This window comes from Pseudorca crassidens, chromosome 5 (genome assembly GCF_039906515.1).
Source record: "Pseudorca crassidens isolate mPseCra1 chromosome 5, mPseCra1.hap1, whole genome shotgun sequence".
Classification (NCBI taxonomy): domain Eukaryota; kingdom Metazoa; phylum Chordata; class Mammalia; order Artiodactyla; family Delphinidae; genus Pseudorca; species Pseudorca crassidens.
This window is the reverse complement of record NC_090300.1, coordinates 23,314,892-23,386,980: the sequence shown is the minus strand read 5'-3', so window position 1 is coordinate 23,386,980 and position 72,089 is coordinate 23,314,892. Positions and strand designations below refer to the sequence as shown.

Genomic DNA, 72,089 nt, shown 5'->3' with positions numbered 1-72,089 from the left:
AACTTATGTCCACACAAAAACCAGCACACGGATGTTTCTTGCAGTTTTATTCATAATTGCCCAAACTTAGAAGCAACCCAGATGTCTTTCAGTAGGTGAATGGATAAATAATTTTGATATATCCAGACAACTGAATATTACTTAGCATTAAAAGAAATGAGCTATTGAGCCATGAAAAGACATGGAGGAAACGTAAACGTATTTTACAAAATGAAAGAAGCCAATCTGAAAAGTCTGTGTGAATCTGCTATATGACATTCTGGTAAAGGCAAAACTATGAAGACAGCAGAAAGATTAGTGGTTGCCACAGGTTGGAGGAAGGGAGGAATGAATAGGCAGGGCACAGAGGAATTTTAAAGCAGTGAATTTATTCTGTATAATACTACAATTGTGGATACATGTTATTATACATTTGTCCAAAATCCTAGAATGTACAACACCAAGAGTGAACCTGAATGTAAACTGTGGACTTTGGGTGATAATAATGTGTCAGTGTAGGCTCATCGATTGTAACAAATTACTAATGTGGTGAAGGATGTTGATAGTGGGGAGGTTGTGTGTGTGGCAGGGGGAGTGGGGACAAAGGGTGTATGGGAACCCTCTGTACTTGCTGTTCAGTTTTGCTGTGAACCTAAAATTGCTCTAAGACATAAAGATCATTAATTTTTTAAAAAGCGAGGTATCACTTGTGCACTTGAAAGGAAGGTGTATTCTCCTGCTTTTGGTTTGAATATACTATGCATATCTACTAAGGCCATTTGGTATAATGTGTCATTTAAGGCCAGCATTTCCTTATTGATTTTCTGTCTGGATGATCTGTTCATTGATGTAAGTCGGGTGTTAAATTCCCCTACTATTATTGTATAATAGTACAATATTTCTCCCTTTATGTCTATTAATATTTGCTTCATGTATTTAGGTGCTCCTACGTTGGGTACATATATATTTACAATTGTTGTATCTTCTTGGATCAATTTCTTAATCATTATGTAATGTTCTTCTTTGTCTCTTATTACAGTCTTTGTTTGTTTTTTTTGTTTGTTTTATTGTTTTGGCAGTGCTGCGAGGCATGTGGGATCTTAGTTCCCTGACCAGGGATCAAACCCAAGCCACCTGCATTGGAAGCGTGGTGTCTTAACCACTGGACTGCCAGGGAAGTTCCCAGTCTTTGTTTTGAAGTCTATTTTGTCTACTTATTCCTACCCTGGCTTTCTTTTAGCTTCCATTTACATGGAATGCTTTTTTCCATCCTTTCACTTTCAGTTTGTATGTGCCTTTAGATCTGAAGTGAGTCTCTGGTAGACAACATATATGTGGGTCTATGTCTTTTGATTGGAGCATTTAGTCCACTTACATTTAAAGTAATTATTGATATGTATGTACTTATTGCCATTTTGTTCATTGTTTTTGTGTTGTTTTGTAGTTTTTTTTTTCTTGGTTCCTTCTTTAGTTCTCTTTGTGATTTGATGACTATCTTTAGTGTTATGTTTGCATTTCTTTTTTCTGTGGGTATAGATTTATAGATAGACAGATTTTATAGATTTTTGGTTTGTCGTTACTGTGTGAGGTTTATATATAGCTATATATATGTATTTTATTTATATAAAATATGATTATTTTAAGTTGCTGATCTCTTAAGTTCAAACCCATTTTAACAACCCTGCATTTTTACTCCCCCCTGCCAACCTACATTTACTGGTTTGGACATAATATTTTACATTATTTTGTTCTGTGTATCCCTTAACTGCTTATTGTGGATATAGATGATTTTACTACTTTTGTCTTTTAACCTTCCTACTAGCTTTTGGTGTGGTTGATTTACTACTTTTACTGTATATTTGCTTTTTCCTTTTGTAATTTTCATCATTCTGGTTGTGACCTTTTATTTTTTGCTTAGAAAAGTCCCTTTAACATTTCTTTTTTTTTTTTTTGTAATGTTTATTTATTTGGCTGTGCCAGGTCTTAATTGCGGCACTTGGGATCTTCATTGCAGCACAAGGGATCTTTTAGTTGTGGCATTTGGGCTCTTAGTTGTGGCATGCAGGCTCTTAGTTGCAGCATGTGGACTCTTTAGTTGAGGCATGTGGACTCTTTAGTTGTGGCATGTGAACTCTTAGTTGCGGCATGCATGTGGGATTTAGTTCCCTGACCAGTGATCGAATCTGGGTTTCCTGCATTGGGAGCGTGGAGTCTTAACCGCTGGACCACAGGAAAGTCCCCCGCTTTAACATTTCTTGTAAAGCTGATTTGGTGGTGCTGAACTCTTTTAGCTTTTGCTTGTCTATAAAACTTTTGAGCTCTCCATCAAATCTGAATGAAAGCTTTGTCAGGTAGAGTATTCTTGGTTGTAGGATTTTTCCTTTTATCACTTTAAATATATTGTGCCACTCCTTTCTGGCCTGCAGAGTTTCTGCTGAAAAGTCAGCTCATAGACTTATGGAAGTTCCCTTGTATGTAACTTGTTACTTTTCCCTTGCTGCTTTTAATATTCTCTCTTTATCTTTAATTTTTGCCATTTTAATTACAATGTATCTTGGTGTAGTCCTCTTTGGGTTGGTCTTCTTTGAGACTCTCTGTGCTTCCTGTACCTAGGTGTCTATTTCCTTTCCCAGGTTAGGGAAGTTTTCAGCTATTATGTCTTCAAATATGTTCTCAGGCCATTTTTCTCTCTCTTTTCTCCTTCTGGGATCCCTATAATAAGAATATTAGTATGCTTGATATTGTCCCAGAGGTCTTCTAATGTGTCCTCATTTCTTTTTACTTTTTCTTTTTTCTGTTCAGCTTCAGTGATTTCCGCTATCCTGTCTTCCACCTCACTGATCATTCCTCTGTTATCTAACCTACTGTTGATTCCTTCTAGTGTATTTTTTATTTCAGTTATTATAATATTCAGCTCTGTCTGATTCTTCTTTTAACTCTGTTAGACTTCTTGCTGTGTTCATCCATTCTCCTGAGTTCTTTGAGCATTTTTACAGTCATTACCTTGAACTGTTTATTAGGTAAGTTGCCTATCTCCACTTCATTTAGTTCTTCTTCTGCTGTTTTCATCTTGTTCTTTCATTTAAAATATATTCCTGTCACCCCATTTTGCCTAATTTGCTGTTTTTTATTTCTATATATTTGGTAGGTTGGTTGTACTTCCTGACCTTGGAGAAGCCATCTTTTGTAGAAGATACCCTATATGTCCCAGCAGCACACTCCCCCCTGGGCACCAACACTATATTCTCTAGGGGTGCCCCACATTTAGGCTATGTGGGTCCTTCTGTTGTTTCAGGCTGACTACTGTGGGCCGTCTGGTAGCTGTGGCTGGACCTCAGTCCAGCTGGTTGCCAAGCCCTGCCCTATATGGAGGCTGCTGGCTGCTGGTGGGTGGGACTGGATCCTGGGGCAGCTGGCTGAGGAGCTGTGGTGGTCCTGGGGCTGGTGCCCACTCACTAGGGGGTGAGGCCAGGTCCTGGGGCTAGTGCCAGCCCATTGGTGAGTGGAGCTAAGTCCAGGGTCTCTGGCTGCAGGGCCCTGGGGTCCTGGGGTAGGTGTTTTGGCTCACTGGTGGGTGGGGCTGGGTCCCAGGGTCTCTGGCTTCAGGGCCCTGGGGGCTGGGGGCTAGTGTCAGTGCAGGTATGCATGGCCAGGTCCTGGGCCCTCTGGCGGACTGGACCAGGTCCTAGGGTGGCTGTGCGCTCACAGAGTCTTAGGTTAGCAGGCCTGTGTTAGGTGAGGCTGTTTCTCAGCCTGACTAGCCGTGTGGCCCAAGGCGTCCCAGTACTGGTGCTCACAGGCTGGTGTGTGGGGCTGGGCCCAGTGCTAATAAGCTAGAGGAAGGATTCCAAAATGATGCTTGCCAGCACCAGTATCCTCGTGGTATAACGAGCTCCCCAAAAGAGGCTGCCGCTAGTGTCTGTGTCCTCAGGGCCAGCCCCAGCTGCTTTCTGCCCCTCCAGGAGGCTCTCCAGTGTCAGCAGGGGGATCTGACCCTGGCTCCTTTCAAATTACTGCTTCTTTACCAGGGTCCCTGAGTGTGTGAGATTTTGTGTGCGCCCTTTAAGAGTGGTGTCTATTTCCCACAGCCCTGGCTGTCCTCAATATAAGTCCCGCTGGCCTTCAAAGCCAAATGTTCTGGGGGCTTGTCTTCCTGGTGCAGGACCCCCAGGCTAGGGAGCCCAATGTGGGGCTCAGACCACTGGCTCTTTGGGGAGAAACTCTGCAGTTTTAATTATCCTCCTATTTGTGGGTCTCCCACCCAGTGGTGTGGGTCTTGGCTGTACCATGTCTCCACCCCCTCATATCTTTCTCACTGTGGTTCCTTCTTTATATTTTTAGTTATAGAAGATCTTTTCTGCTGGTCTTTAGGTTTTTCTCATCAACAGTTTCTCTGTAAATGGTTGTAATTTAGGTGTGCCCACGGGAGGAAGTGAGCTCAGGTTCTTCCTACTCCACCAGCTTGGCCACTCCCTCGCAAGGTACCACTTAATGAGATGTGTAGGATGTTTCCATTTGCATACAAACGGGGGGGTGTCATATATACATGAAATGGTTACCTGTGGAAAGCAGGACAGGGCTTGGAAAAGGTTTTTCACCATAGACCTTTTTATACTTATTTTGAACCCTTAAAAAAAATTACCTATTCAAAAATTAAGTAAAATAATTAAAAGTACATTTACAATAATAATAAATAGCCTACTCTCTCCCTTTCTTACAGTCAGTTTTAAAAAATCCATTTCAGTATTGAAATACTGCTCCAAATACTTAACTCTTTTCATATTTTTTTTTTTTAACTGAGACAATTACACAATGGTCTATTTATTTTAACCCTGAAAGTCTGGACCCAATTTTCAATCTTCTTGAAACCAACAAAAATATAAAGAAAATCCTACAAAATCTCCAAAAGAGAAAAATCAAATCTTAAACGAATGTGGATTCCTGTATTAACCTCTGCCTTCCATTTTTTTCTTATTTAAACTTCACCTTAAACATCAACCTTTAGTCTTGATTATTTATCTGCCGTTGAAGGCCTTAACTTTTAAGCCTACAATCAAGAAGATTCTGTGGGCAGGGAACATATTGTGCTGTGTCACCGGTGTGTCAGAAACACCCAGCTGTCCTTACTAGCTGAGCATATTCCTTGGGAACTGCAGGGCCTCTGTTCTTCTGAAACATTTTTCTCCTGACCTCAAAAAGCATCTAAACACCTTTTCTAGACAAATTCTATTTCTTTCAGAACCTATTTGTCTAGGAGGTCTGTTGGTCAACTTTCTAGAACCAATATCTTTGATAAAAAGCTATTCTTATGCTTGTCCCTGGAATGTGTAGTTCCTTTCTTACAGACACCCCCTTGTGAGTTTCACATACAGTAGTCACACACTTTCTTGATGAATTCGTCTAAGCGAACACACCAGAATCATAAAGGAGTATCACTTTAGGGCAGGTGGCTAGGCAGCTCTGCGTCATCTCCGTTTGGGAGAACCCACTTACCTCCAGAAAGGGCTGCCCTCAGTTGACACCAACAGAACCTGCCAAGGAGCTCACATGCTGATTTTCTGATAGGCCTAGGGAGGTTAGATACTATCATCCCTCCTAAGCTTTTGGCCAGGCCAGAAGCCGGGTGAGTCCTAATGATGTACCGTGACAGAACTGTTTTGGCTGGAGTATCCTATTTGGCAATGGAGAGGTGTAGTATCAAATTCTGGTGACATCTTTTTGCTCTGTAGTATTCAAGGAAGATCCTGGGCTGCAGGAGGTGTTTTCCTGTTGCAAACTGGCAGAGAAAAATCTTCAGTTCAAGGCAGTTTATGCTGCATGGAGCCGGTTTACCCACAAATCCTTAAACTATTGATTGCCAATCTGTTTCCAGAACATAGATGTTAGAAGACTGTGAGTCCTAAACCCTTACCAGTGAAGGTTAACATGGTGGGTACTTTAGTAAATGTTTAAAGCTGTTTAAGTCCAAAGCAAAAATGATCTCAGTCATCCAACAGAACAAAACCTGCAATGTTTGGGGAAACAAACATTCATCTGGTCATAAAGAACTTGAAAGTACATCAGAAGCAAAAGTGAAAGCAACCAGATGCATAGCTTTAAGAGCCACGTAATACAAAAGAGAAGTGAGTTAGTATTTTATAGCTCAAGGACCTTACTGATCTGTGCAGAATAATAAAAAGTCACTTGTTCTCACCTTACTGGAAAAAATGCTTAACATACATATTTGGAACAAAAACTTAAATATTCTTTAAAAAGTTTTAGTACCAGGACTGAGGAAATTTCTACTTCTACATAAACACCTTTTCAATTTACAAATGACCACAGCAGCACTAGGTATTCATGGTTCCAAGAATTAGATGTTACTATAATTGCTTTATGTGCAAAACAGCGATGCCTCGATCAATGCATCTTCTGAAAATGTGTTGCTTTATTAAGAAGTTCGTTTTCAAAAATCTTCAGTGATCATTTCAAGCAAAACCAAGTGTACTTATATAAGACAAAAATACCTCTGGACACAGAGTCTTATTTACTGGCTCATAAAAGGCATATTCACACACTGAAGGTAAACAGTTTCTTAACCTCTCAGTTTCATCATTTTTGTGTACAAAATGGAGCTACTAATCTCCCACACAGGCTGTCGGAAAAATTAAATGAGATCATATATGTAGTACTTATTCTTTACTGTGCCTGATACTAATTAGCTCTCAGAATAAGTGTCTCTCCTCCTTCAACCAGAATTTATTTTCTCTCTAACTGTATGCAAAATATTTGTCCTCCATAAAAGGAATTTCAGACAGGTGGAGATATTTCAGGATTTTAAGACATTCTAGGAAATCATTAGGCCTTTGATCAAATGACCTCTCCCTGGAACCAGGAGTGAGTGGCAGGGTCTATTCTGGGAGCTGCTTGGGAATTACAGGGAGTGAAGTAACTTATGTCCTTTGACACCAGCTTTTTCATGACCTTGGAGCCTTCTTTGCTCTTTTACACTCTCACCCAACTCCTTCTCCGCCTGCCCATGGGATAGAAGCCTCTCTCGGACTCCTGCTTGCATTCATCCATCTTCTTCTACTTCTGCCTTTCTTCCTCTTCTTAGAGAGTCTTAGAGATCTTCTTCAAACAGCCAGTGCCCCATTCATTCCTTCATTTCCTCTACATCGAAAGAAGAAGCAGATGGTGGGAACTTATTGACATACCGATTGCCTACATTGGCAATGAATATCTCTGAGGTCCTAACTTCTGATGAATGTTTTGCTTCCCACTTAAATTTCAGTGAAGCAGCACAGCTTAAGAGGACCCAGACTTACCACTCTCTACTAATATGACCCTGAATAATCTGCTAACTTCTCCGTGTCTCAGTTACGTCACTTGTAATATACAAACAATAACTCTGCATGAACTAAAGAAAGTAATTTTTCTGATGGAAAAGAAAAAAACAAAACAAAAAAATAAAACTTTTTGTTTTCAAGCATTATGTTCAATATACATCCCTCACCCTCACCTTAGAGGGCCGGGATTGAATCGGAGATGCAGTGAGTCAGAGGGGTGGGGTGTAGTTCAGTGATGTGAAGACAGCTCAGGGTTGGGTGAGGGTACTTGTTACAGCCTTTAGGATTTTTTTTAAACTGAAAGCATAATTTTTTAAAAAAAGAAGAAGAAAACTGTTGCTAGATTCCCAGGGGACTTGTGAAAATATCACATATCTAGCTGGATTACCTGATGGGATGTTTTGAGGATCAAATGATACAGTCCTCAGGAGAGTACTTTCTATAATGTATATTGTGACCTTGAGGTTTGGTAATGTTCTCTCTCTCCATGTTTTCTGCTCTTCAGGCAAAACCCCCGCAGTTGATAGATCACTGAGACTTTGGATTGTAATGAACCTTGGGGTCGTCTTTTCTAATCTTTCTCAGATGAGGCCCTGCATGTACACATGCTGGACAAGTAGAAGCAGATGGCTCTGGCATGCTTAGAAAAACTAAATCTCCAGTAATACACGTGGGGACTTACGTCCCCTTTTTTCTCAGTGTACTATGAATGGACATAAGATCATATTAAGACATAATTGATTTGTATAAAAACAGTAACTTCTATTTTTCATGATCGTATCTAAATTTGGCAGTGACCTTTGAAAGTTTACTGCCATTCCTTTAAAGTTACTGGTTTCTTTATAAAGTTAAAATACCAAACTATACAATCCAGTAATCCCACTCCTTGTACTTGAATATTCCCGGTAGCTTTATTCATAAAACCGGAGTAGAAGCAACTCCAATGTCCATCTGCTGAGTGGATAAATACATTGTGGTATATTCATGCAAAAGGATTCTGCTCAGCAACAGAAGGGAATGAACCACTAATACTCAACAACATGAATAAATCCAAAAGCATTACGCTAAGTAAAAGAAACCAGACACAAAAGCCTACATACTGTATGATTGCATTTCTCTAGAGAAAAGAAATCTATATGGGTGGAAATCAGAGCTGCGTTTGCCAGGGTGAGGGGATGGAATTGACCACAAAGACGCAAAAGGAAAGTTTTGGAGGTAATTGTGGTGATGGTTATATGATTGTATATACTTGTCAAAGCTCATTGAATTGTATCCTTTTAAAAAGCGAAATCACTGTATATAAGTTATACCATCATAAAGCATTTTGAAGAAAAGTTAACTGCCAAAGAGATTCTCTTAATTTTCAGTCTTATAACTAGCTAATTTACAGGACAATCCACCAACTAAAAGATCACAAGTACAGTAACTAAAACTTGAAAGGTGAAAAATATTTGAAATGTTCCAAATTTGAAATTCGAAATGTAAAAAAAATGGAAATATATTTGAGAACCTGGACAACTTTATCCTTCCCTGTTAACCACTATCATCTCTTTATTATATTACTGGTAGAATAAATGATAAAAGTAAGGCTGAAAAATCAAGCAATTACTTTGTCTTTTTAAGACTTTAAACTAATTACAGAAGGTTATTCCCATGTGTGGATCAGTTAACCCTGTCTCTCTAATTTATGGAATTTTCCTTTTACTGACAAATCACTACAAAAACCTCTGGAGTCACCCAGATTGAGCTGAAATTTCATCTTCCCTGCTCTACTCCCACTAGAAACCTCTGATCATTTAATTATTTACTAATTAATTCCACATTCCTTCCCCACTTCCAAAGGATCTCAGCAACTTCATAAACAAGTCAGGCAGGGTGATAATGGAGAAAAAAGTTAAAGCACAAATAAATGCAGGGTGAAGAGCCACATAACTATGGGAAGTGGTTACAAATTTTGCTCTAGGCCTCTAAGTGGCCTAAAACAAGAGGGAAACGTATTGATATGACTCAAAATGCCTATAAGATAAAGAAAAAACTAAGTATTAAGGAGTGCAACACTCTTTCTGATACCAAGACCCACGTGAAACTTTTCCCATGGATCCTCTGAAAGAGGAAATTGTGAGACACCAACAAACATCTTCAAGAGCCCATAGGAAAAGCCACAACAGTGAGTTTTCTGTGCCATCCTTAATGCCACAGAAAAAGTCAAGAAGATAATGCCACTCTAGGAGGGGGACATGGTAACTGGCGGGGAAAGGTGGCAGGGGAGAGTTACTTTTCACTATACACATATCCTTTTGAAGCTTTTGAGGAGTGCGCAACCTATACACACTGCCAAATGGTGCTTAGTAATACAGACTGGAGAGGCAGGCCACCTGGTTCCAATCCCAGCTCTATAAATAACTAGTTGTATAATGTTGGGCAAGTTCTGTGCCTCACCTCTAATGTGGGGATTGGAGGCTACCTCATTAGATTGTTGGGAAGGTTAAATGATTTAATACGTATAAGAAGCTTACGCAGGGCTGTAGCACAGGAAGACTGTTCAAGAGGAAGCGGGTAGCCTTTTGAGTAGAAAACCCGGAAACTCCAAAAGCACGTCAGGTATTGTAGTGAGGAGAAAGGGATGTGTCACTCTGGGGAGAACATGTTTTAGTTCTTGCTGCCTTTTGCACATACAGGCTTTGTCACCCGCTAGTTAGTTCATTTTAAAACAATGTAGTGGGAGGGGATGGGAGGCACAAACTATTAAGATGGGCTCAGAGATGTATTGCACAACACAGGGAATAGAGCCAATATTCTGTAACGACTGTAAATGGAAAGTAACCTTTAAACATTGTATAAAAATTAAACAAAAAAAATTAAACTTAAAAAATAAAAAATGAAACAGTAAAAAAAAAAAAGATGACTAAGAAAAAAAAAAAAAAAAGAAGCTTAGTGTCAGGTATGTGTTGGCTATTACTACTAATAAGGCCAAAGTGAAGTTCTGTAAAGGTTGTCCTGTGATGGGGCAGAACATTGTTGTTCTATGTGTAAAGTTCAGCGATAATCAGATTTTAGTCAAGAATATAAATTTAGAGTATCTAGCAGATATGAAAATCAACTGCCCTGCCTGTGGGATTTATGCAACTAATGCGCCTGACTTGTTTGAGTTTTGTTATGTGTTTTAAAAGACAATATAATACTGAGCATTGTTGAAAGAAATTAAAGATTTAAGTAAGTGAAAAGACATCCCACATTCATGGATCAGAAGGCTTAAGTCGTTAAGTTGACATTACTCCCCAAACTGAGCTACAAATTCAACATAAGCTTATCAAAATTCCAGCTTCCTTTACTGTAGAAATTAATAAATTGATCCTAAAATTCATATGGAAAAGCAGAGGACCCAGAATAGCCAAAACAATCTTGAAAAAAGAATAAATATGGAGAATTTATTCTTCCCAATTCTAAACTTACTACAAAGCTGCAGAAATCGAGAAAGTATGGAACTAGCGTTAGGATAGACATATATGTCTATGTAATAGAATTGAGTCCAGAAATAGAATTGTCACATTTATGGTCAACTGATTTTCAACAAAGGTGCCAAGACAGTTCAAAGGGGAAACAATAGTCTTTTCCACGAATGGTGCTGGGACAACTCAATATTCACATGCAAAAGAAAGAAGATGGGGCACTTCCCTGGTGGTCCAGTGGTTAAGAATCCGCCTTCCAATGCAGGGGCTGCAGGTTCAATCCCTGGTTTGGGAACTAAGATCCCACATGCCGCAGGGCAACTAAGCCTGCGCTGCAACTACAGAGCCCACACACTATGGATCCTATGCGCCACAACTACAGAGCCCGTGCGCCAGAGCTAAAGAAAAGCCCGTGCGCAACAACTAGAGAGAAGCCCGTGCACCACAACGAAGAGCCCGCATGCCACAACTAAGACCCAACGCAGCCCAAAATAAATAAATAAAAGAAGCTGGACCTCTACTTCACACCACACACAAAAATTAACTCAAAATGGATTACAGGCCTAAATTTAAGAACTAAAGCTATAAAACTCTTAGAAGAAAACTTAGGGGTAAATCTTCATGATTTTGGGTTAGGCAATGGTTTCCTAAATATGACACCAAAAGCACAAGCAAAAAGGAAAAATAAATTTGACTAGGTAGAAATGTGAAACTTTCGTGCAGCAAAATATACTATCAAGAAAAGTCAATCCACAGAATGGGAGGATAGATTTGCAAATCATATACATATGCATATAAGATATATCTGAATATGCATGAAATATATATCTGATAAGAGATATATATGTATTCAGAATATATAAATAACTTTTTTCCAGATTTTTTTAATTGAAGTATCGTTAATTTACAATGTTGTGTTAGTTTCCGGTGTACAGCAAAGTGATTCAGTTTTATATATACCTGTACTCTTTTTCAGATTCTTTTCCACTATACGTTATTATAAGATATTGAGTATATTTCCCTGCACTATACAGTAGGTCCTTGTTGTTTAACTGTTTTGTATATAGTAGTGTGTATAAGTTAATCCCAAACTCCTAATTTATAAAGAACTCTTACAACTCAAAAATAAATCAACTCGGGCTTCCCTGGTGGCGCAGTGGTTGAGAGTCCGCCTGCTGATGCAGGGGACACGGGTTCGTGCCCCGGTCTGGGAAGATCCCACATGCCGCGGAGCGGCTGGGCCCGTGAGCTATGGCCGCTGAGCCTGCGCGTCCGGAGCCTGTGCTCCGCAATGGGAGAGGCCACAACAGTGAGAGGCCCATGTACCGCAAAAAAAAAAAAATTAAATTAAATAAATAAATAAACTCAGTTAAAAAATGGGTAAAGGGTTTGAATAGACATTTCTCCAAAGAAGATACTCAAATGGCCAATCAGCACATGAAAAATGCTCAACATCACTAGTCATTAAGGAGATGCAAGTCAAAACCACAGTGAGATACCACTCCAAACCCATTAGAATAGCCATAATAAAAAAGATGATAACAAGTATTTGTTAAGAAGTGAAGAAATTAGAACCCTCATACTAGTGGAAATGCAAAATGATATCTACACTTTTGAAAACAGTCTGGCAGTTCTTGAGATGTTAAACATAGGGTTACCATATGATCTAGCAATTCTACTCTTGTTATATACCCAGGAGAAAGAAAAATATATATTCACACAAAAAACTGGAAACAAATATTCATAGCAGCATTATTCATAATAGCTAAAAAGTGGAAACTACCAAAATGTTCACCAACATGTTTACCCATGAAATGGATAACTAAAATGTGATATATCCATATAATGAAATATTATTTGGCAATGAAATTCCTTATGAAAAGGAATGAAATACTGATACATGCCACAACATTGAAGAATCATAAAAACATTTTGCTAAGTGAAAGAAGCCAGTTAAAAAAGACTGCATACAGGCAAATCTCTATAGACAAATCTATAGAGACAGAAAGATTAGTAGTTGGCTGAGGGCTGAGGGCTGAGGGAAATGGAGAGAACGAGGAGTGATTGCAAGTGGGTATAGGTTTCTTTTTGGGCGATGAAAATATTCTAAACTTAGATTGTGGTGATATTTAACACAAATCTGTGAATATACTAAAAACCATTTAATTGTATACCTTAAACGGCTGAATTTCATGGTGTGTGAATTATATCTCAGTAAAGATTTTTTTTAAAGCAATGTAACTAGTCACCAGGCCCTTGCAACTTGTGGAGTTTGGGATTCCAGCTCTCAAGTAAAGAATGGGCTGCTTTGGGCCTCCAAGGATAATGTTTCTTGAAATTAAGCATCCAATTAGAAACGATCAGGGTTCTGGTCACTGGCAACAATTCCAGGTATGGATTTTTTGTTTGTTATCAATTAAGGGCAAATTTTTAAGTAGTTAGTTAACTAGTTAGTTCCTGTGTCTGGCCAGATGTGGTATAACTATTTCATGGGCTGTCTGTGGGAACCGTTTGTGTCTTAGGGCAGCAGGGTGCCCTCCTCTGGAATATATTTCCAGGTCAGTTGCTCCCACCATCAATTAGTGTGTGTGCTCGAGGGAATGCAAACCGATCTCGGCATTATGTTAAACAAAACATAATTAGGAAGGTAAGTATCCTGCCAAAATATTACATAATGCATTCCAAAGCCAACTAAAAATTAATTTGGACCAACCATGCCGAACCTATGCATTTAGCATTGATTTAAATGGCTAATAGCTCTGTGTACTCATGTAGAGTACAGATTTTCTTTTTTAACTTAAATCTTTCTTTTAAGAATCAGAAATACTACAAGTTTAAATTTCACAGGAGAAAATAAACAAATGAAAATCTCAAACATTTGTCTCAGTACAATACGTACTGAGGTAGTATTGCAGGTAGTATCTGTCTACTACCTGCAAAGCCTTATAATCCAGAATGTTCGAATACCTTGCTATTCAGAGTTGGTCCACAGCCTGGGCATCACCTGAAAGATTCACCCCAAACCACTGAGTCAGAATCTGCATTTTACTAAATTCCCCAGGCAATCTGTGGTCACATTATATTTTGAGAGGTCTTGATCTCATACCTTATGAAGCTCAATGTGCAACAGCCTCAGGAAAACCGATCAGTGTGTCACCAATACTAATATCAATTAAGACAACATACAAGAGGAGATTGTAGCAACCTTGAAATGTCCCTGTTTGACTCAATGTGGTAAAAGCTGTAAACTTTCCATTTCTGTAAATATACATGAAACACAGGAAAGGAGGCTGTGGTGATCGCTTTTACTGAAACACACCGTGGGGTGGAGCAGAGAGGAGCTTGTTGCCAAGGGAAGCTTGCCAGTTCTAGCTGTTCCCAGCTCTTCCTCCAGGCTTTGCCCTTTGGCCCTAGAACCACACCCTGCAGAAGCCAGCCTGGATACTTAGACTTCAAGCAGCAGGTGGTTAAGGGCCACTGATGGCTGGAGGGTTCCTGGGTGCAAGATGGAAACCTCACTCTTTCAGGTCCACTTATCAGTATGGAAAAAGCAATTCAGACCTGGAAGCAACACTGTTTTCCCTCTCCCCAGACAGGTGCGATTCAACTATAGCCTTTACAGTCCTTAAAGAGCTCCAACTCTTCTAAGCCTACAGGCCTTGAATAAGTGGAAACCCACCCACTGCAACTTTGCCCCACATTTCCACTTCCTGCAAAGGAAGTTTATAATGCCAAATAACCAGGCGGTCTTCCCAAGTGAATCAGTGGTCTCCATTGCCATAATCAGGAAGGGGGAAAGGATTCAAGAGAGTCTCCCAGAGGGTGACATTTAAAATGCTGATTCTTGGGTTCTACCATTAAGAATCTCAGTCAGGGGTCTGGGCTTAGGACCAAAAATTTTCATTTTTAACAAGTGCCCCAAGTGATTCTAATGTAGGAGGTCCAGGCTTACACTTGAAGAAACAGTGATATAAATGGTTTGAGAATAGCAATACCACCTTTACAAATAAATCACTTATTCTAAAGCATCTATTTCATTATTTCAACTGATGCTGTCAACTTCCTGTTTGGCTTCCATTCAGCATTTACTGAGCAACTACTGTTTGCAGAGAATTGTACTAGCTTCTGCTTTCCTGGTGTGTTTGGGCTGGATAGAAGAGATGGGGAGAGAAGGGTGTGATCACATCAGGGAGCTATTTCTCAACTTCCTAGAAAAATGCCAAATTCACCTTTTCATGATTTGTGAAACACATTACCCTAAACAACTGTATTACCCAACCACAGTTACCATAATTTACTAAACTTTTAGGGCACCAGTGTACCAGAGGTATCATGGCCTTGCACGAAGAAGGTCAATTCTGTAAGGAAACTGCCATGGTTCAAATCCTATGTTCTCCACTTACATGATATGACCATTGACAAGTAACTTAACTTTTCTGTGCCTCAGTTTCCACATCTGTAAAATGAGGATTATAGAACCTACTTCACTGAGTTAATGTGAGAATTAAATGAAAACACTTAAGTATCTAATTGATGCAGAGGACTTCGAGAATCTAACATACTGAAGATTTATTCTTTATTTTGGTTAAGGCCACAAAACCGTTGTGAGAACACTAAGAAATGCTTCCAGAGGCTGATTTGGAATTCTAGGTGAAGAAAGTGGAATTAAACTTTATGTTTAATTCAAGCAGTTCAGATGAATTATTCTAACTAGAGTGATCTGGGGTTTTTTGGAAGGTTCCCTAACCCTTGGCTTCTTTGGGAGTTTGTCCCAGTGATGCCACACTCTGCCCCAAAGTCCCCCTCCAAACCCCCGGTTCGGCGGTGCACGGAGTCCCGCGGTCCAGGCAGGTGCCCCGCGCGAGCAGAAGCAGGACCAGAGGGTCTGCGGAGATGGACCCGGAGCCCAGCCTCAGGGGTGCAAGGGCTAAGTGAGGTCCCGGGTCCCGCAGTCCCGGGGCCGCCTCCCGGGGAGGATGCCGGCGGGGGCGGGGAGCGTGCGCGGCCACGTGACGACCGCTATAAGAGCGCTCCGGACGGACGCTCCGCTCCCGCCGGACGCTCCGCTCCCGCCGCGCCTCCTCGCCGGCCGCGCTTGCTCCCAGCGCCCGGCTTCTCCGAGCCACCAACCTGCGGCTGCGGCTGCGGCAGCCGCCCGCACCCCCGGCAGCACCATGACAGGTATGCGCCGCGCCGCCCACCGCCGCCGCCGCCCCGGGACGCCGGACTCTTCGCCCCGCGCGGCCCCTCGTAGCCCCGCCGCCTCTCTTCTCCCCCCACGCCCGCCGCTCCGCCCCGGGGGAGCTCCCAGCAGGACGAGGACCGCCGCAAAGTTGCAGGCTGGCCGCAGCCGGGCGTGTCGCTTCTTGCGTCAGCCGCTGCCCCGCCGCCCCGGGGTCCCGAGCGGCCGTCTGGACCCCGCGGACGCAGCCGAGGGGGTCCGCCAGGCAGCGCCTGGGCCCTCCGCCGAAGCCCCCGTTCCTGCTTCCGTCTCCTTGCCCTTCCTCCTGCGCGCACCGTGAAGGGCGGGCGGGCAGGCGGAGCAGCTGCGGCCGGCTGCGTGGGGGTGGGGAGCCGGCTCCCCGGGGGCGCGGGTTCCGAGCTCCGGAGCGCGGCGGGGTCGCGAGGCGCCGTCCCCCACCGCCCGCGGGCAGGAACTCCTGCAAGGGGCAGCTGCGAGGCGGGGACGCCGGTGGCCCCGGCCCGGCTCCTCGGCCGCCCGCTCCGGCGCTGGCCGCCACGCCGAGCCTATTTTTAGGCCTTTGGGGCTGGGTTGCGGGAAGCCGGAGCCCGGCGAGCGCCCCCGGGGAGCGGGCCCGGCGTGGTGGGAGGGCGCCGGCCCACTTGTTGCAAGGTGTCCGGGCCGCACGGCGAATCTGCACCCCGAAGACCGGAGGGCCCGAGGTAACTGGTCCTTGCTGTGCTGTTGAGGCGAACAGTGGGATCATTACAGCCATTGAGCTGCGGAAAGGTTGCAGATGTAACCCGGGGTTTGGCCGTCTCTGGGAAGGTTGAACCTCCTACCCAGTTGTCCCTGGTCTTCCCTGTTCCATTGCGAGGTCTGGCGTTCTAGCCTCTGTTCCGAAGCATTTGTCCTGCTTCCTGCTTCATCTGGGAAATCATCCATATCCTAGCTTCGTGAAAGCCTTGAACCCTACTTACTAAACTTTTCTCCGTGCTCCCCTGGTATCAGGACCGTTTTTGTGTTAAAACATCATTCATTATGCCCCAGATTAAGTGTCCTTGGGACAGGCTGACTGAAATGTTGCCATCTTATGATGGGTTGAAGGAACAAGTTCAAGTTGAGGGGTATGGCAAGGGACAGGAGGCCCTGTTCTGAGCTTTCCTAGCGTGACTAGCTGGGAAGCTAGTGACCCTGGGGGAGGGCACACCAGACTTTCTACAACTTAAAGGAGAGTTCAACGCTACCTGTGAAGATGGCCCTCAGAGCTGCAGCTGGGGAGTGTGCTGGCCCACTTGACAGCCTACAACTTCCTCTCACTTCTCAATGGAATGTCTACTGCCCCCAGCCTCCACTTTGGAAAATGGGCAAAGAGAGAATGAGGAAACCTAAGACGGAAACAGAGTGACTTCATGACAGAATGGCTCAACTCCCTGCTTGGGCAGCCGTGCCCCAAGTGAGCCCTGGCAGAGCTTGATCCTAAGTACCCTGTATGTATGGATGCCCACCAACCTGCTAATGTTAAAATCCATTTGGAGAGGGAGTGTGCTCCAGAATCATCCCGGGGAAGGGCTGGAGGAATCCTAAAGGCTGGGCTGGTGGCCTTGCGAGGGTGGGGCTCGTTCAGGAGGAAGGAGAATTCATGCATTTGCCCCTGGGCCTGGCAACTAAATGATGATTGGAGATTGATTTTTGAATGTGTGTGTGAGAGAGAGAGAGTCTGTTGAGGTGCCTCAGGATACAGGGTAGGGGTACTGCTTGCTTCTCCAAGGAAAAGGAGGCAGGTTTTCTAGAGCTTGTGAGGTGGTCCCTAAATCCATTTAACAGCGATGGGCCACAATTTAGATAGAGGCATCAAGGAGGGAAGGCTTCTTGGGGGAGGTGATGTTTCAGAGAGACTCAGAGTGACTCTAGAGTGGTGGTTGGATAGCCATGGAGTGTTTGCTCCAGGTTGAGGAAACAGTAGAAAAAGCCTGAGACGTGGAACATGTAAGCATCAGAATGAAGAATATGGCCTCTGCTTTCAGATGCTCTCAGTTGAGGTTGTTGGCTGGCTTTGTGCTTGGCTGAAAATACTGTCTATGGTACCTTGTAGGAGAAACAGAAAATGCACTTCTTGATCTCTTCTTCACTGCCTGTTAACTGCCTGAGGTTCACTCTCTGGGTGTTAAGCTGCTGTTTAGTCTGAGAATTTGGCATGTCTGGACTCTAAATTGGATTGAATTTTTACAGCTTCGTCAGCCTCTTGAAGGTTGCCAAAGATTGCCTGCTAAAGAATGGTCTTGAGCCATTCTTATAACGGACACTGGGTTCTCTCTCTCACCCTAATGCCCCACAAGAGGCTGCTCTTTTATTAATACAGCAAGTTGATCTCAGAGGAGCTGATTTTGCCAAATTATTGATTGAAAAGGGTCCTGGGGTGGTGTTTTCTAGGTAGGATAGTGTAATGAATGTGTGTTCGTTTTCCTTGTATTAAGATCAGGCCTTTGTGACACTGACCACAAACGATGCCTACGCCAAAGGAGCCCTGGTCCTGGGCTCGTCTCTGAAACAGCACAGGACCACCAGGAGGCTGGCCGTGCTCGTCACCCCACAGGTCTCGGACTCCATGAGGTGAGGACCTCGCTGCCCCGCTGTTGGTGGGGCTCGGACATCCCTCTCCCCTGTTTCTGGCATCGGTGGGCATTGAGGCCATACCCTTTCCAGGGTTTGCGTGCTGGTGGAGAAAGAGGAGAGTTGCTGAGTGAAGGATTCCTGGGTCTGAAACCTCTTCCTGGCTCTTGGGAGATCTTCCAGCCAAGCTCCCTCTGGGAGCTGGTGTTCTGGCCCTGGCCCTTGCCGATTCCAACCAGGAGTAGGGCTCTCCCTTGGGCAAGTCCTCTTGGGGTAATCCGAGTGAGTGACTCAGTCCAGCCATTCCCTTCATGTCATCACGCTTCACTTGCATGCCTTTCCCCAGATGCAGCAGGGACTACTTTGTTCCTGTTTCTAAGGGGGAAACCTCCCGGGACTTTGAAAGAAAGTAGCAGTTTTCTCCACCCCAATTGACATTAGTAACCTAAAGATCTTTATTTACAATTTAATAGACTAGAATATTTGCCAGAGGGCTCTCAGAGTTAGGGGTCCTGCTAGGAGAGCACCCTGAGGGAGCACAAGCTGTTCTTTGATTGGGTTAGTTCATGTTAATTGGTTGGAATTCAATTTTGAAGTATCTGAATGAACTACCTTGATCCTAATACTAACTTACTTGAGAATATCTGGGCACACTAGCAGCTCTGTATTGTGTTTATTTTTGCATTCTCCTATCCCTTTTAGAGGTTGAAAATGCTCTTTTTGTGACTTTTTTCAAAAAATGTAAGACCGTGCCAAGGACCTCTGAAAAAGAGGCATTATACATACATACATATATCTTTCACACTAAGAACCTTATTCCTAAAGGGTAATTTAGGAAAATGCCCCCCCAAACTGTCTCCTTTGTGTATGTCCTAATCTATAGTCTATTCAGTGAGAATCGTGTAAGAAGGTGGATATAGCCTTCGACAGCAAGCCCCCTTTACTGTGGTAAAGGGTGCCGCCATTTGTTTCAGAGATCAAGTTTACTGTGTGAACTAGAACATATGTTTGTACAGCTTTGGAGGTAGATGATACATTACCAGTTTTGTTCTGCATCCTTGATATTTTTATAAACTTTCGGCGATGGTTTGTCTTTATCACGTGTTTTTCCTTGTGCTGAGTTTAGTGTCTTACCTAAGTACACCCCACTTCACCTCACCTCAGGCTTGCTTTCTAAAATATATTTTCAGTTAATTTGGGGCAGGGAGAAATGTTGTACCTCACCAACTAAAGTGAGTCTCTCATGCCAGGAGTGCAAAGCACGTAATAAATGCTGGCTGTATGCGATGCTAAAAAAAATGGAAACCAAATAATTGAGTCATTTAACTTCTTTTAGGACACAGCTTCAGGCAGTTCTCCGTCAGCTGCTTTGGCAAAAATTATTAGTTATAGGCTTCAGTGCAGATAGTACATGCACTTAACTCCATATCATTTGTAAAAGTATTCAGTGGTCAGCAAGAACCCGTTGTAATAAAATATTATTGTTAAAGGCATAGGCTGTTGAAAAGATGTATTACCAAGCGTCAGTCACGTTTTTGCAAGCTGTTTCACAATTTGCCTGGTATTCAGTGGTACAATAAAACATAGGAAACTTCCGTGATAATGTTTTAAGATAAGAGGTTCATCCTCACAGTAAGCAGTTCTTACTGTTTTAGTGAAGTTAACTGCACATGCAAATCAACACAGTTTGTCCTGAAGTAAATTAGGACATACTTAAGAGATTGCAATATACCAAAGTAACAAATTCTCTTGTAATTGATAAGCTAAATAGAACACCGTCTTATGTTAAATGGGTCACTTGTTCTAAAGAGATGCTGAGAGCTGTTTTCTGGATTTTATTTTTGACAGGAAAACTTTAGAGACTATCTTTGATGAAGTCATCACGGTAGATGTCTTGGACAGTGGTGATTCTGCTCATCTAACCTTAATGAAGAGGCCTGAGTTGGGCATCACGTTAACTAAACTCCACTGCTGGTCCCTTACACAGTATTCAAAATGTGTATTCATGGATGCAGATACCCTGGTGAGTATGGCTTTGATGGCTGGAAAGATGGATGTAGTAACTGAGACCAGTTAGGCATTTGAAGAATGCTGTCAAGACTTGACAGTAAAGTTCAGATAAAACCACTCTTGTAAAAAGTGTCAGGTGTTGAAGGAGAGTAGGACCAGGCTGCCTCACAGCTGTCATCTGAGTAGTTAAGACCAGCAACAGACTGCATCTTTTGTGTTGGATAACTTAAGGAGAACTTAAGGGTATACCGCAGCAGAACAGTTCTGAAATGCTTTCCCTTCTTCCTGCCCCATTGCCCTTGAATCAGGTCCTAGCAAATATCGATGATCTTTTTGAGAGAGAAGAATTGTCGGCGGCACCAGACCCAGGGTGGCCTGACTGCTTCAATTCTGGAGTCTTTGTTTATCAGCCTTCAGTTGAAACGTACAATCAGCTGTTGCACCTTGCTTCTGAGCAAGGTAGTTTTGATGGTATGTATCTGTTTTCTTTATATCTGACAAGCTGTGAGTATCTTCTAGGGGCTGCTCTTCTCTGGGAGTTGCTATGGTTCCTTGTGTCTGGAAGATAGCGACACATGAGATGTGGCAAGCATTTGAAGTTGTGTCGTTCTGGGAAATAGTGTTGTGTGTTGTGTGTGTGCACGTGCATCTTTTTCCTGTAGGTACATGGTACATAGGCTGTTTTACAGACTTGCCTTTCATTGGCCTTCCTGTGTCTAAATTAGAGTATGATAAATGAACCATAATTATTCAAGAATTCAAAAGACTATTATACAGCTCAAAAAGTTTAACAACTATCTTTAAACCTGAGTAAACTTAAGTACAAGAGCTAACAGGAGGACCCAGTATTGTCTCCGTGGAAATTTGAGGAATAAACCTAGGCTCTCATTCTTTCGGGAGGCACTGAAAAAGAAGATAGAAAGACTATGTGAATAATCTTTGTCTCCGAATTGTCACTCTCTATAAGGCAGTGCATCAGGTAGAGTGGTCTGCAAGGCTAAGGAGTAGAACATTGGCAAAGTCACCATCCATTTTCCATAATGCCTAAGTGTATCTATAGCTATATGTTTATGTAGAAAGGTTCTGACTATTTGTGATTTAGGACCTCACATCCTTTGGAGAATTTTGGGTAAATTGATTAGTAGGTATGCTTCTATTTTATGCCAGTCTCTAAAATAATAAATAATAAGCCACTTTTTCTTTGAATTTTTGAATTTTATTTCATTTATTTTTTATACAGCAGGTCCTTATTAGTGATCCATTTTATACACATCAGTGTATACATGTCAATCCCAATCTCCCAATTCATCCCACCACCACCACCACCACCCCGCTACTTTCCCACCTTGGTGTCCATGTTTGTTCTTTACATCTGTGTCTCTATTTCTGCCCTGCAAACCAGTTCATCTGTACCATTTTTCTAGATTCCACATATATGCGTTAATATACGATATTTGTTTTTCTCTTTCTGACTTACTTCACTCTGTATGAGAGTCTCTAGATCCATCCACGTCTATACAAATGACCCAATTTCATTCCTTTTTATGGCTGAGTAATACTCCATGGTATATATGTACCACATCTTCTTTATCCATTTGTCTGTCGATGGGCATTTAGGTTGCTTCCATGACCTGGCTATTGTAAATAGTGCTGCAATGAAAATTGGGGTGAATATGTCTTTTGAATTATGGTTTTCTCTGGGTATATGCCCAGTAGTGGGATTGAGGGGTCAAATGGTAATTCTGTTTTTAGTTTTTTAAGGAACCTCCATACTGTTCTCCATAGTAGTTGTATCAATTTACATTCCCACCAACAGTGCAAGAAGGTTCCCTTTTTCCCACACCCTCTCCAGCATTTGTTGTTTGTACATTTTCTGATGATGCCCATTCTAACTGGTGTGAGGTGATACCTCATTGTAGTTTTGATTTGCGTTTCTCTAATAATTAGTGATGTTGAGCAGCTTTTCCTGTGCTTCTTGGCCATCTGTGTTTCTTTGGAGAAATGTATATTTAGTTCTTCTGCCCATTTTTGGATTGGGTTGTTGGTTTTGTTAATATCGAGCTGCATGAGCTGTTTATATATTATGAAGATTAATCCTTTGTCTGTTGATTCATTTGCAAATATTTTCTCCCATTCTGAGGGTCGTCTTTTTGTCTTCATTGTAGTTTCCTTTGCTTTGCAAAAGCTTTCAAGTTTCATTAGGTCCCATTTGGTTTTTTTTTGTTTTTATTTCCATTACTCTAGGAGGTGGATCAAAAAAGATCTTGCTGTGATTTGTGTCAAAGAGTGTTCTTCCTATGTTTTTCTCTAAGAGTTTTATAGTGTCTGGTCTTACATTTAGGTCTCTAATCCATTTTGAGTTTATTTTTGTGTATGGTGTTAGGGAGTGTTCTAATTTCATTCTTTTCCATGTAGCTGTCCAGTTTCCCCAGCACCACTTATTGAAGAGACTGTCTTTTCTCCATTGTATATTCTTGCCTCCTTTGTCATAGATTAGTTGACCATAGGTGCATTGGTTTATCTCTGGGCTTTCTATCCTGTTCCATTTCTGTTTTTGTGCCAGTACCATATTGTCTTGATTACTGTAGCTTTGTAGTATACTCTGAAGTCAGGGAGTCTGATTCCTCCATCTCTGTTTTTTTCCCTCAAGACTGCTTTGGCTATTCGGGGTCTTTTGTGTCTCCATACAAATTTTAATTCTAGTGCCACTGGTAATTTGATAGGGATTGCATTGAATCTGTAGATTGCTCTGAGTGGTATAGTCATTTTCACAATATTGATTCTTCCAATCCAAGAACATGGTATATCTCTCCATCTGTTTGTGTCATCTTTGATTTCTTTCATCAGTGTCTTATAGTTTTCTGCATACAGGTCTTTTGTCTCCCTAGGTAGGTTTATTCCTAGGTATTTTATTCTTTTTTGTTGCAATGGTAAATGAGAGTGTTTCCATAATTTCTCTTTCAGATTTTTCATCATTAGTGTATAGGAATGAAAGAGATTTCTGTGCATTAATTTTGTATCCTGCAACTTTACCAAATTCATTGATTAGCTCTAGTAGTTTCCTGGTGGCATCTTTAGGATTCTCTATGTATAGTATCATGTCATCTGCAAACAGTGACAGTTTTACTTCTTCTTTTCCAATTTGTATTCCTTTTATTTCTTTTTCTTCTCTGATTGCCATGGCTAGGACTTCCAAAACTATGTTGAATAATAGTGGCGAAAGTGGACATCCTTGTCTTGTTCCTGATCTTAGAGGAAATGCCTTCAGTTTTTCACCATTGAGAATGATGTTTGCTGTGGGTTTGTCATATATGGTCTTTATTATGTTGAGGTAGGTTCCCTCTGTACCCACTTTCTGGAGAGCTTTTATCATAAATGGGTGTTGAATTTTGTCAAAAGCTTTTTCTGCATCTACTGAGGTGATCATATGGTTTTTATTCTTCAGTTTGTTAATATGGTGTATCACTTTGATTGATTTGCATATGTTGAAGAATCCTTGCATCCCTGAGATAAATCCCACTTGTTCATGGTGTATGATCCTTTTAATGTGTTGTTGGATTCTGTTGGCTAGTATTTTGTTGAGGATTTTTGCATCTATATTCATCAGTGATATTGGTCTGTAATTTTCTTTTTTTGTAGTATCTTTGTGTGGTTTTGGTATCAGGGTGATGGTGGCCTCATAGAATGAGTTTGGGAGTGTTCCTTTCTCTGCAATTTTTTGGAAGAGTTTGAGAAGGATGGGTTTTGGCTCTTCTCTAAATATTTGATAGAATTCACCTGTGAAGCCATCTGGTCCTGGACTTTCGTTTGTTGGAAGATTTTTAATCACAGTTTCAATTTCATTACTTGTGATTGGTCTGTTCATATTTTTTATCTCTTCCTGGTTCTGTCTTGGAAGCTTATATCTTATTTAGCAATACGTTACTAAATAACCAAGAGATCACTGAAAAAATCAAAGAGGAAATCAAAAAATACCTAGAGACAAATTGCTACGAACACATGATGATCCAAAACCTATGGGATGCAACGAAAGCAGTTCTAAGAGGGAAGTACATAGCAATACAAGCCTACGTCAAGAAAAAAGTAAAATCTCAAATAAACAATCTAACCTTACACCTCAGTAAACTAGAGAAAGAAGAACAAACAAAACCCAGAGTTAGTAGAAGGAAAAAAATCATAAAGATCAGAGCAGAAATAAATAAAATAGAAACAAAGAAAACAATAGCACAGATCAATAAAACTAAAAGCTGGTTCTTTGCGAAGGTAAACAAAATTGATAAACCTTTAGCCAGACTCATCAAGAAAAAGAGAGGACTGAAATCAATAAAATTAGAAATGAAAAGGGAGAAATTACATTGGACACTGCAGAAATACAAAGCATCCTAAGAGACTACTACAAGCAACTCTATGCCAATAAAATGGACAACCTGGAAGAAATGGACAAATTCTTAGAAATGCACAACCTTCCGAGACTGAACCAGGAAGAAATAGAAAATATGAACAGACCAGTCACAAGCAATGAAATTGAAACTGTGAATAAGCCACTTTTTTTTGTGTGTGTGTGGTACCCGGGCCTCTCACTGTTGTGGCCTCTCCTGTTGCGGAGCACAGGCTCCGGACGCGCAGGCCAAGCGGCCATGGCTCACGGGCCCAGCCACTCCACAGCATGTGGGATCCTCCTGTACCGGGGCACGAACCCGTGTCCCCTGCATCGGCAGGCGGACTCTCAACCACTGTGCCACCAGGGAAGCCCTAAGCCACTTTTTTTTAACAACAACAGTAAATCACACACAACAAGACAATACTGATGGTGAGCATGCAAAATAAGCTCTTTTAAAAACTAATGTTCAGAATCTTTTGAATCAAGAAGAGACCCAGTTGTATCTACGAAGAAGGATTTGCACTAAGGAGATGCCCTCTCAGCAGTGACTCACTATTAGATACTTGACGTTGTGACAGACGCCCAGGTGAGGAACATGGGGGTGGCCAGAGGCCTGAGCCAGACACCAGGTGCCAGAGGCTTCTTTCCTTTCCCTTCCCTCTCCAAGAGCAGATATGAGATCTGAAGTGAGTAGATCTTTCTAAACTAGCAGGAACAGCCATCCTCAGTTGACCCAAGGTTCAGCCCTGGGTACAGATATGAGGACTCATTTCCATTAACTAGTTGTAAAGTTAAAAATCAAAATTTCAAATCTAAACTTTTCGAATTAAAAGAGTACATCTAATCGTTTGTCCGATTGCTGAAATTAAGAGATTGGAAATTAGAACATTTTTAGTTATACGTGAAATTGTGTTGTTGCTGTTCCCAGAAATTGAATTCTGTTTTGTGTTTTGAGGATTTGGGATATGCAGCTCTTTGAAATGTCCTTGAAAAGAACAAAGAAATTTAAGTCTCAGTCTTGCTTCACTGTTTGGTTAGTTTGTACTCTACAGCAGTAGTGCTGAACCTGGGGTAATTTGGTCCCCCAGGGGGCTTTTGGCAATGTCTGGAGACTCTGTTGGTGGTCACAAGTGAGTGGAGAGGGCTCTACTGGCATCTCGTGAGTGGAGGCCAGGGCTGCTGCTAAACATCGTACAATGCATGGACAGCCCCTGCACCAAAGAATCATCTGGCTCAGGATGTCAGTAGTGAGAAAATCTGCTCTATGTCAAGTCGTTACATGCCCTAAAGCAATGAGCCGGAGTTTCTGAACCGTCATGAATGGTAGCGTCCGACAAGAAACGCCTTCTTACTTTAAGCAACCTTAAGAAATAATGTGTTGAGTGATCACTGTGGTTACGGCCCAATGTCACTTCTTCACTTTCTGGCTTTTTTTTAGCTCCTACTTTCCTTTCGTATAAGGAATGAAAGCTGTATTGGTATGTTAGTTCAAAACATGTATTCCTTATTTCTGCTGCTCGCATGAAAATCGTTACCTTTGCACAGAAGGGAGATAGGAGTATTTTTAGCGGAAGTCCACTAACCTTAAGTCTTAACCTTCCGACTGTGGCTGAAGCGTCAGCGTGTGGCTTTCTTCACCTCCTGTCGTTAAATGTAAAGGAAGTAGTGTAACCCTGCCAGAAATTCCGTGTAAATTCTCAGCTCCAGTAAGTGAGTCATATTCTAATGTAGATCCAGCTGCCTACAATCCACACGGCTGCAATTGCCTAAGGAGGATTCGATTTTATTGTTGCAAGATAAGAGTTTGGATACCCAACAGTAGTGTGCCGTGATCAATTACCCAGGTTACAGTTTCAGAGTATAAAACGAATTAACTAGCTGGCAGAGACCAACCTGGATCGTGTACCTTGTTCTAGAACCAAGAGGTACTAGAGGAGTTGACGAATTCGTTGTTAAGAAGCAAGACCATGTGAAAAGTGCTTAACTAGAAAGCACTTTCTGCTCTTGCAGCCAGAATCTGAAACAACTGGGAGAGCCTGTGCCCGCTAGCACGTTCGTTATTCAGCAGCAGGGTTTCCAGCAGCTGGCCCTTCTGTAAGGTATTCCGTTTACTGGCTCCTTGGTGGCTAAGGATTGGAATTTTTTCTGTTAGTAGAAATGCTTAGTTGAAGCAGTTGAAAATTCAACTATGCAGATAGGAACTTTTGGTTATTCTCAATATAGTGTTTAAATTCAACTGAAAAATAAAGCAGCGGCTGTTAAATGAAATGTTTTTTCGCTTGATGTGTTCCGGAGAAGCTTTACCTACTCATCAAAGAAAGCGCGCTGCGTACCATGGGAGCGTGCTCCTCTGTGAAGGGATTTACCATCCTGTTGAATCCATATCTGTGTGACATGAAGACTTGTTGGACTTACACTTAATAAAATATTTCTTTGTAAGCTACATCCTTTTCTGGTGCTTTGCTTGCTTTGCTTCAGGCTCTCAATGCAGTGCCCTGTCTTGTGTAGATGTCATGCCATAGGCACGGAGATGAGCGCTTTCAGGTGTTTCCTTTCACCTTACCGTACATTTTCTCATATGCACAGTATCTCCCCACCGTCTCCCACCCCCAGTTTTACTGAACAGGGGGTCTTAAGTCCCAGCATTTTTAGACTGATACTAAAGAAAACCTATTCGCAGATGACTGTCTCAGTCTGAATGTCTTGCAAGTCCTGCTTAATCTCCTGTATACATGCATCGAGAACTGATGGGATCTGGTGTCCACTGACGAGCCACCCGGCCTCTGATGGCTGAGTATCTGCAGCTGCTTCTGCAGCCCTTCTAACGTGAAAGAATGTGGCTTGTCAGGCTTCTCATCACCAGCGCTCTAATCACACCCCACCCTCGCCTCTGGCCAAGAGAATAATCCTAACATGGCAGATCATGCTAGGTACCTTGACATCTCTTTTTTCCTTCCTCAATATCTAGAGTGTTAGAATTTCAAACTAGTGACTTCATACCTAACTTACGGCTGGCATTTAATTTCCCACAATGAAGTGTCTAAGTTTCCTATACTGTTAATATTTGCAAACTATCTTGGCACTTACTTCATAACCGAAGTTACATGTTTCCTGAAGAGTTGTACAACAGCTATTGGGAAATACATACACTAACATTTTATAGACTGTGACAAGATAAGGTCAACTTCAGGATTAAGCAGTGAGAAGGCAAGAGGTCAAGGTTTCGTAGGTACTAGTCAGCAGTCTTGCCTCCACGTACTCATGTGATCCCCTTGATTCCTCATTTGACGAAATCAATCTGGATGCAAGTTGAGATTTATTTCCTTTCGCCCCGTGACTCCAAGGTATCCTAAATTACAGGTGCCTGTACAGTTGAAGAGTTTAGTGCTTGAAAATTGCTGTCTATTAAATTTCATTTGCATATGTTAGTTTTAAAAACCTAAGTAAAAAAAGAGGAATTCATATTTTCCAACTTGAAGTAACCATTTTTTTAAAATCTTGGAATTCATTAGTGTAACCTAAATACTCGAAACTTTTTTTTTCTGGAATAATGAAATTTTGGTCTGTAGTTGAGTTTTCAAAAAAAAATAGGACAGAGTAAATTGGTGATAGAATATTAGTTATGGTTTTCTTTCAGCAGAACCTAAGATCCTCTGTGAGGTCATTAAAACTGTGTGTTACATATTCTAATTTAAGTGGTCACTGAGACCCTTAAACTGAACATTTTTTTCCTGTGCTTGGAAATATAATAAACCAGGAGAGTACAGTAAAGTGATTTTTTTTTTTTTTTTTTTCGGTACGCGGGCCTCTCACTGTTGTGGCCTCTCCCGTTGCGGAGCACAGGCTCCGGATGTGCAGGCTCAGCAGCCGTGGCTCATGGGCCCAGCCGCTCCACGGCACGTGGGATCTTCCCGGACCGGGGCACGAACCCGTGTCCCCTGCATCGGCAGGCGGACTCTCAACCACTGCACCACCAGGGAAGCCCTACAGTAAAGTTTTAAAATAATTTTTAACAGAAAATATTTGGCGGTGCTATCTATTAAAGTGTAAAATTGACCCCAGTGCTACCTTCCCTAATCTTTGCAATTAGTTTGGATTCAAGCTGGATCTGCCCAAAAAAGGAATGAAGGAGAGAGGTATTCCCAGATAGTACTTGTCTTGTTCAAACCAAATGAGCGCAGACATTCAGGTGTGTCTCACCTGGTTCCCTGACTTGATAGGTTCCACTCTGACAGGTGCTCGTGGTAAGCTTTTCCAGCTGCCCACACACTAGACTGCTTGTGGCCCTTAAACTATTTTATCAGTTGCTTTGAAAATTACTCTCTTCTCTTGCATTTCTATCGTTTAATTGATAGTTTGGGTAGTATCTTGAATAAGTAAAGATGAAAAGCAAAAGTCATAACATGTAGTAGCAAAATAAATGAGTACAGACAAGTTTTATGTTAAGAGCTATTTTTATCTCATTGTACCCTTGAGTATTTTTTTTTTTTTTAGCCATCTGTTTCTTTCTAGCCTTGTAACCAGAAGAGATCATGAACCTTGTGAGAAATAGAGATGGTGGGAAGGACTAAAGTGTTATAGGCTCTTAGGCTGGTCATTTTACTTCTTCATTTATTCCTCAACAGTTCTGTGAAGTAGTCATTCATTTACTTATTAATATATTAATTCAACAGATATCTATTGAAGGCCTGCTGTATAGCTACTACTGGGCACCCAGTGTTGATACAGTTAGGACAGCCACTTGCCCAGTATCCCTGAGCTGGTGGCAGAGCCAGGTCTGGACCAGACAGTTGATGCTGTGGCTGGGTTATGTGAGTGTCGTTTTGTCCCTTCCCTCGCAATTACCCCACACTGCAGCAGTCACGAAAATGTATCAGAGAATGATACGGGATACAGGAAAATCTCTATTACACTGGATTTATTACAGATTAATTACTTAAAATTCATTCCCCTGAATAAGTAGAGACAGCAGCTGATAAATTCCTCATTTTAGAAATGAAGACACGGAAGCTTATGTCTTCTATCTCTACAGCTGCTGTTCCTCCCTGCTAAACTGGAATGTCTAGAAATATTTTGTCTTTTTTTAATTGTTAAACTATTGGATGCATTTTATTTTATTAATGAGATATAGTCGATTCACCGTATTATGTATCAGGTGTACAACATAGTGATGCACAATTTTTAAAGGTTATACTCCACTTACAGTTATCATAAAATATTGGCTGTATTCCCTGTGCTGTACAGTATATGCTTGTAGCTTATTTATTTAATACATAGTAGTTTGTACCTCTTAATCCCCTACCCCTGTCTTGCCGCCCTCCCTTTTCCTCTCCCCAGTGGCAACCATTAGTTTGTTCTCTCTGTCTCTGAGTTACTTTGTCTTTTTAAATCAGCAGCACAGTTGATAGTCTCATATTGTTTTGTGGGTCTGGAAGTATTCTTAGAAATGATTACTCTTGTCTTTATTTCTATAATCCATTCCTGTAGTATTTAAAAAAATCATTTGAGCTCCTAATCTGGTGAAGATACTAAGTTTAAGGGCTAGGAATAGACTGGTAAATAATACAGATTGTATCCCTGCCTCTATAAAGCTTGTACATATTTTATGAGACCGTACAATTAATTATGTCACCATGATTCTGAAAAATGCAGAGTGCTAAGAGACTCTAGACGAGGAGGACCTGCCTTAAACTGAGAAAGTGAAATTTAAACCACAAATAAGTGTTCCCTTGCATCTATATTATTATTTAATAGCTTGATTATTAAAATCTATATTTTTAAAGGTGAGAAACAAAAGCTGTAACATGAAATGGTAAAATAAATCAGTTGTTCTTGGCTTAAATGGATTGAGGCCAGTGAGATGCAGTGATGCTGAGACCAGAGCTCCAAGTACCTGGATACCCATGAGGCACCTGGGCTTAATCCGATGATCCTTAGTAAACCTCGTGGAAATACCCCCAAGCGCTGGACCGTTCACGAACTGTAACTTAGTAGACTTGGCATGCTGTCTGGAGGCCGCAGTGATGATACTTGCCCAGCATATTATAGGAAGTCAGTGTTAAGGTGTGAGTCACATTTTCATTTCGGCGCTTGTCTATACCTCTCTTATAGTATTAAGCACATTTTGCTTTAAATTACTTTTGCTTGGTTTATGTTCCTCTACCCCCTGATTAGATTGAGAACCATTTGAGAGCTGGAACCTGTCTTATTCATCATCCTATCATGCCTACACCTAATTTCTATATCCTCAGACATTTTCTGTATAAATGACATTTCTGAGAGTTATATTCTCTGATATAATCAAATAAAAAAGGAGTCATTCTCTAAAAGACTCTAGACCAGTGCTACTCAGAGTTTAATATGCAAACACATCACCTGGGGATTCAAATGCGGATTCCGATTCTGTAGGTCTGGGGTGGGGCTTACCATTCTGCATTTCTAGCAGGCTCCCAGGTGATTCCCCTGCTCCTGGATCCTAAACTTTACTTTGAGGGGACCATTTCCTTGGGGCTGAGAAACTAGGGTTCATGTTTAAACCAAAGTTGACCCACCCTCCCTGCTATCCACAGTAGGCAAGCCAGCTGCCAACAAACTGTGGAAAAGCACACAGACTACATAAGCATTGAACAAGTGCACAAATTTAAAAAACAGCACTCAACTCCATTTCTGTCTCATAAAATAATGGCCACCGTTTCTGATAAATACTGTGATATGTCCATGTTTACCAAGTTCATGACTCTGGTCAAAAGACCTGGAAAATACCGGGTGGTTGTAAGGTTATTACTGGCTCTTGGCCAGCCAGGGGGAAGGAAGATATGGAATCTGATATTAGCTTTTGGTTGCAAAACAGGTGCCGTGTGTCTCTTGTTCCATTTCCTATCTGTCTCTCACCTGTGTTGCCACACCCTTGCCTGCTGGATCACAGCTGCTGGCATGTCTGCTATCATGCTTGTTGCTTCTGAGCTGATTGAGATTAAAAGTGTCTTAACCTGTCACAATAAATAAAGCTGCCTCTGGAAGCCTGACCAGAATGTACTGGGCAAAAGTCCTGGGGTTTTCGTAGTGAAAACGCAGCAGCCTTCATGACATCCTTGTATGTGTTGTAGCACAGATGTGCTTAGATTTGCATTCTGCTTTAAACTGTGCTCTAATTCAGGGACTTTTAAAGAGAGGATATTGATAACACCACACAGATTGTTTTTAGTGAAACGAAAAGGTTGTTTTGCCTGACTTTGAGATGTAGACTTGTGTATTTGGAAAAAGATGGTTAGAATGCTGAATTTAAACATTATTTAAGAAGCCACAGACTTCTAGGTGGTGTTTAATTCTATTTTTAATCCACAATTTTTGGCTAAATGGTGACCCTTCGTAGTCACATAATGATGAGGTCAGTGGCCACGGAAGTTTCATGGTCTGTATGTTCTGTGCCCTGTAGAGGCAGGGTCCTTGTTGAGTGTTGAAGGGTTTGCCAGTGGAACGTGTACCGTGGATGCACACGTCTCCTGCCCTGCCTCTTCCACTTCTTGCTTGTTTCCTGTCCTACCAGTGCCACTCAGCCCTGCCGTGGCACACGGCCGAGGGACTGATGGTATTTGTAGGGTACCTGAGGGTCAAAGGGAACAGGCTGGCCAGCCAGGGGCTCTGAGGGATCAACAGCTCTGACTCCTGTTTCTCAGGCTCACCCTGTCAGACTGGGAAGTTCTGCTTTACAGCTACTATTCCAACGTCATGGAATTAGATTTCTTCACTGCATTACATGAGGTCGGTGGTCATTTTAAGTGGAAATGCTTCATTTTCAAAAGGTCTTTAAAATGTGGCAGGAAAAAACAAGTAGTAGAAAAAAATACATATATGATGCCCAGTTTTACAAAGTTCAAAAACAAGTGGAAATACATATATTGTCTGGAGATACACACATGTGATAAAGGAAATCAAGATAATTACAAACAAAATTCATGATAAGTAGTTACTTCTGGGGTGGGGGGCTCTGAGATGGGATTAGGGAGCCCGCACAGAGAATTTAACCAGTATTGGTAATGTTTGAGTTTTTTAGTTGGCTATTGGGGATGTGTAGTGTTATTATTAGTATGCTTTGTAACCTACACTTACATTTTTCTTTTGATAATATATTTCATAATGAAAATAAATAAGTGCAAATGTTTGGAAAGAAACGGTCTTGGCACAATTCTCATTCTTGCCCCAATTGTATTATTAATATTTTAGAATTACAAAAATAACATAACAATATTAAGGAAAAGTCAGGGGGAGGGCACATCTGTTATCACCAGTCCCCTCACACAATTACTGTCATTTTCTTCTAGTAGGAATGTTTATGTTCTTAGTTACAATCATGTTATATGTCATTGTATATCTGTATATTATGCAGTGGACTCATGGTCTTTAAAACCACTGGTTTTAATGGCTGAATAATATTCAGGGAGTGATGAGTATCACAGTGTACTAACCATTCCTCTGTGGTGGAATATTAAAGTTTTCAACTTTTCTGCTGTTAACAAACATCTTCACGGCTCTTGCATTCATTCTACACATAACTTACCCATTTGTAAGGCATTCTGCTACCTGCTAGAATTACAGTGGTAAGCAAAAAGAGCCATAATCTCTGTCCCTGTGGAATCTAGAATCTAATGACTAACAGTTCTTGATGGTATTTTGCATTTTAGCTACATTAATCCTCAGACTTTTAAAGAAACTTTTTATTTTGAGAGAATTGTAGATTTACAATGCAGTTGTAAAAAACAGTATAGAGAGACCCCATATACCCTTCACCCAGTTTCCCCCAGTGGTAACATCTTGTATAACTGTAATTCCACAACAGGAATTGACACATTGATAGAGCCCACCAATCGTATTCAGACTTCACCAATTTTACATGTATTCATTGGTGTCTGTGTGTGTGTATATGTTTTCCATGCAATTTTTTCACATGTGTAGATTGGTGTGACCACCACCACCATCAAGGTACAGAACTGTTCCGTCACAGGGGTCCCTCTTGCTACCCTTTTGTAGCCGTGGCCTCTACTCTCCCTCTCCCCCTCCCTCACTGCTGGCAACCACAGATCTGTTCTCTGTCTTCATAATATGGTCATGTGAAGGATGTTGTACAGATGGGATCATAACAGTATGTAAGCTTGCAGGAAGGGAGTTTTTCACTCAGCGTAATTCTCTTGAGATCCGTGTAAGTTGCTGCGGTATCGATGATCTGTGCCTCCTTATTGCTGAGTAATATTCAGTTGTACGGAGGTGTCACACTCATAAACCTGTGGAGGGACGCTTCGGCTCTTTCCAATTTTGCAATATTACCTATAAAGCTGCTATGAAGAGTACCGCAACCATTATTTTGATGTTTATGTATAAAAGGAAATTGTTATAGTAAGGCTTTAGGCTTCTGTACCTCAGCCATCAGTGTCTGTGCCCACATCTGGGGGACTTCATAGGATCCAAAGTCAGCCTCTGATGAGTGGTATCGTGTTTTGGCTTAAAATTTTATGTCTCAAAATACGTTAATTTGTCTGTGTAGCTAAAATCTTCTGTGTAGCTGAACAAGTAAAGCATATCCTGATGCCATCCTTATTGTCCTTCAGAATTTTCAAGGGTGAAACCTTGATCCTCTGTTGAGCTATTTGTCCCTTGAGGAATGTGGACCTGTCAGAGCCTCCTCATACAGAAGGGTCACCCCATGGACATTTGTTCAGTGAATGCCTTTGATCCATAGAGTTGATCGAGGGTATTTGGAAAGGATGGGCTACACAGAGGATAGGTAAGGTACATTTGGACTTTAAACCTAATGCCCCAATCTTACTGCTTAGTTCCAAACACTAAATACTTCTCCAGATTTTTAAAGTCTCTTTCAAAACCAAGAAAAACCAAATAATAATGACAGCCAGTTGGACCTGCTGTATGTTTAGAAAGGAAACTAGGTCTCAGGGCAGAGCAGACCAAGGAGGGAAGTAACTGTGCAGTATACCAGCCTCATACTTTGAAAGAGCAGGGTTCTCCTTGCCTGTCACCCGCCCCCCTACACACATGTACACACACATACACACACCCACAATCCCGAGCTGTTGTTCCGCTGCACAGGAGACTGGTTCTGGGCGTGTTTCCTGAAATCTCGTAAGCCTAAGACGGGAAGCACGTGGGCTACGTGGGGGAATGTGTTTTCAGATGGCTTGGTGACTGTTTGGTTACTTGTATAGTTATGATTTAGGTCAGATACTTAGCTGTTTTGGTTTTTATTGTTTTTAATTCTTTTGAATGCATGGCCGTGGCCCTCACTTTCCCCCAGGTCTGAGCAAGCACTGTGCAGTGTGCTAGTGGCCGACCCTGACCCTGGCCCAGTGAGGACTGACCTCCACCTGCCCGGAGGCGTGGTCGGCAGCAGGAGGGTGTGCTGGGGTGACGTGGCCTGCCGTCCGTCAGCCTTCCGTCGACGCTGGGGGCTCCAGAAACAGTTCGAGTTTATCCCAAACTGAGTTATCCCAGTTGGCCCTCTTTTGCTTTTGACTTCTTTTTCTGTCCCATTGCTCTTAACATAAAGTCTAAAATCTTTAACTGGGGATGAAGTCTAAAATCCGAGCCCAGTGTGGTCTAGTCGGTGCCTGCCTCTCAGAGACTCGCCTGGTGCCAGGCGACCCCCGCCCTGCTCTGCAGTCCACTCACCCAGGCCGCCTTCCAGGTCTTCCTTCTGTAGCTGCATGTCCTGCCCACCTCAGGTCTGTGGTGCTGTGTGTTCTGCCTGGAGCACCGTCGGCCCTCCTTCTCTCCACCTGCATTTGTCAAGCCCTCCTGTGTCCCCCTCAGATCTCGGCCGAAATACAGCTTCCTTGTGGAAGCCTTCCCGGCCCATTAGACCTGGCCTCAGGCCACTTGCACGTGCCTCGTAGCAGCCGGTACTCTCCTTCACTGCCCTCATCCCCGTGTGCGATGGTGTTGTTGACTCTTGATTCGCTGATAGCAGTGCCTCCCACCCCCACTCCACCCAGACAGTCATAGACATGATGACCGTGTCGCTGTTCACGGTTGACTGTCTGGCGCCTGGTGCAGTGTCTGGCACATAGTAGCTGCTCAACCAATATTTGTTCAGTTAATGAATTAACTTAGGGAAATGGCCACCCGCTAAAATATCCTTAGGAGGTCTAACACGGAATTTATTATTTTAAAAATAGAATTAGTGGGAATTCTCTGGCAGTCCAGTGGTTAGGAGTCCGTGTTCTCACTGCTGAGGGCCCAGTTCAGCCCCTGATCAGGGAACTAAAATCCCACAAGCTGTGCGGTGTGGCCAAAAAAAAAAAAAAAAAAGGAATTAGTACCTGTTTGTAAAGGTCCAGTTATGTATTCCTATAAAATTGTTGACCCGTCCTTGAAGTATGTGACTGTAATGCATTTTTTTCTTCCAGGTGGGGACCAGGGTTTACTGAACACGTTTTTTGGCAGCTGGGCAACAGCAGATATCAGAAAACACCTGCCATTTATTTATAACCTAAGCAGCGTTTCTATATACTCCTACCTCCCAGCATTTAAAGCGTAAGTGCAAAGGGTTTAACTGTCTTGGGGGCTGGTGAGGGCAAGGGGGTAGGGTTTAAGATTTTTGGGGTGCCTTGTCATTCTTTGGGCAATAACAGGTGAATGCTTTGGGGGAAGTCTTTTTTTCTTGGAAGAAACTTGGCTGTAATAGGAGGAGGCCTTGATGTTATTCATCACTTTATGTTCGGAGTAACCCAGAGGGCACTTAGCTGCCCGTGGGAAAAGTTTCCACTCGGTTCCTGGGGGGCCTGGCCCTCTGATGAATCATCTGTGTGTCGTGATCAAGAACACTGACTGGGGGCTTCCCTGGTGGCGCAGTGGTTGAGAGTCCGCCTGCCAATGCAGGGGACACGGGTTCGTGCCCCAGTCTGGGAAGATCTCACATGCCGCGGAGCGGCTGCGCCCGTGAGCCATGGCCGCTGAGCCTGCGCGTCCAGAGCCTGTGCTCCGCAACGGGAGAGGCCACGACAGTGAGAGGCCCGCGTACCACAAAAAAAAAAAGAACACTGACTGCTGACAAACTCAGCCTCTGCCTCATACCACCTGCTGAGCCTCAGCTCTGTCAGAGGAGGGTGTGAACAGCTCCCTCCGTGGTTGTGGTGCAGATGACACAAGATGCTAGCAGCCGTGTGGTGTCAAGGTCAGTAGCAGGGCCTGTGGAGCTGGACTGCCTCACTTGACATCCTGGAGAAGCCACTTCCTGGGTGCTCACTAGTTCCTGAACTTGCAGTGTAGTGGACCTTGGGCTTTGCTGCTCAGCCCTCTGCCTCAGTGTCCTCCAGAGGTGATTGTGAGGCATTCATGTGAAGAGGTAAAAAGAGAGCCTGGCCTACCCTTAGTAGGTAGCAAGTGACGGGTCCTCTCTGTTCGGAAGGTGGTCTAGCAATACGGGTGAGCCCTCAGCCAGAGAGGCAGGACACGCGTCCTCACCCTGCCATTTCCCTACCGTGTGGCTTAGGTTCTGGGCCTCAGGTCTGCTGGCGTGCAGAATGAGGCGGGAAATAGTCCCTTCCTCGTTGGGCTGTCAGGGTGGAGTGAGTTCATACACACAAAATGCTCGGTGGACGTATGTTTTGGGCAGCATGCTTATTTTGCACCGTTCCTGGTGCATTTCTAATTCAGCAACTGATAGAGCCTAGTAACAGCGCTTGTCTCACGGTGAGGGCCTGGGCCCTGTCCTTTAGCCTTTGACTCATTTGTGTGGAACCAAGAAGATGATTCAGGTTTCGTGAGCGGAGGCCAAGCTGTCAGATGGATCCTGAGACACAGCCGTGAGCAGCGACGCTCTTCGCTGAGTGGGGCTGGGCTCTCTGATCTCCATCCCGCATGGGCACACGGCTGAGTGAGCAGAAAGCAAAGGGCCTCTCACTCCTCCTATTTCATTATCCAAAGTCCCCTCTAGAAGCCTTGCCCCACTGTTAACGAGCATGCCTGGCTTTCTGTGGCAGAAATGTTTCTTTTTCAGTTCTTTTGTGGGTAGACTCTGTCAACGTCCCCCGGATAAAGAGGACAAGTATCCTGTGTTCTCTCCTCCCTCCCTGTTGTCTTGGCATATGTCTCTGACATGTTACAGACTCTTGATTCTCTTCCCTTTCCAACACAAAACAGGCAGACTCTCAAACATACCAGCTGTGGTCTGTGTAAAGCAAACAGAACGGGATTCACTATCATGGGATGGAATATAGGAGAAGCATTATTTTCTCCTCTGGTCCTCGGCCTTCTAAAGTACAAGCCTGTCTTGCTTGGAAGTGTGGCCTGACTCTTTTTTTCTTTTTTTTTTCAGTTTCAGATGTACAGCAGAGTGATTCAGTTACTTTTTTTGCAGATTGTATTCCAATGTAGGTTATTACAAGATAGTATGATCCCCTGTGCTGTACAGTATATCCTTGTTGCTAATCTTTTTGATGTGTAGTAGTTTGTATCTGTTAATCCTAAATTCCTATTTGTCCCTCCACCTCCCCTTTCCCCTTTGGTAGCCATGAGTTTGTTTTCTGTGTCTGTGGGTCTGTTTCTCTTTTGGATATAGATTCATTTGTATTATTTTTTTAGAGTCCACATATGAGTGATAACATAGAGTATTTGTTTTTCTCTGTCTGATTTACTTCACTAAGTATAATAGTCTCTCTGGGCGTGAAATTCTTTATGATCCTTATTGCCTCGTAACTAACCCTGCCAGTTTGAACAGCCTGCCTGCAGACCGTGGTAGCTTGACCTTCTAGAACTGAATTAGTCTATAAGAGGGCAGTCGCTTAATTTAATTGACTAGATTCAGCTGAGTCAGCAAAATGGTGAGCGTGCAGAGGAGATAGACTCATTAGTGGTGTGAGCATTTCTACCCCTCATGCCACTCAAGTCTGCCCGGTGAGCCTGTGTGCTGAGACAACTATGCTGGGGAGACGTGAATCTGACACCCCCCCGTTGGGCTCAGCTCCCAAACGGCGTGGACATAGAGTTTAAAGATTCGTGTTTTTCATGTAACGTGGCCCCATTTCCCCTATGGTTCATTGGGACTCCCTCTGACGTTCACCTTACTACCAAAGTGGAACATACTGTCCCTTTAGTGATAGCCTGGTTTGCACAGACCCTGCTTGCATTTATTTTCTTTTGACAAAGAACAAGAAGCAGGTGGAGCAGAGTTAAGTTATTTGGGGGCAAGATAGACTTATTTGCTGGAACCTCGGCCCCCTCTCTCAGGAACCCAGTTGTTTCTGTATCCTCTAAGTGAATTTCCCAGCAAAATGGTTAGGACGGTTTCTTCTTCCTGGTTCAGGAAGTGAGTGCGAATTTTGGAAATCTGCTTGGTGTACTGCCATATAACCGTGGCGTGGATGACGCACTGGGAGGTTAGGAGCAGCTCCAGCATTAGCTACACGTCTGCTGGTGTGTGGCCTGACGGGAGTTAACGCTGCCTCTGTGCAGCTCGCCCTGGGGGGTGTCAGCTCTTACAGTTTGGGGATGAAGCTTCTCAAAGCGATGCCTTGGCCTCACCCCACTGCTGCCTGTTTAGGAATGCGGAAACGACATCACAGAACTCATTTTCCCTTCCCTTTGCCAAAGAATCCTTTTGTTTTTCTTGCAGATATCTGTCTCCAGAGACATTTTTCCTTACATTTCTCATACAATTGGGAAGGGCTGAAAAGGCAGACAGTTACGTTTCTTTTTTGTTTCAAGTTAACATAAAATTCAAGTTCACCAAAAATTTTAAGCTGAAGTAGACGGTCATGGACATTTGGGCTGCCATGGCTACCTAACCAAGAGCCCTGTGCACTGCTGGGACCTCAGCGTGAATTCACAGTCCCACTGTGATGCTCAGGGTAACCTTGGTGGCCTCCAGGACCGAGTGGCTCTGTGGTGTCCTGGCCTTCCCCAGGATAGCACAGGTGGTGGCAGGTAGAACGAGACCAAGGAGTGGTTTAGAGGCTTCGCGGACGGAGTCGAGAATTTGCCCCACCAGCTTTTAGCAGCCATGTGCCATGAGATCACCAGGACAGTATTTAGATGCCCCAGAATCTTAGCTCCTTGGATACCTTAGACCGGCGTAGCCTCTTGCTGTTACCTGAAGTTTCTGCTAAAGGATGGCCTGACAGGAATCGAATTTAGCATGAATTGGAGCTGCGGATGTAGCATATCTAAAGCCTTTCTCTACGTACCACTTGGACAGAACAAAACACGAAGGAAAACACACTTATTAGTTTTAGCACTTTGAGTGGATACTCAAACATAGCTTCTGAAAAACAAAATTAGTAATATTTTCTGTCATAGAAGATCCTGTTTAACACAGCCTAATTTGAGAACTAAAATGCTTGGCTTAGTGACTTTTCAGTTAATTTGTAATATATGCATTGAGAAACAAGCTCATAACTGCATTTCTTAATGAAGTCATATTTCGGAAAGCGCCTAGCATAATGTTTGGGAAATAGCAGCTTCTTAGTTAATATTCATTTCTTTATGTTTTCTCCATCTGGAGGGCCTGTTTTATCCATGTAGCATAGAATTTGGCTTGTGCATGATGTTAGGCAGAATCTCATTAGTCTTTCTAAAATCAGCCATTTAGTTCCGTTTTTACTTTCTGTTAAATCCACATAAAAAGCTGTTTATGTCATATCATGCTATATAAATGGGCCTAAAGCAAAGGTAAAGAATTCTCTGGTATTGCGTCAAACAGCCATACAAATTAATTGGTCAAATTGATTGACTACAAAGCTTGATTTACCAAATAATTTCCAAATAAATATTTTAACTTACTTTTTAATTTTTTTTATTTATTTATTTATTTTGCGGTACGCGGGCCTCTCACTGTTGTGGCCTCTCCCGTTGCAGAGCACAGGCTCCGGACGCGCAGGCTCAGCGGCCATGGCTCACGGGCCCAGCCGCTCCGCGGCATGTGGGATCTTCCCGGACCGGGGCATGAACCCGCGTCCCCTGCATCGGCAGGCGGACTGTCAACCACTGCGCCACCAGGGAAGCCCCTTAACTTACTCTTTTACTTGAGTTTAAATATGATCTGAGACCTGGCTTGGTAGAATCTCAGAAACTAGATCTAGAAACCCAAACTATATTTTTTCCATTTGTTTACTGCTTTAAACATTTCTGAGGATATTCATGTCTATTATTTCTTTCCCAGGAAGGTGGCTTATTCACTAGACCTTATCAAACCTCTTTAAAATCAGTATTTTCCAACAGCAAAATGGAACCTTTCGTGTCCTCACTTCTGCTGTTCTTGTGTATTTCTGATTTGATTGCTTTTCCTTGGTCCCTGAGACACCGTTGGCTTATCTCTCTTTGGGACTATTGTCATTGAAGCCACACATTTTCTGTGTTCATATCTTTTCACGCTCCTACGTCTTCACCTAAAGCCCTGAGGAGTTGTAGTCTGTGTAGCTTTTAGTTTTTCAGCCATTTGTTGGTCCAGTCACTGTTCCTTCCACCTGAAGCCTGTAGAGGATGCCTCACATTCTGCTCACTGAGGACCACAAAGATGAACGAGGACGTTGTAGTCTCATCAACCTGGCAAATGCAGGTTGATTGCGTCCCATCGTGGTTTGAGTGTTGAAGAATCGAGTCTGTGGTTTCATGGATGTCTTCTTTCTCCTTCCTGGGTGTTAGTGATGCTTGTCAGGCCCCAGGCGCCCCATTTCTCAGCATGGCCGTCGGTTCATTCTGACTTCACTTCTAAGCATGTATCAGATCGTCTGTCCTCACATCTTACTGATGCTGCCTATTCTGCTGCCCGACCTGGGTCTTCATCCCGAAGGGGAAAGCTTCCACGTCAGAGCCATCCCAGCCTTCAGGGGCTGGTCTGACAATAGGCACAGAGGGCACGAGGAGTGACATCTCATGGGCAGGAGTCGGCTCGAGAAATGCCGTCTCAGCAGGAGAGGGAGCTCGTGGGAGGGGAAAAAGGTGGGAATGGAGTGGAAGACGCACCCTCCTCAGAGGTCTCAAGCTGGTGGGCCACAGACTCTATTTGTCCCACAGATATATTTTGTTTTCCTTGCATATAATTTTCTTTCTTTCTTTTCTCAGTTGTTAATGCTTAAAAATGAGGCAATTTCACATGAAATGCAGATTTCCAAGCTCTTTTGAAAAATCAGACCTTTGGTGGGATGTGGGAGAAGAATGTCAAAGATGATTGTTACAAGTATGGGACCTAAGCAGGTGGAATAAAGGAGCCGCCGTTTCCTGAGATGAGGAAGATTGTGAGCAAAGCAGGTTTGCAGGGGCAGGGACTGACCAGAGACGTATCAGGTGTATTAAGTTTGAGGTGCGTATTAAACATCCTGGTGAAAACGTGGAAGAGGTAAGTAGCTACAGGAGTTGGGAGTTCAGGAGAGAGACTGGGTGAGACATAGCTATGGAAGTGTCAGCATATAAGTGATATTTATAGCCGGAGACAAGATGATATAACCAAGAGAGTGGTTATGATAGAAAAGAGTCCTGGAGACTGAGCCCTGGGACAGGAAAATGTGAAGCAACCAGGAACAAGAGCCCGAGAACAGCAAGGCAGGAGGAAACCCAGCAAAGTGAGGTGTTGCACAAGCCAGGCAAGAAAACGTTTCAGGAAGGGGAAGCGATCCCTCTGTGTCAGATGCTGGGATAGGTCAGGTAAGAGGACAGCTGAAAGGTGGCCCTGGACCTAGGATGTGGAGGTCACCAGTGACTTGGGCAGGGGCATTCCTGGTGGAGTGGTGGAGGACAAAGCCTGATTGCAGCAGGTCCCAGAGAATGGAGAATCGGAACTCTTCTGAAGCATCTTCTTTAAAAGGGAGAAGGGGGCTTCCCTGGTGGTGCAGTGGTTGAGCGTCTACCTGCCGATGCAAGGGACACGGGTTCGTGCCCCGGTCTGGGAGGATCCCACATGCCGCGGAGCGGCTAGGCCTGTGAGCCATGGCCGCTGAGCCTGCATGCCCGGAGCCTGTGCTCCGCAACGGGAGAGGCCACAACAGTGAGAGGCCCGTGTACTACAAAAAAAAAAAGGGAGAAGGGAAGTGGGTTGGTAGCTGGATGGGGGGGTAGGATCAAGAGAGAGGGGGTGGGATGGGGGTGTTTTTTTAAAGATGGGAGAAGTTACAGCATGTTTGTTGTATTGATGGGAATGATCAAGGAGGGAGGGAGAGAGCACTAATAATGCAGAAATCTGGAGGGAAACTTGCTGAGTGACGTCCTCGACCAGGTGAAAGGGGATGCGTCCTAGTGCACAAGTGGAGAGCTTGGCTTCAGATAAGAGCTACGGTGGTTGTGTGGGCACAGATGCAGGTAAGTGGCTGTATTTTTTTGGCTGAATGATTGAATGAATGAATGAGCGAGCCGTCAGCCCAGAGAGACTAAGAATGACACACTCCCCCTAGGAAAGTCTTCCTAGTGGCCTGGCATCATGAGGCTTTCCCTGCTACTTTGTGACTAGAGGCCAACCTGGTAGGTTGGCATAGTTGACTAGGTCCAAGTTGAGGTTATTAAAGTCTGGGTTTGAGTACTGTTGTTTTTGTGATTTCCAGGACACAGTTGGGAGGGTTATTTAGCTTGAAAGGCAAGGAGAAACCGGGTGGGTCCCTGGAGGCCACCGTGGTTTGCTGCTAGGTAGCAGCTGTCTTCTGCTGATAGGAAAAGCACTTGCCCCATGGACCCCCCTCACCAGGTCCACTCTCTGCATGACCAGCCCACCCCTTGGGCACTTGGGTTTATGACTCTTGGTTTAGACTGTGAGTGGGTAAGAGGAGGAATTTTTTGGTGAGAGAGGAGAGGTGGCTGATTGGCTGTGGGGAAAGGTTCGTGTATAAGAGGGAGCCTGCGAAGGTACGAGAGCGAGTGGCCGCGGGTCAGAGAACGTGAGTCACTGAAATGGGCAGAGGATGTTTGGCATGGCTGCCGTGTCTCCCAGGGAGGGGTCGCACCCGCAGTGCTGCGTCTCTCTTCCTTGTTACCTGATTGAACATTGCACACAGAGAGCTTCCTGAGAACTAAAATTGCTCCTGTGTGCACTGTCGTGGATTAGTTCCTTTTCTGCTCTGACCGGTTCTGTAGTCTCATCCACACGTTACCGGCCCCATTTCTCAACTGCTAAACTAGTCATGAAAATTCTATCTGATCTTTTGGTAACGCCAGGTCACAGGGATTATTTTAACGGCTAACATAAGCACTATTATTGCTGGCTTGGGTTCAAACTATGTCTTGTGATCTGGACGTCACTTTTGAGATTCTATCAAGTTAAAATTAGAACACTTATTTTAAGAGACGTATGCAAGCTGAGACAAATCCCCATTAGTGGGTCAGAATGAATGGCTCTTAGTAAGTTAGAGACAATTGTGATATGTACCCGACTTTTTTTTTCCTGGCTGGTACAATTCGGTGGATAAATCAGGCAGTGAGTCAGTGAATCTTCTAGTTATCCTTGCTGAGAGTTGAGGTCAGTCGAACTTAATCTTCTGACATCAGCATTTCCCCTTCTAGTTCATCGGCCGCTTTGCTTTTGACTAAAAAGGTGACATAAGTTCTGACTGTCGTACCTTTGGTGAGAGAGAGAGATACCACCAGAGTCATATCCTGGGTTACCCTTCTCTAAGAAACAGCCCCACCCCGGTTTGCATTTTAGGCTAAATTATTCTTTTAAGCAAGAAGTAATTTTCTCTTTTACTTATGACCTGTGCTCTTACTTATTTCATTTTGACCTGGTTATTTTGTATTTTTCATAAATGACTGAAGAATAAATTGATTGAAATGATAGAAAGTGATTTTGAAAAACATTCCTCAGGGAACATGATTGTGACAAAAATAATTACATGAAATCCATATCTAGGTTAATGGAAACTCTAGATGCAAAAACTAAGACCTTTTGCTCCTCTTTTTGGCAAACAAAGAGTTTTATTACGAAAGCTAGTGGAGAAGGACGTTCAGGCTCCTTGGTTGTGTAAATAAACACCATTCTGTTTGTATAGTGAGAGCGTAGTTAGATAAACTGTTTAACTCATAAACCTTCACCTGTGGCGGCCAGTGTTAGGCCTAATAGGGCTGCCCCTTGTATGGAGCCCAGGGCAGTCTTAGGTGGTTACCAGGAGCACCCTACTGGGTGACTGCCTTTTGCACAGCAGCCGAGGAGGTACGAGAGTGAGTGGCCGCGGGTCAGAGAACGTGAGTCACTGAAATGGGCAGAGGATGTTTGGCATGGCTGCCGTGTTTCCCAGGGAGGGGTCGCACCAGCAGTGCTGCATCTCTCTTCTGTCTTACCTTCCTCCTACCTTTCTGTCTGAGCTCCGTGGTTCCCACTCAGCAGCTGCCTTTCTTCCCCCCCTCAAAGGGCCCTTGGGCTGACCAGAACCTTCACATGCAGTGACTCACCAGGTCTGCTCTTCTCATAAAGCGTCCTTGCTCTGAAACTTGTTTTTCTCCCACCCCTGTTCATTCCCGTAGATCTGTCAGGTAGATGGCAACTTAGGTTCGAGTAACGCCCTCAGGACCTAAAAAACAGGTTCCTGTTCCTTACTGTGCAGAAATAGGGCTGACCGTAGCCTGAACCCGTGACATATGAAGCCTGTAAGCCCCAGCATCTTCCTGACTCCCTCGCGTATCTCTCTGCCGTCAGCCTCCTGAATCCTCAGGCTCTTCCTGGTCTGCCCCTCAGTACCCTGGCCCCAGTCATTTTCTCAAGAAACCTCTCACCCTGTGCATTTTGCAATTTGTTTTGTTGCTGGCATTTGGGGAGCTGTTGGGAAGGTACCTCACACCGTGCAGCCTGCCTCTGCTCACCTCTTAACCCTTCCCACCCTCCCCCCATCTTACTGGCACCCAAGGAATTCCTCGCCTTTGAGCAGAAAGGGCAGTTCTACCCACATTTAGAACCCTTTGAGATCTCAGTTCCTACCTCTAACAGACTTATGCTAACACATATATATGGAATCTAAGAAAAAAGAAAAAAGGTCATGAAGAACCTAGGGGCAAGATGGGAATAAAGACACAGACCTACTAGAGAATGGACTTGAGGACATGGGGAGGGGGAAGGGTAAGCTGTGACAAAGTGAGAGAGCGGCATGGACATATATATACACTACCAAATGTAAAATAGATAGCTAGTGGGAAGCAGCCGCATAGCACAGGGAGATCAGCTCGGTGCTTTGTGACCACCTAGAGGGGTGGGATAGGGAGGGTGGGAGGGAGGGAGACGCAAGAGGGAAGAGATATGGGGACATATGTATATGTATAACTGATTCACTTTGTTATAAAGCAGAAACTAACACACCATTGTAAAGCAATTATACTCCGATAAAGATGTTAAAAAAAAAAAAAAACTTCAAGACTGCTGGGTTGATGAAAGGACTGTCCAGTGGATAGAATTTTTCACGTTGTTAGGGTGGAATAGGTAAAGAAGGTAATTTTGAGAAAGGGGGTCCTTCCCCTGGCCACAGAAGGTGACAGTGATTTAGCATTAGAGAAGCACTTAGGCATCATGGATTCATGAAAGTAGAACCCAGGCCTGAGCCACAGTGAAGTGCAGGGTGTGGACCGTCCGCAGTGGTGTTCCTGTTGACATGCGAGGAGAAGGCCATGGGCCACGTGGGGAGGAATCCGCCCGGCACGAGGCCAGTACCCAGGGAGGTGGCAGAGGCCCCTGAGCCACCTCGGGGCACAGACAGAGCCAGAGGCTGAGGTGTGCGCTTCCGCCTCCCGCAGAGACTGGGCCATCTTGCGGTGCAGGCGTGTTGGCCGCTTTGCAGTGGCATTCTTCTGTGGATTGGACCGTTGTGCCCTTCCTCTGCGTTCACTCTGGGAAGGCCCTTAGACGCTGCCCAGCACAGTCCAATTGTGGGTCCTAAGAAGCACCACCGTCTGTTTCTTGCTCTTGTTTCCCCCCTTTCCCCCTAAACTTTGTGCAAACTGTATCCCTCTGAGAACCGTCTTCAGACAGTGCTAAGTTGCTTGCTTTGTAGCTTTCTTTCCTATTAATTACTTTCTGCTGCTCTGTCCTTGACTATACTGGGGGTGTTTCCAGGGCTCATTTCCAACTTTGATATTGACCGTCTGTAGGCAGGGAGTTAATCCGTGGAGGAACAAATGACGCTCTCAGGTGATGTCCGTATGATTCTGGGAGTGTCTTACAAGTACAGCCTAGCTGTGGATGAGAACCTTGGCTCTGGAGCCAGACGGCTTGGGTGGAATCCCAGCCTTGTCACTCACCAGCCACATGATCCTAGACAAGTTAACTTCTTCCTGCCTTGGTGTCCTCGCACAGTTGTTTCTGGAGATTAACTGAGGTGAACGAGGCAGACGTTAACCAGTGCCTGGCACGTGTGAGTGTTAGCTATTCCGATGACCACTGCTTCAGCAGATGTGAACTCTCGGGAGAGTGGGCTGGAAAGGAATCAAGTTCATGCTGTATTCATCTTTTACGCGGGCCTCTCACCGTTGTGGCCTCTCCCGCTGCGGAGCACAGGCCCCGGACGCGCAGGCCCAGCGGCCATGGCTCACGGGTCCAGCCGCTCCGCAGCATGTGGGATCCTCCCGGACCGGGGCACGAACCCGTGTCCCCTGCATCGGCAGGCGGACTCTCAACCACTGCGCCACCAGGGAAGCCCACTATATTCATCTTTTATCTTAGTGTTGCTACCTCTCATGGCTCTCATGTAATGACTGTGTGTGTGATGTTTAAATTAGGCTCGGCAGGTCATGGCTTGAGACTTACTGGTCAGTTAATAAAGGAGACGCAAACAAGTGTTGTTGCTCCAGGCAGGGAAGTCAGGGCAGGAGGAGTGGGTGTCTGAGGAGGTGGAAGGGGCACCTCCTCTTTCACATGTGCTCTATTCTGGTTTTAGGCTTCCGTGTACCACTAGGATGAGGCAGTGCCTGTTGTCCCCGCCCACGCCCCCGCCCCACCAGCGCGCAGGTATCAGGTCTCTGGGATGGGTCCCCCCATCACCATTAGAACATTTGCTGAAGGCACGTCTCTTAATCCTGCTCATCTTCCTCAGCCTCGTCTGAAGCCTCTCCTGAAAACCTCCACCTGCAGTAATTGCTTCGACATGTCCATAGCCCTTAATGTCAGCACTGCCCTGCTGGCCCCGACTTGTTGCCTTGCTTGTGCTACTGTTTCTTATTTTTATGTAGATGACTCATCTCCGTGTTTGGATAAAGCCTCTTAGGGTCGCACGCTGACCACAGTATAGTGCCTTACACGTAACAGTTGCTTATTGAATTGACAGCCCTCTCTGTGCACAGATTTGAGCATTATGAGGTATCCTTTTAAGGATAACATTGAGAGTTCTTGTGTGTATATGTGCACAAGTGTGTGCATGTAAAATATACCACGTGTATAACATGGAGAGTAAGCTTGGGGATATCAGGTGTCCACTTCATCTTCAAAAGAAATGCACTGGAGGATAGTTAGTTATCCTTAGGAGGAAATTTACAGTAAGCTCTCTTCTTCTTGCATGGTTTTGGAGTAGCAGCATGGTAGGATGGTAAGAGCTTAGGTTTAAGAGAGGGGCAAAACTGCCGAATCCCATCTCTGCCACTAAGTAGCCTTATGGCTCTGGGCAACTCACTTAGCCTCTAGGAGTCTCCATTTAACACATTAGTAAAATTTACCTGGCAGGACGATTATTCCCAAATGTGTCCTCAAAGAATTTGGGCCCCAAACATAGTAAACTGTCAGATAATGATAGCTATATAACAGGTCTGTGACATTAAAAACAAAACAAAAAAAACCTTTAGAAGCTGAGAGTTACATGAATAGAGTTTGCATTTTGAACTGTACGTCATGCTCAAATATTTCGGCTGCCTATAGGATAACTCCACTTAAAATCTGACACTTGAGCCCAACACCCAGGGATCTGTCCCATTTTACCTTTCCCTATCAAAGCTTCCTCTTCGGCTTTAATTGGAGGACACTTGGTCTGGTACACACCTGCTCACCTGATACCTGCATCCCCCTGCCTACAATTCCCTGTATTAGCACCAGCTACCCAGCTCCTATCTGTTGGACAAATCTTAAGTCACATCCACTATCTCAGCACCTCCTGCCCCACTGACCTGAGCTTTCAGTGACCTCCTTGCTTCTGAATTCTTAGGGCACTCACTGTTCCCATCTTCCTTTTGGCACTTGTATTCACCTTTATCATTATTTCGTTTCACATGTATAGATTTCCTCCCAGCCAGAACAGGACCATTCTTAAGTCTTACTTTTTTTTATATTATGAGATAATATAAAAAGTGTGTTGTGTATTTAGTGAAATATAATGTATATATAAGAGGATATACAAAAATGTTTAGTTTTTAAAACACATTCACCACCCAAGTTAAGGATTGGAACATAACCAGTATCTTTGAAGCCCCTTTTCGTCTTTCTCATCACAGCTTCCCCTTTCCTCCCAATATAACCAATATCATGAGATTTACATTGATTACAGTTTTCTACTCTTTAAACAGTACTTTTTTGTTTTGTTTTGTCCTTATGTAAGTAGATTCATATGTATGTGTTTCTATTTGAATTTGTATAATTTCTTTTTTTCAGCATATTTTGAAAAGTCATCCTTTTGCTATGTGATCTGGGTAGCTCCAGTTCATTCATTTTCACTGCTATATTGTATTCTATGATATGAATATACCAGAAGTTGTCCTTAAAACAAAAACAGAATGGATAACCATCGAATTTCAGTGACATTCAACAGTCAGCATGTATTTCTTGCTCATATGTTATTGAGTGGTCTGGGACAGCTCTGATCATCTCAGCTGAGTTTGGAGCCAGGCCACAGGTTTGATCCACATCTGTTGTGACTGTCTCATTCTTCTGGAACCAGCAGGCTACCCAGGGTACATTCTTCCGCTGGCAGAAGTTGTAGCTTCTCAGGGAGGCTGAGCAGAAACAAGCAATGCTATTTTAAGGCACCCTGTCACTCTGCCCACATTTCATTGGTGAAAGCAAGTCATGCAGACATGCAAATATCAGTCAGGCAGGAAAGTGTACTCCCCCTGTGGAGACTGGGAAAAGGCACGAACACTTGCTGAACAGTAATCTAAAGTGTAGTCACTTCAGTTGTTTCCAGTTTACGACTATTTCAGAGAGTGCTACTGCTGTGAACATTTTGATTATGTTTCCTGCTGCACACGTGTAAGAGTTTCTGTAGGATATGTGCCTAGGAGCTGAGCTTCCTTCTAGGTTGTACAGTATGAGCATTTTCAGTTTTACTAGGTACTATCAAATGGTTTAACAAGTGGCTGTACCTCTGCTATCCACGGTAAATCAGCGTTGGGTTGTTGCACTGATCCACTGCGACTTTGGGATTTTCTGTATACTTAACATATAACTGAATAATTTTAGAAGTCTAAAATTGTTCCAGTGAGCTCCACCTTTTTTCCAGCCACTGCTGCCGGATGGAAGGTGAACTGTCAGTGCTCAGAATCCACTAACTGCTTCAACTTGTGCTCACTTGGCAGATTTGGTGCAAATGCCAAAGTTGTGCATTTCCTAGGACGAATCAAACCGTGGAATTATACTTACGATCCTCAAACAAAAAGTGTCAGAAGTGAGCCCCACGATCCCACTGTGACTCATCCAGAGTTTCTCAACCTGTGGTGGGACATCTTCACGACCAGCGTTTTACCTCTGCTTCAGCAGTTTGGCCTTGTCAAAGACACCCGCTCATACGTACACGTGGTAGGTTCTGTTTTTTTCCTTCAGGTAATTTGATGCTGTATTTTTTAAAATTTGGTATAATGGTAGAGATGGAATATTTAGTGGTATTTTGAACAAAGAGATAAAGTAAGACTTTGTGGAAAGAAAACGATGTCCATCTTAGAGTGGAGAAATATTACCAGCAAAGATTAGAGAAGTAGATTTTGTGGCAAATTTCAGTAGACCTGGGAGCAAAGGAAAGGTTTTTAGAGGTTTAGATGGATAGATAGATCTATATATAATATCTGTATCTATCTATCTATATATATATCCGTATGTTATAACTATAAAATTCTTAGCCCATTGTCCTAAGATTGTAAGATTATTCCCCAAAAAATAGTGGTTTACAAAAACAAAGAACCCCCCATTTCATGTTTTAGAAACTGCAAGTATTTAAATATACCTATTTTATTTTTGCCATCGTGTAGAAGAATATATTCCAAGTGAAAATTACAATAACATGAACATACAGCAAATACTTTTCTAGGATTATTTTGATTTGCCATGTTTTACTCCTCTGGTTATATTGGATCTTGAAAAATAAATCTCTCTGTAAGAGGAAGATGACATTAACATTTACAGTAACAATTCTGACTTTAAAGGTCTTCCTCTGAGGTTTGTTCTTTTGGAAGAATTGGAAGAGGATGAGAAATTAAACTTTTATGTTGCATATTAAGATATAAAGAATAAAACTGGGCTTCCCTGGTGGCGCAGTGGTTGAGAGTCCGCCTGCCGATGCAAGGGACACGGGTTAGTGCCCCGGTCCAGGAAGATCCCACATGCCGTGGAGCGGCTGGGCCCGTGAGCCATGGCCGCTGAGCCTGCTTGTCCGGAGCCTGTGCTCCGCAACGGGAGGGGCCACAACAGTGAGAGGCCCGCGTACCGCAAAAGAAAAAAAAAAAAGAATAAAACTGAATGGGTAAATTATAATCAAGTCTTAATAGATCAGTTAATTACCTTGGTATAATTATAAGAGATGATAAGGTTATAAGAGATCCTTCTCTTTGCTATGGTATAGATTTTAGCCATTTCACTTATGAGCACTTGTGCCAAAATATAAAAAGGAGAAAGGGAAAAAGAACTAACACTTACATTCTTACACTAATTGCTTTATATGGACCAGGAAATAATACTTACACAGTACTTGGAACATTGCCAGGTACATAGTAAGTGCTTAAGATATCTATTCTTATTTAACCCTTATAAGCACTCTGTCAAGTAAGTATTATTTTTGTTAATATCCCCTTTTTATATATTAAAATTAACTGAGGCTTAAAGGAGTTAACATCCCTTCCCTTAGTTATGTAGCAGACTAGTCAGTAGCAGAACTGGGACTCCCATCCAGGTCTGAGAGACGGCTGTCCTTATGAAAGCACTGTGAGCAGAGGACTCTGCAAGAGGCTCCTGGTATCATTCCGGTGGCATGTGGAAGGCAGAGGCAGGACTAATCCAAGGGAAGGACTTAACGTTGCCTCGGCTATAATATAATCCCGTGGAATCTACCCAAATACCTTGGAATTCCGGGATATTTAAATACATATATACTTATACCTACACATCTATATAGCAACAAAAACAGCTACTCAAACATTTTGTTCTACCATTTTCTCTGTTAAAAACAATACCTGTATGTATTCATTTGCCTTCCTTTTTCTCTACGATTTCCAGTACTATCGCACCTGAGAGCTTTCTGAAGGATAACTTTGATGTTCTTTTATGATACTACTGAATTTAATTGCCTACCTGTATGTAATGAGAATCGAATTTAATGCAGAGTAGGTTTGCTCCATTTCCTGCACATTTACCTTGTTCCTTCCACAACCCAAGGACTGAGGGTTATGAATCAAGGGAAGGTGAAGATGGGAAATGAAGACGTAATCAAAACTAAGCAAAGTAACAGAAGCTGCAGGAATAGATACTACTTGGTAATAAGCTTGAACAGGAAGATAAATATGGTGTATGGCTCAGACCGTTTAGCTCTCGCTTTTATAATGTGACAGCTGTGTATGTGGTGCGGCTCTCTGCTTAGGTTCTTTCTGAAGTGTAGCTTCTGAGGTATCATTTCGTTTAAGTTCTCAACCTTTCTGAGCCCACACAGATCAAGAACTTACCGTGAGACTGTGTTCCCTTGTCCATCCATCTTACACTTTCTAATGAACTGTTGCAGCTTTCAGACTTGGTCTATACACTGGCTTTCTCTTGTGGCTTCTGTAGAAAGGTATGCAGAACTTAAACATTAACCCTACCCAATTAATTTGTTCTCCCTATGTTTTCACCGAGTCAAGAAGTCTTCATTTTGTTAGGAAAAATATCATGATCCTTGTATTTCTGTGTCTTGTTTTGTTTCATGTAATACTTTTCAGTTTTTGCTACCTTGCATGATAATTCATCCTGGTTCTTCTCACCTTCTTCAGTTTATTGCATTCTTTAAGATGGTCTTTCAGCTCTAAAGGAGTCTCTGATTATTCTCCCCTTTCTAGGAAAATGTCTCATCAGCCGTATCACAGCTGTCCCTTGGGGAGATCCCGGCTACGGCACAGCCTTTTGTATCCTCAGAAGAACGGAAGGAGCGGTGGGAACAGGGCCAGGCTGATTATATGGGAGCAGATTCCTTTGACAACATCAAGAGGAAGCTGGACACTTACCTCCAGTAGAAACACTGCCCTTTTCCGTGGACACATCCACTTCACAGGCACTTGTTTCCGATACTTAGTATCTAGAGCTGGGTTAAGAAAGGTCTGTTACAGTTGTTAGAGGCTTTCATTAAAATCCATCAGATGTGGGTGGGGGGTCTTGCAGGACAACTGGTGAGAGCTGGGCAAAAGTTAAGTAGCAATTCTGTGATATGAAGGACAGTTCTGCTTTTTAACCCTCAGCTTGTATTTCAGAAATTCTCAGTTATGCCGATTGCCAACGTACGTGGTAAGGGACACTCAAATCTTAAGCGGTTAAGACGGCTGTTATCAACTCTTAAAATGTGCCAAGCCAGGCTCCAAATCAGTCTCCCTTCAGATTGGGACACAGCACCTGTCTCTTGCTTGCTTGTTGTACCCTTCACTAGACCTGCATTTTAGAATCGCCCAGACGCTGCCAGAGTGATTGTAATTCTGCTTTCAGGTAAAGACAGCCTATAAGAACACTGCTGAGTGACTCATAAGCTTATCAACAAATGGTGTTAACCCATTTTATTTCCTAGTCTTAGTGTCTGAAGATGTTCACCAGTTTTCTATGTACAGTAAGGCGGCATGCTAAAATGCTTTCGTTCAGTTCTGTATATCTGAAAACAGCAGTGTGATGGTTACCTACAGTGGCACCTTGTATGAAAAATAAAGATTTCTTGACATATCTTGGTTGTCTAATTCAATTAAGGGCACCCACTCCCCTTGAAAAAAAAGTATTAGGGAATTTTTCAGAATTTGTAGAATTTGTGTTTTAAGAACCAGTGTAAAACTTGACACTGAAATACATGCTTTAAAAGTTGGTTTCTAGATATCAAGAGATATCTGCATCTAGTGTTCTCCAGTGATGGTGATGGATCTGATCTAATAGATGGAGGAAAGGAAGATCAAATTAATCTGTCACCCACATTTCTGTATGAAGTGGGTATTCACATTTTAGAGTATTGTAACCTTAAAATCGTCATAGGTTCATTGTCAGTCTCTAAACATACTCGATAATCTTTCAGGACTGTTACAATCAGTACCAGACCCAACGTCTTCTAGCATTTTTATCCACGGCTTAGAATGATAGGAGTATAAAGCATGTTTATTCAATGTACAGGTGATTCTAGGTTGCAAGGATGGCAAGCTGGTGAAGGGTATGATCTAAAATGTCGTTTTAAAACTGAAGTGAGTAATCAGAAGTCATTCTGTTGAAGAAAGCAAGAGAGACCATGACAAGAAACTTTAGAGGTTTAACTGGCCAGAAGCCGCGGTGGCTTTTAACCTTCAAGATCACCTTCCTTTATTTCCACAATAGCCTATTGGTTACACAGGTCAGCCCTATTCAATAAGGGTGTGAATGAATATACAGGGTATGGAAACCTGGAGGGCAAGAATGGATGCGGGGGGGGGGGGGGGGGCGGGGCGGGTGTGGGCACCTTGGAGGCTGGCTACCAGAAGAGCTTAAGAAGAACCTGAGGACTTACCTAAAATTGTAAACTGTTAAATGACAAATGATTTCTGAAGATAAAATAAGCTACGATTATTTGGACTGTGGAAAATGAGTTGCTGTGATCTTCAAAGTACGTGAAGCACTACCAGAGATTTAAGTGCCTCTGCGTGTCAGGTGCCATGGTACAAAGACCCTCAAGATACTCCTGACCCAAGAGTCTCTGCACTGAGAGGTATGAGCTAAACTCTTCCAGTGAGAATCCAATGCATAGAAGAACCTGGCTAAACGGAAATTAAATTCATTACAGTGTAATCTGCAAGTCGTACAAATAGAGTCTGTATTTCTGGACAATCTATTTGTGCCTAATTTTAAAGTTCATTTCAGCCCTCGGTTGCTTTCACAGTCTCAATGGTCATAAAGATGTATCTGATTTCAAGGAAATACTTGAGCTTATTCCAGAAATTACATCTACCAAAGCATTAATTCAGTCATCTTAGTTTCACATCAAACACAATTTGAGTTGACATATATATTTAAGACAGACAACACAAGAATTCACTGAACAAGCACTTAAGTACTGACCATATCACACCTATGATGGACATTAGAAATATAGGAGTGTACAAGACAGATATAGTTCCTTATATTCTAGTAGAAAACAGACTGAAAGAGAAATGAACATATATAATTGCAAATTATGCTAAATAAAGTACACTGACAACAGGGAAAGTCCACCTTTAGGGCAGTCGGGAAAGACCTCCTGCAAGATGATGGTTAAGCCAGAAAGAGAGGCTCTGAGGTAGCCAAAAGGGAGTGAGGAGAAGGAAGAATATTCCCTTCAAAGGAAATTGTGCAAGCAGGTGAGAACTTGGTGGAAATAAAGGCTTATAAAACAGGATGGAGAGGTATGTATGCAGTGGCTTCATAGGTGAAGGTATGGGCTTTGGATTTTACTTTAAATTCAACAGCAATTGATTGAAGTTTTATTAATGTAATTTATATTTAACTTTTTATTAACGGGGACCTATAGAGACATACAAAGGTAAGCAGAATAGAATAAAGAACCCCCATCACCCAATTTCAACAACTGTTTCATCTGTATCCCCACCAACTCTTCCCGTACTAGACTATTTGGAAGCAAATCCCAGATTAAAAATTTCACATTCCCATATATATCTTTAAAACATAAGGACTTCAGAAAATTATCTCACCAAGAAACTATTAATTCCAAATGTCCTCCCTTACTTTGTGTTTTATTTCCACTTTGATCTTATTAAGATCCAAGTAAGGCCCATACAGTGCAATTGGTTGATATATATCTCTGATTCCGTCGTGTTTCCTAACCCTCCCTTCTTGTTTGTTGTTGCCTTGCAATTTATTTACTGAAGAAACCAGATTATTTGTCCTGTCTCCCACATTCTTCACTTCACTGATTGCAATTTGACATGTTTCCTTGTATTCTGTATTTCTTATAAACTGATTTAGAGGGCCAGTCAGATTAAGGTGTAATTTTTTGGGGGGGGGCAATACTTTATATGTTGTTAGGTACTTCCAAGCCTCCAGTTACCTTATGATCTTAACTGCCATTGATGATCTATCTCGCTGGGGTTGCAAAATGGTGATACTCTCATTTATTAGCTGAACTATTTCTATATACTTCCATTCATCAGTAATTTGGTTACCCTGAGGTTGTTTCTATTAAAAGGGCAGGATAAATGCTTGATTCTCCCTTCACTCACTAGTTAGTATATAAAATAAGGAACTGGTTTAACAGTATCCTCCAAAGGTGGTTTTGAGGGGGGTTATTCTAGTATCATTATGAATTAATGAATTTTAATATAGTTTGTTCAATTCATTGCCAGTCCTTCTTAAAGAGAGTCTAATTGTCTTACCTTTGTGATTTACATTTTAAAAACATTGGTTCTGCAGCTGGTGGAAAATAGCTTAAATGAGAACAAGAGCTGATGGGAAGGCAAGTTAGTTTAATAGTGGTCTTGGAGAGAGACAGTGGTAATCCAACATACCTTCCACCAGGGTGAAGGCAGTAAAGCTGCTAATGGATTGGAGATGAAGAGAGAGGAAAAAGGAGTAACTGAAACTAGAAGCTTGAGCAACTGTGTCTCCAACCTGGCTGCTCCTGAGAAACACTGGACACCTTGTAAGTACGGTTTCTTGGGCCTCATCACTATAGATTATGAATCAGTGGGCCTTGGTTGAGGTCACAGTATCTCTACTCCAAGTAACTATCAAGCAATGACTGTGACCCAAATGACATTTGAGAACCACTTGATACATTAAGAAAGTGCTTACACTGAACACAACAGGGAGTCAGGGTTTTTAGCAGAAGACGCCTGGAAAGGTGAGGTGGTGTTACACAGCAGGGGACTCAACTGCTGACCAGTCAAGGCTTTCCAGAAGACAAACTCGGCTCCCTGAGTGACACAGGAAACATTATCATAAACAACATCTATAAATACAATTGTATAATGTCTACCGTTTAATGTCACTGAAACTTGGGCCATGAAGCTAAGTAAGACTTGGCTTCTCCTTAAATAAAACAGTCTGCCACAGTTTGCTTTTTTCCCTCTGCTTATTATTACAAATAGATTACTATTTTTATACTTGGGTATGTTATTTGATAACTTATTTCTCTGAGTTTCTGATGCTGAAATTCAATCTCAAGTGAAAATCTGTAAGAAAGCAAAAAGGAAAGACAATATTTATTAGGTATTTATAGCTTAATTTTCATGTCAGTCCTATAATGTATATACAGTATTCTCATCTTGCAGATAATCAGAGAATAAGAAAGGTAAATCATCTGCAAAGGACTTTGATTCAGATTTGTGTATGCTCTAACTCTAAAACTATGCTCTGCATTAAACGAATGAGTGATCAAAACAGACAGTGAGATCAGAGAAATGGGCAGAGATCAGAGTAACCTCTGTATGTAACCAGAAATATAAATGCCAGAAATCTAGGAAGTAACACAAATAATGGAAAAGCTTTCAGTTTGCTTGCTATGAAGATAAGGATAATGGCCTTGAAATAGAACGTGGGAAATACCTTTTACAAATGCTTTCCTAAATAGGCTGCCTGAAATTGTAATATAAAAATGGGTAAGAAAATTCAAGGATAGAATTGTCATGAATTTTGGCTTGGACACAGTTCAGCTTCACAACGTATAGACTTTGTATCTTAAAAGCCTATACAGGGAAAAAAAAAAAACCTATGCAGAATTATCCTGTTTTCACAGTTGTTTTATTGGTCCACAAGAGGGAAAATTTCTGTTATATGACTGTGCTGCGATACTGTGATGTACTCAGGGTCAACATCCCTTTAGAGATAAGGGCTCCAGACACCTATACTAAGACACTCAACTCTTGTGATTTACTTATTCTGTGTTCACTTTTAAGTTTTTGAAGTTTCTTGACGTCCAGTCTATCAGCTACCACTGCTCCCTACTGTCTGCCTAAAACAAAAATAGGGAGAGAGGCAACTGTTCAATAACAGGGCCTTTGAACACTAGTCCTTTTCTACTGAGTCAAGTATATGGATTTACTGAAATCTGTTATTTTAGGTGGTCAGAAGCCTTTTTTGGCTTCTTGGCCCCTGGTTGAGATAAACAGAAACCTAGTCTTCAGATACCTAATATTGCCTTATTGTTGTGGCCAGGTAATATGCAATCTGAACAAGGAAGTGTATTTTGGAACTCTCCATCTGTATCACAAGAGACCACAAGACTCAAAGCCTTTTTTTTTAAATTGAGGAACGATATCAAAGCATCAGACTGGGGGGTGGGGAAGAGAATTAAACATATCATCTGGTGTTAACTTTTTTTTTTGTTTTTGCGGTACGCGGGCCTCTCACTGTTGTGGCCTCTCCCGTTGCGGAGCACAGGCTCCGGACGCGTAGGCTCAGCGGCCATGGCTCACAGGCCCAGCCACTCCGCGGCATGTGGGATCTTCCCGGACCGGGGCACGAACCCGTGTCCCCTGCATCGGCAGGCGGACTCTCAACCACTGTGCCACCAGGGAAGACCTGGTGTTAACTTTTTGTGTCCCTACTTTGTATACAACATAAGAGATAAAAGCTCTAAACTGAAAAGGCTTACGTAATTTATTTTAAATAGTATTTAGTAAAGGCTGTTAACTTTTGGAAGGAAAGTGACAAATTTACCATAGGAAAAAGCATATAATATGCATAAAAGAGGCTGAGAAGTCATTGAATTAGACTAACAGATTCTTTTTCCTTCCCTGATCTTCCAAGGATACTCCTTAATTAAGGTGAAGTATTAACTTTTCCATGCAAAGTTGCACAATTATACTGCAAAATCTGTTCCAGGGAGCCTAAAATACCAAGGGTCACTTTGTAGGATGTGTAAATAGGCAACATTAACTCAGATTACAAGAACATACGTTTGTGGAGGTGATCAGTATATCCTTATTTTTTAATCCCATGAATAATGGTGGATATAATAGCCTTTGACTATAAGTCAGATTTGCCTACACAAAGGACAGATTTTTATGCCTTTGGAGATGAGCTCCAAGCTTGATCGAGGTCTATGATTCATGCATAAAATCAATGTTTTATCTTAATTCTTGCTTTCACCTGTACCTGCAAGAAACATATGAAGTGGCCTTCACTAGACCATTTCTCATGAAATATTTAACTTACCTTTATCAATATATTGATACCAGTGCCAGTGCCAAGAAAAAAAATTTTAAATCCTACAATGTACTATTCGGGAATAGCCCTTCCCTACCCTAACAAAAAGGGTAAATTAGTTTAAACATTCAGGAAACTGTATCCTAGTTAATTTTATCTGCCTTTCTAATAAACTAGAATGCTGAAAGATGGCAGACTTACTGGAAACTTTCCTAAAACACTAGTCCTATCTCTGCTTTAGCAAATAGAGCACATGTTTTAATATATCATCTCTCTGATGACTTTTAATATCACATCTATCACATTAAATACCCTCTTGGAATAGTCTAGATGCACTATTTTTGCATTTTTCAAAAGTGCAAAGACATGCCCTAGAATTTGTTTTATCTACCGATCTAAGAAGTCATTTTGGTATTTGCTGTCCTTCTAAATGAAGTCCCAGTGCAGCCTAGTTATTATAACTTGGTTCAGGTTAATGCAGGTGTCCTGTTCCATGTACATTTGAATGACATACATTATTAAAACTGTATTATTTTCATGTAGAAATCAATTTTCATACTTAAAGGTAGAATTTAAAGGTCTAAATTTGTCAGAAAATTCTTGATCAAGAAGGTTGAGTAGGGAGCTGAAAAAGAGATTTTTTAAAATCCCATTTTAACCATTAAAAGATCTGACTGGGAATAAGATATCATCTACCCTTTCAAAAGCAGTAAATTATTATGGCTTCATCTAGAAGACTGTTCTCCCTTATTATCACACAGTAACTATGACTATTTTAACATGGAAGAAAACATTACGTCTGCTTACAGGATTTCTAATCAACCGTTTCCCCTTTGAAGTAGACATTACTGCAAGGGAAGCATCCCAACCATTATTCACAGCTATCAGAATTTTGGGGTCTTTTTATTCAGAAGCACCATAAAAATGAGGTCACAAATTCCAGAATGTAGAACTTGTAAGGAAGTTACTACATATTTACGGGTGAATTAAATGAAGGAAAGCTGTTGTATTTCACCTTTTGCAAATATTTTAAAGTTAATACAGTTGAAAACTTAAGGTTAAGCACTTGAATTCTTATTAATAAGCCAAACATATCATTTGTCCTCATGTTTTTAATGAATCTTCCTTCCGAATACTAATGAACAGAACTTTGGCAAGCATATAAATAAAATGAATAAAAAACACACCAATGAATGCCAACAGAAAACATGCACTGCCTGAGTATAAATTTATTGGTACTCACTGGTTTTAAACATAAGATGATTATTTTCTTGATTATTTCCAATCCTGGAGCTGTAATTAGGGCAAAGTCTATAATCGAGAGTGTTATCTAGTATACCACTATACATAACTATGATCACAACTCCTTTTTTTCTGGCAGATGGGGAAATAAAAATAATCGAAACTAATGTTTAAGAAGATCGAGACATTTAACATAAAATTTAAAAATATATACACTGATTTCTAAATAAGAAGTCAACCAGTTAAACTGAAATTTAGTAAAATTAAAAAGGGGTAGGAATATGAGTCAGTTATTCTCAGCTACTCATAGTACTTTTATGTACTCTCAGTAAAAAATAATTATATAATATAGACATCTGAACAGACGTGTGAGATTCATAAAGAAAGATTAAATGTTCTTTAAAGAAAAAGTACTCATTAAAATTACGGCACTGAGGAAGCTAGTAATTTTTTCACTTTTATTAATTTTAAATTTAAAACAAAATCCAGTTTGAACCACAACTGGGAATACAATATTTTCAAGATGTTTCTAAAGCTATTACTCTACGTAGCAATGAAACAGAGTTAACAGCGTAAACATAATGTGAACTTTTCATTCCAGTAGTTTATATATTTTCTTAGGATGAATTTGTTGTTTTTTTATTTAACACCACTTAATCAAACTATACAAAACCAAAAAGGTATTTTTTAAATGACTTGCCAAATTTATCATTATGAATGTGTTTAAAAACACAAGTCTGTAAATGTTTGGGGTAAAGAAGCAAGCAAAGTCTTCACCTTTACAGTGAGTTTGCAAGGCTCTGCCTTTGTAAGCAAGAAGAGTAGGTTGTGTTTTTTGCTGCAAACTCTTTTTATACTTAATCTCACTGGGGTATTGGTATATAGAGAACCCACATATCATATTTTATGAGATCCTGATCAACCTGATATTTTGTGCAATGCTAGTCCTACAAGGTAAAGAACTTCCCTATTGCTCCTAATGCTAGTGGACTAACCTCAAGTTATTATTCCACTCTCATCCCTGCAGAAAGGTCTGTTTGTCCTTTGCATCAGCCCTCTACCTCACCTGCTGCCGAAGAGAAAAGGGACTGGGAAGATTCTTGCTGTCTGATCCACTGTTCCTTTGGAGCAAAGGACAGGGCACAGAGAAGGAAGAATTTTGTTGCTAAGGTATGTGCTAAATCTAAGATTGCGTGCCCTAGAATACAACACTGCCTCCAATCTCCTCTTATCTTTCAGTCAAGTCACTTCCAACACTGTAAGTAAAATATAAGGTTCTTAAATTTGTATCATCAAACATGAAGCTTCTCCTATTGTAGTAAGTAATTTCTTCTTTCTTTGGATTAAAAAAAAGATTCCTTAAGGAAAAAAATAACACTGACTACCTAACCTGACTGATAAATTTATAGTTTGTTTTAAATGTGACTAAAACAGTCATCCAGGATTCTGTGGCAACTACCGTGAGTTTGATTATTAACAAAAGTAGGAAAAAGATGAGTAATTCTACAGATAGATGTAAGGGTGAATTACTGAAGTTCCAAAATCAAATTCTGATTCTAAACACAATAACAAAGAAAATTTTCCATTCAGGGATTAAAATGTCTTTAAAAGTTGAAACAATTTTGGATGTCATCCAGCCCAACTTCCATCCAGATTATCATGCCTCTCACATATAGTAGTCTTCTGAATTATAAAAATTTATAGTTATTTTTTTAAACTACATAAATAAGAATTATCTATATATAGAAATATCTATTCAGCAATTCCATAATTTAAATATTCAAATCAAATTGGGCAGAACTGGTTCCTTCTCACCCCCACAGACTGTATTTACACACTAATACGTCAAGTTACATTTAAACAAAAAGAATGGTACCACCTAACTAAAACGGAGAAAATAGTGCTCTAACGCAATCCCCAATTTTCATGAACATAAAATTGTAAGTCACTTATGTGAATTTTATCTCAATGACACTGTAAAACAAAAACAAAACACATACATACACATACATGAACAAAGCCAAACAAACAAAAAAAACAAGTAACTTGCTAACCTGGACTTTGGTCTCTCATTTAAGGTTCTGGAATGCAAATGTGGTTTCTGAAGGTCCAATAAAGTCAATCTCTTGTATAGTCTGTGCACATATTAATCATTTACATGGACTGTGAATCCACAGCATCACAAATGGGAGACTTTGGTGAATAACCAAATGTGTCCAACATAGAAAATAACTATTTGGTCAAAAGTATAAAAGGTTTGACCTTATCTGAAATATGAAAAAGCTGAGTACTTGGAAGATATATGAAAATACTCAGCATAGATAATATGAAAAGTTGAATAAAAGTAACTTTTTGTCTCAAAAAATTATTTTAGGCCACAGTATATAACAGAACTTATTGCTACCTGAACTGTCATTAAAAATAGGTTCATATATAGAAGGAGATTATGTATTAGTAATACCTCTTCACTAATATAAAATGATATGCTCCTTTTAGAAGATATACTCTAGACCTCATTTCTAAAACTATTTTTCGCATTTCCAAAACTTCTGTATATATCTAATTAAACTGACCTTACCAAATCCCACAAATTATAAATCAATTAAAGTTCTGATTTCATTAATTTTAGCTTGTTTCATTTCACTAGCATCTGCTTTTTTAGTTCCAAAGGCTCCAGCTGCAAGTTCTCTCTTTGTGTTTTGTATTTTCAGCATATTTTCTTCAACAGAATCCTTCACAATGAACTTTAAAAAGAAAAACAAAGTTAAATTGGTTAAGTACTTTTTAGGTCACAATACTTGAATTCTTTAATTAAAAAAAAATTGACATGATGAAAATGATACTTTAAAAGAACCTGCTTTCTTACAGTATTACATAGCTTTCAAAAATGGTCAATAATAATCTATTAGAAACTGTTTCACTCCCCCTTTTCTCTCAATATACAGTGAGAATATTTAGAACATGATAATGATAGCTAGAGATGAGCACCATTTCCCCTTATCACTCAATATAGTTTTCCTGTATAAAGAATACAGCTGTAAGGACATAAGTTACGTATTATAACTCCATCATCAAGATAAGAGCAACACACAAAAAAAGCAAACTTTATAGGCAACTCTGAAGCTGGAATATTAGCAAAATAAATGTAACATATTTAAAAAGCCAAATAAGATTTTCCCAGAAATGAAAGAACAGGCCTTCATCTGGTATAATTTATAACATTAAAAATTTAAGAGAAAAAAAAGCGATCATCTCAATAGATGATAAGCATTTGATAAAATTCAACGTTTATTCCTGATAAAAACCTTGACTTTAAAAAAAAAATCCTCATTAACCCAGAAATAAATGTCCTCAACCTTATTTAAGGATATCTACTAGAAACTTACCAAGAATAACATATTAAATGTAAAACAATAAAAGTATTCCCAACAAAGATAGGAACAAGTCAAGAATGATTACTGTGATTACTACTATTCAACACCGTACAAGAGGTCCCAGTTACTGTAATACAAGCTGTGTTATAAAATGTTACCAAAATACATAAAAGACCTAAAAAAAAGGAGAGTGATACTATCTAAGTTCTTGTATGGGAACACTCTGTATTTATAAAGAAGACAGTTTTCCAATTAATCATAAATTCAATAAATCCCAAACAAGATTTCTTAAGTGGAATTTGGTAATCCAAATCCAAAGTTCAATTCAAGAGTAAATAATAATATTAATAACCAACACAGTTTTCAAAAAGGGTAATGAGTGCACTTTGCTCTACTAGATATCAAAGCATACTTTATAAAACCATAGTAATTATTAAAGAAAAGAGAGTAATTAATAGATTAATAGTAAATAGATTAATAGATTATAAATTAAATTAATTAATAGATTAATTAAATTAATAGATTATAAATATATAAATATATCTATATATAATAGATTATAAATATATATATCGATAATTAATAGATTATAAATTAAAGTAATTAATAGATTAATAGTAAATAAGAGTAATTAATAAAGAAAAGAGATCAGTGGAACAGAACAGAGTCCAGAAAGAGACCCATGAATTAGTTTATGATAAAGTGACATTTCAAATCAGTAGAAAAAAACGATGGACTTTTCCAAAAAAAATGGTAATGGAGCAAATGATTTTTCATCTGAAAAAAAGTTAGATCCATATCATGAATCATAAAAAGGTAAAATATTTCAAAAGAATCAGAAGCACAGGATATTCTTTCTTTTCCCTCCAAATTTTCAGTACGGCAATTTTTATTGACATTTTTGTAAAACACTACTCCCAGTTTACATAATTTACAGGAGATTCATTCTTAAAGTTTGAAGATAAAGCCTTCTGTTCTAAGAAAGACCTCAAAATCCATAAGATACAAAGAAAAAGGCTGATACGTTTTAAATGATAAAATTTCTAAACTTTTTCATGACAAAAAGCACATAAAATTCAAAGATAAGCAAGAGCCTGGAATAAAAAATTTCCAACATACATAAAACGTTTAAAATCAGAATTTATAAAGAAGTACTTTATACTATAAAACTATATTTGTACTTTATGAAAACTGGGCAAAAGATACAAGCAAGCAATTCACAGAAAAAAAATTAACAAGAGATATGTCAAATATGCTAAAGGTCTTAGGTAAATGAGTATTAGAAGGTCACTTTTTGACCATCTTATAAGCATAATTTACATCATTCTCATATATCATAAAGCCTGTTTTGAAAACAACTTGACAGTTATGTAATAAGATTCTAAATCCAGAATTCTAGTTTTCTTAACCTATCCTGAAGAAATACTGTACTTGTACATATGCACAAAGATGCACATTAATGCTCATTATAGGAGTGTTTTTATTAGCGAAAATTGAACTGGTTAAATAAATTAGATGTAATTATGTTGCCTGTCTACCATGACAGAATAATAATAAGTTTGATTTGTATGTTCTTACAGGGTAGTCTCCAATATATACTGTTCGGGGGAAAAAACACAGACTACAAAATAATAAACTATGATCCCATTTATCTTAAGAAATTTTTGAAATTTACACATATACGTAAGTATGAATGTATGTAAACAGAAAAACTTTGACTAGCATGTTAAACTACTGATGGTAGCTTCCTTCTAAACAGAATAAAGATGATCTTCATAGTTTGCATAATTCTATTTCAATCTTTTACAATATATTCACGCATTATTTGTAGAATTTTGAAAACCTTATTTAAAATAGATGTCTTAAAAACTCACTTTCGTGATAATGACTTCTTGCTTCTGGCCAAGTCTATGGCATCTGTCAAAGCACTGATCTTCAGCAGCTGGATTCCAGGCCTAATAAGAACATGAGTTGAATAATCACCACCCTGATCTGTGAGTGTTCTGCCCAAGTCCTTTTGTTGCAGTATTATTCATTCACCTTTTACTAACTGAATTCTTTCTGAATGAATTCAGATAGTGACATTGTAAATGCTCTGGGGACGAAAATTTCCACACAGCCCCTGACTACCTACCCCAATCACTACTATGATAGGCAGGTATTCTCTCCCCTGTCATTTCACTACACCGCTTCTAGTATCTAATACAGGGCCTGATACCTAGAAAGCACACAGTATAAATGATTGCTGATTAATCAAATAATATCTTTCTCATCCCCCACCCCCACCCATTTTACAATCAAACTATGTCTGCTTAACAGAGAAAGTTTATACGCTCTCTTAAATTACTTAATTTACATCAGAAAAGATAGGTAATTGAGTCCATTTATGAAAAAGTTTTCTCCTTTTCTGCTGGTGTTTGGTTCTTTTCTTTCATTTTCCTCCTTTCATTATGTAAAAGCACAAAAAAAGATTTCAGGAGTAATGAGAAGTCCTAAAAATTATTTAAGACTCTGCCATACAATTTTCAGTACCTATTTTGAACTAAAAAAGTAACATTAGCTAACTAACATTGGCATTATCACGGGGACTGTCTTAAGGTGAAGAATAAAACAATGAAGCACTGAAAAGGGAAGATAAGCAAAAAAGATATAGAGCTCTTCAGTCTAGAAAGATAGGAGTCAAGTGGTTTTGAAATAACATGAATTGTCAGGGTAGGGGATCATTAAGTTTTAAACTAAACTATGGGATGACTCTTGAAGCTGAAAACAGGGTGTTTTGGAGAAAAGGAACATTTATACAGCAAAGTACCAACTGAAAATAGAAACAAAATCATAAATTAATATGTAGATGACAAGTTTATAGTACAACTTAGGCAGTTATTTTCTCCTTTTTAAAGTTCCCTTGAGGGACTTCCCTGGTGGTGCATGCACTGGTTAAGAATGTGCCTGCCAATGCAGGGGACACGGGTTTGATCCCTGGTCCAGGAAGATCCCACATGCTGCGGAGCAACTAAGCCCGTGTGCCACAACTACTGAGCCTGCGCTCTAGAGCCCGTGAGCCACAACTACTGAGGCCCACATGCCTGGAGACTCTGCTCTGCAGCAGGAGAGGCCACTGCAGTGAGTGGCCCGCACACTGCAGTGAAGAGTGGCCCCCGTGGGTAGCAACTACAGAAAGCCCACGCACAGCAACGAAGACCCAACGCAGCCAAAAAAAAATTTTTTAATAAAAATAAAAAATAAAGTTCCCTTGAGATCAAGAGAAAAGGAGATTTTACTCTTAACTTGATATAATTTGATTTGGGGATTGTTTTTCGGTATAAAAGTTAGATTTAAAGGACTTATTTACCTTATGAAACTGACAGTCATATTCTGTGAATATTTCGTATTTTACAATTGGACCCATTTTGAAACCATTATACTAAGAGCTCAGATAAAATGTTCCTCTCTGCTGTCTTTTGTCTAGGAACCTCATGGTGAGACGGCAGTATACATCAAGTATGACTAAATGTATAATAAAATTTACTTTATGATAATGTAAAACTGATAGCTCCCATTCTCTTATGTAGTGATGAAGGAAGCAATTAACTTTATCAAAAGCTCATAATGAAAAAAAAGCTCACAATGAAACATCAAAAGACAAATAAATCTTAACATTTATATAATACTCGACAAAGAGGTAAAAATCTTCATGAGCAATGTTTTTTTGTTTTTGTTTTTTTTTTTACTGAATCTTATTTTTCTAGGACCTGGCTTTTGTTTTAAAGTTAGAAACAATATCTGAAAACTTGAAATGTTCAATGAAAAACAACCAACTTACTATGAAACTGCTAAAACATTCTGTAAGTTTTCTAAAAGTATAACTGTTAAAGAGTTTAGTCTCTGGTCAACTTTACAATACTAATTAAATTACTGTATTTTGTATTAACAACCTCTTCCTTATGAAGTACTAAGATTATAACCAAAAAATAATAATTTGGGAATCTGTTCCAAAAATCAGCTTCTAGAATTATCATCTGCTTAGCTAACATGTAACTTAACTTGCAGTTACAATGCATATTTTTTATAATAACCATAATACTAAAACTCTAGCAAAGATTTAAAACTTCATCCACAGAACTAAGGCAAGAAAATACGACAGACCACTGCCATCCCGATGGCATTAACATGAAACCCATGAATGCCTAAGTATGGCTCTGGTTTTAATATTATTGGAAAGGTTACCCTCAGGAGAGGAAGAAAAGCCTTGGTAACAGGTACATGCTTCAACTAGATAGCCTAACCAGAATAACTCAAAATTTGTATCTTAGTAAAATTTCTTTGTTATGAATTTTCTGAGTTTCAGGCAGCAAGCTAAAACCACAAACCTTAGATCTGTGAATGCACAGAAACAGCACAGGGTTACCTCCAGCCCAAACAGTGCCCAATGCAAATTAGAAACTGAATTAGCTCAGAGTGCTTCCAGTCCAAAAAGCCCCTTTGTGCAATCAGAAAAAAAGTGCTCCTGTGCGGATGCAACTCTAAGCCACACAGTTTGATGTGTCAAGTTCAGAGTGAATTTTAACTCCCACTCTACCCCTAGACCTGTATTGCGCACAGTAATTACACTGTGTTAGACATTAAAGTTTACCCAAAGCATTCCATTAATGGTACTTGTTTCTAAAACTGTGATGCTGGACCATGTGCACCTAAAATCACCTATGGTCTATATAAAAATGTAGTTTCCTGGGTCTCATCCAAGAACTCCTAAATCTGAAGACAGAGGTCAAATTGCATTTCCTAATTCTTATGCACGTTAAAGCTTGAGACTATTAGCACCATGATGGTGGCTACTTTGTCTATCTTGTTTATATCCAGATTCCCTGTGCCAGTAAGATTCCCTGACACAAAGTAAGATCTCATTGATTCATCGGCTGAATCAATGAAAACACTTCCCTAAAGCATTAGTTAACAGAAACTTATTCTGTATATAGAAGAGCAGTAGAAAAGCACAGCATAATACTTATAAACATGGACTCTGATCCTGATTTGTATATCACTAGCTGTGTGATAGGGCAAGCTATTTCATTTCTCCATGTTTCAGTTTCCTCACATGTAAAATGGGGATAGTAACAAGATCCATCTCATAGAGATGCTGTGAGAATTTCAGTTGATATATGTAAAGCACTTAAGAGAAAGTCCTTAAAACACTTTTACTAAGTTATTGTCTATTTCTAAAGTTTGCCTAAGAATTTTCACAATCAGTTACAACTATAAAGGTATTTACCAAATAGTTTTTTGTTTTTATTTTTTTAAAGAAGTAGTAACATACCAAAAAGTCTACAAAACTACTTACTGGATCCATTAAAAATACTCGAGAAGCTGCAGAAAGATTCAAACCAACTCCACCTGCTTTTAAGGATAGAAGCATTATAGTTGGAGATCCTGCTTCAGTGTTTTGAAAACACTGAATTGATTCAACTCTTTTCTTTTGGGCCATAGAACCATCCAAACGAGTAAACACAAATCCAGAGGCTCTAATGGAGGGGACAAAAGAGACAAGTAACACTACACTATAAAAAGCAGAAACTAACACACCATTGTAAAGCAATTATACTCCAATAAAGATGTAAAAAAAAAAAACATGTTAAGTAATTGTAATCTTTTCATTCAACCAATTCTTTCATTTCTGCTGACAAATATTTACTAATCATCTACTAATATGTCAGGCCCTGCAGTCAACCTTTTTCCTATGAACTCAGGACTTAATCTTTAAAATTCTAAGTTCTCAGGAGTATTCTTTATTGCTACTGTTATTTTAGATAGATGAAATGAATAAAAGTGGTAAAACATACATAATGATTTTTTGCTATCCAAATTAAAACATTTATATAAAATCCTTTTGCTCCAAGTGAGAAACACTGTTGAACTTACCTGAGTGGTGTTTCTATTAAAGACAGAAATGTTGTAAACTGAGAAACAACTAAACTTTTTATGTTGGGGTTCTTCTTTCTTAAGTCAATCAATGCATGCATTAGAGCGTTAATCTGAAAAAAATTAGGATACCCATTAGATTCCATTTTGAATTGGAAGAGAAAGGTCCTGCCATGTTATCTCCCTAAAATACAAATGTAAAAGACCACCAATTTTTTTAAAAATTGAGACTAAAAAAATACTATCATCTGAATGCTTTCTCTCATCTCTCAAATTCACCACCAGAAAGAAACAAAAAGCCAGTAACCACCAACAGAATATAATACTCAAATGACAGGATTAAAAGCAGAATTACTATTTCTAAATACGGTATTTCTTTATATAAACATAAAACAAATACTCAAACATTTGCACATGTATATTTACCTTCGAACTGGATGTCCATTCCATATTAGGCTTTTTCTCAGTGTCACATGCCAATTCTTCTGGAGGACATTCTAATAAATTGTCTCCATGTATATCATTTCTGCATAAAGGGCATTTAGCATGTGGCTATATAAGAAAGAACAAAGTACGAGTGACACTTAACAAAGGAACAGAAATATAAATTTGCCTAAAAATTTTAAAAGGCATGGTAAATTCTATTTCCCTAATAGCCAGCGTTTTATTAAACCTTTTATTAGATTCATCCATTTGAGATAAATGTGTACATGCTGAACTCCAGGCAGATATAATGTTCTAATGTAGTAAGTGGGATTGGTAAAAAAGCAAAAGTAGGTGATCTTGACTAGCAGCAAGAGCTTGAAACAATAAATATTATACTATTTTCAGACAAATAAATCATGAATAAGTTTCTTGAACCTAATTACAATATAGCATAGAACTATTCTTTAGAAGAAAAAAGAATAACTTCCTTTTTTTTTTTTTTTTTTTTGGGGGATACGCGACCTCTCACTGCTGTGGCCTCTCCCATTGCGGAGCACAGGCTCCGTACGCGCAGGCTCAGCAGCCATGGCTCACGGGCCCAGCAGCTCTGCGGCATGTGGGATCTTCCCGGACCAGGGCACGAACCCGTGTCCCCTGCATCGGCAGGCGGACTCTCAACCACTGCGCCACCAGGGAAGCCCCTAACTTCCTTCTTAATAGCCTATAAAGCCAGTCCAGATCTGATAAGTCCTATCAGGTTCATTCAAAGCAGTTATCTGTTGTGTCCATTTTGTACCAAGGCATACTAATAAGATTATACCTAAAATAACTACATACCAAATACCATTACAAAAAAAAAGATTCTGAAGCTAAAACAATGTTAGAAGTCAGTATAGTAGAGTTACCTTTAGAGAGGAGGGAGAGAGTAATGATTGGGAAGGAACACAGGAAGATCTGGGTGGTAGTTATATGGATTTGTTTACTTCGTAATTCACTGAGCTATACAATCATGATGTGCATTTTTCGTTATATGTATATTATATCTCAATAAAAATGTTTTAAAAAATTATACCTCAGAAGGATTGCTTACAGGATTATTCCACTTCACATGAATCTAGACCTACCTAGCTATAGTAGCCAACAGCCATGCATGGCAATTAAGCTGTTGAAATGTGGTAAAGACAAATTGAGATGTGTTCTAAGTGCACAATACCACTGAATTTTGAACACTTAAGTTTTAAAAAATCATGTAAGGTATCATTAATTTTTTATATTTTAGATATACTGGATAAATAAAAATGCATTATAAGAATTAACTTCATCTGTTTTACTAGAAAATTTTAAAATACCTTTGTGTCTCACATTATCAATCTATTTCTTAGACAAAGATGATCTAAAGAGTTAGTAGAACTAAAATACTGAAATATACCTCCAAAAAATGTCGTTTTATATTAAAAGGGCTTAATTATAATGAAACATATCTATTAAAACACTGATAAAATTAACTATATATAAAAGGTGCACTAGTAAATCCAAGTGCAAAACTCTTTATAGTCTCTGTTGGACTTGGGTTTTCATTACACTCAACACTGCAACACCACTCCATCAAACACTGAATTTGTATTCAGCATAAAACTAACCTGCTCATTCTGAATGACCTGGCAAATGCAGGGTTTACAAAAGACGTGTGCACAATGTGTTATGACAGGAACCGT

General features: G+C 40.9%; 2 protein-coding genes across 7 annotated transcripts in view; one reads left to right on the top strand and one right to left on the bottom strand.

Moving 5' to 3' along the window:
- The first annotated feature begins 15,800 nt into the window (after positions 1-15,800).
- On the top strand, positions 15,801-53,986 carry GYG1 (glycogenin 1). 3 transcript variants are annotated; one of them, XM_067737545.1, is made up of 8 exons: positions 15,801-15,937; positions 18,416-18,551; positions 20,400-20,574; positions 20,870-21,032; positions 36,357-36,483; positions 50,404-50,623; positions 52,809-52,859; positions 53,122-53,986. In XM_067737545.1, exons 1-8 carry the CDS (start codon positions 15,931-15,933, stop codon positions 53,293-53,295), a joined length of 1,053 nt encoding a protein of 350 aa, XP_067593646.1. In that variant the 5' UTR covers positions 15,801-15,930; the 3' UTR covers positions 53,296-53,986. The 3 variants fall into 3 exon arrangements, with proteins under 3 accessions (XP_067593646.1, XP_067593647.1, XP_067593648.1); XM_067737547.1 differs by lacking the exon at positions 15,801-15,937 and adding an exon at positions 16,778-17,428; XM_067737546.1 differs by lacking the exon at positions 52,809-52,859.
- Positions 53,987-61,105: 7,119 nt separating this feature from the next.
- HLTF (helicase like transcription factor) overlaps positions 61,106-72,089 on the bottom strand; it is a 59,851-nt gene continuing 48,867 nt past the window's right edge. For all 4 annotated transcript variants that reach the window (XM_067737534.1, XM_067737535.1, XM_067737536.1 and 1 more), the window contains exons 20-25: positions 72,015-72,089; positions 70,375-70,500; positions 69,949-70,061; positions 69,371-69,551; positions 65,910-65,990; positions 61,106-63,405 (exon numbers count right to left, since the gene is read on the bottom strand). The exon at positions 72,015-72,089 is cut by the window's right edge. In XM_067737534.1, the coding sequence (XP_067593635.1) occupies positions 63,253-63,405; positions 65,910-65,990; positions 69,371-69,551; positions 69,949-70,061; positions 70,375-70,500; positions 72,015-72,089 (729 nt within the window). In that variant the 3' untranslated portion in view covers positions 61,106-63,252. The remainder of the gene's footprint in view (positions 63,406-65,909; positions 65,991-69,370; positions 69,552-69,948; positions 70,062-70,374; positions 70,501-72,014) is intronic.

Bases quoted from the DNA above. Each gene is read 5' to 3' on its own strand.
- GYG1 (XM_067737545.1), top strand. The intron at 20,575-20,869 runs GTGAGTATGGCT...CCCTTGAATCAG, and splicing joins TCATGGATGCAGATACCCTG to GTCCTAGCAAATATCGATGA. The intron at 52,860-53,121 runs GTATGCAGAACT...TCCCCTTTCTAG, and splicing joins CTTGTGGCTTCTGTAGAAAG to GAAAATGTCTCATCAGCCGT.